This window comes from Rhea americana, unplaced genomic scaffold (genome assembly GCF_003343005.1).
Source record: "Rhea americana isolate MKP2758 unplaced genomic scaffold, rheAme1 scaffold_34, whole genome shotgun sequence".
NCBI lineage: Eukaryota > Metazoa > Chordata > Aves > Rheiformes > Rheidae > Rhea > Rhea americana.
In genome coordinates this window covers 5999376-6071464 of record NW_028186468.1, presented here as the reverse complement: position 1 = coordinate 6071464, position 72089 = coordinate 5999376, and the positions used below count along the sequence as shown (strand labels likewise).

General features: G+C 37.1%; 2 long non-coding RNA genes across 3 annotated transcripts; one reads left to right on the top strand and one right to left on the bottom strand.

Annotated features, from left to right (window-relative positions):
* Positions 1 to 30884: 30884 nt before the first annotated feature.
* On the top strand, positions 30885 to 36152 carry LOC146592277 (uncharacterized). Its single transcript, XR_014896633.1, has 3 exons — positions 30885 to 31059; positions 31687 to 31730; positions 36112 to 36152. It is a non-coding gene; the product is annotated as an uncharacterized LOC146592277 (long non-coding RNA).
* Positions 33388 to 63466, bottom strand: LOC146592276 (uncharacterized). 2 transcript variants are annotated; one of them, XR_014896631.1, is made up of 5 exons: positions 63030 to 63466; positions 61279 to 61402; positions 46076 to 46249; positions 39655 to 39881; positions 33388 to 37591 (listed from the first exon to the last, which is right to left on the bottom strand). It is a non-coding gene; the product is annotated as an uncharacterized LOC146592276 (long non-coding RNA). The 2 variants fall into 2 exon arrangements; XR_014896632.1 differs by lacking the exon at positions 63030 to 63466 and adding an exon at positions 61498 to 61611.
* Positions 63467 to 72089: the final 8623 nt, after the last annotated feature.

Sequence of the window (72089 nt, the reverse complement as noted above, 5' to 3'; positions counted from 1 at the left end):
CTATATAATCATTCGGTACCAGCTCAGTGGCAGATACTTCAAGGCATTTCCTATTCAAAGTTTGACTGGCCCTTGCTGTAAGTCAAGTCAGCCTTATGGCTGCTTTAATAGGGTCATCCATGACCCAGTGTGGTCACCAAAGAGCATTCCCAACTTGAAAACCACATRTGCATAGTCTGGCCTCTGGTTTGTGATCATGCTCTGAAACTGAGATCAATGATGAAGTTACCAGGACCACCACAGCTCCTCCTTTTGTGTTCCCCCTTTGCAATTCTGGGGCCATGGTTTCCCCAGTGCCTGGATTAACTAGCAGCATGGCTGCTGCTGCTGGCTCCAAGGCATCTCAGAGCAGTAAAGAATAAACCATGTATAAGATGTCTTCTTACTGAAGACGTTCAGTGAAAAATCTGTCGTAAAAATCTGAATTAAACTCACTGAAAGCTTGCCAGTGCCTTATAAACTAACATCGCTGGTCAGAAAGCTCTGTTCTTATGCATCATGTTTTGTCCTCATGTCACATTCTTAAATCCTACCAAAGTCAAAGGGAGCTGGAGTGWGCCTGAGAACAGAATCTGGCCCCCAGCTAACTCATTTCTCCTGGTCTCTGTTGGTAATTTTATAAAAAGGTGAAGTATGTAGAGTTACATCGTGCTCATGGGAGAGTAAGTCAAAGGCATGCACATAGCACAACATTTATAGTGCTGTGATAAAACTAGAAACTACACATCTCTGGAAGATTTTGTTTAAGAATTGAGATAAAAACACTGTGGCAATGATACTCCTCTTCATATACTTCACTAACATGATCAAACCAAACAAACCACCAMATGGCCCAGTGTGCTGGATCAGCAAAACTTATGGCTAGAAGACAGTTGGCTTCATACTAGGAGACAATGCGAAGGTAAAAGAAAACATTTTTAAAGGTTTTGCCATTTTAGTGCAGTCTCCTCTGAAGACATACTCTTGCAGCTGSTCTCCAGTAATGGTCCTTGACAGTGAACGTTCACACAGCAGCATCAGTATGTAATAGCATTTCCTGCAGCTGCCTCATCTTGGTGGGCAGTGGCCCRGCATCTCTTACACCCACCTTTGTATGGACTGAAACAGTACACCACAGCTGAGCAGGACGACCTGAGTGTGTGAGGAGCTTCAGACTGGTGACAGAGTGTGATAGCTGGTCTCYCTACCATGTGCTAGTGCTTCCCGTCTGCCCACCACAGGCTTTGCTGGCTTCCTCTGGAGAGATCCAAGGTCTCTCCARGATGTTCAGTAGTCTCAGGACAGTGCCTGTAAAACACCACTGTAAACCTAGAAAAGGCAGTCTTGCCAGCAAGTCCATCCTTCRGCTGTAATGGTAATTTCAGTCATAAGGAGAAAGTTTTTCTGTGGAAGAGACGGAGCTTTCCCAAGGACAGTTAAGGGGTATGAAGTGATACCCTACAGTTACCAACAACCGTTGTAAGGTGGACTCACCATCTCCACACACAAGATTAGCTTCTTGTTTTTCTCCTTCCRATCTAATTGCCTAATATGTGTACATTTAGAACCCAAAACAGCATTAAAAATTCTCCTAGCAACCGAACGGGTTAGTGCACAGAGGAGACAAGATGTGAAAGACACCAAGTCGCTCAATGACTGTATCCTATTGCCAATACTGCATGCTACGCTGGTGCTGAGAGCTGTGTGATTCTGAGAAGATCAGAGAAGGTGGGAAGGCAGAGCACATCTCCCCCAGTCTGCCTATGTTAATAGGTTTGACTGGTAAACGGTATGTTACCTAATGTGTCCATGATGGGACAATAAAATTAGTAGCCTGGGACACCCCAGTTCTGCTCTGGACTTTGTCTGTCGTATTGGGCAACCAGTGTAAACAGCAGCAGTACAACACAGCCAAAATAGAGATGGTTAAATCCTTAAGCCAGCTATTCCTCTTGCCTATTTATCTGGAAACCATTCTTAGATTACTCAGAGCTCTGAACAAGTACAGTAAATAATTACTTTGAATGTAATGGTTACCAATGCTGCCACCCAATTTATAGAAAGGTCACTCTGCCTGTGAAAGAAATGGGCTCCTTCACTACCTGAGATGGGGTTTGGACCAGGCAGAGAGAGGTAGAGGGACACTAACTCCAGAGTGAGGAAAGAGGTGCAGGTGCCCATGTTCAAGAGAAGACCATGGGCTTCATGAACACCTTCGTGAACCACTGACCTAAGCCTATGAAACGGCTGAATTTCCTGACCACATTTTCCTTTTCAGCCTTGAGTATTGTTTGGCAGCTGCTGAATAATTTATACATTTGTTAGCATTGCACGCTGTTTGGGAGTTGTGACATGTCAGATGCTCTGCCCAGGCTGCTATACAAGCAGGTTGTATACAGCCTGGTGGTAACCACAAGACTGCATGAACTCTCACAGTCAGCCCAACACTTTTAGAGAGCATTAGATTTATTATATACATGTGACAAAGTCACTGCATGCCTGCACAGTAAATCTGACACTTCTGGGGATCGTCTAATGGACCTACTGCCCATGTGCTGCCCAGTCACTGGGAACATGCACAGCAAAGGCTCTGTAAGTCAGATTTACTGTGAGTACTCAGAGCAATGAAATGCTGCATGTGCAGCAGGACGTGTAGCTTCCTGAAGTGTGGGGTGTAGGGCACATACGCTGCACAGATTTCCCATACGCTGAAATATGGGAGCTCTGTATTGGCTGAACACTTGAGGAAGGGCAATATTTTAATACGTGTTCAGTCTGAGGGCCATAAGGAGTTTGCTGCTCAGCATGGTGATTCTGTCGATGTCATTGCAAGGTGCCTCATACATACTGAGAAAAAGATCCTCAGTGCTCAACTCACGCTTCTGGGTCCCACTAACAGGCAAGCTCTGAAACTCTAGGTGATGYAGAGTTGTGTTGCCTTCTGGCATTAGTCCATCTCTGCCTTCGTTTTCCATCTGAATGGGAATGCATGAGCTCATAATAACAAGGATACCTCATAAGGATGCTATTAACATACAGGTTATGAGTTACTCTGACTCTATAGTGAGTAGGGATTATACAAATAAGTTTTATTCCAAGAGCAGCAACACCACCCTAAAAAACTGAGAAGACCTTTACGGTAATCCTCAGTCCCGTGTAAATGAGGGTCATTTTTGTTGCAATTAAAGAYGAAAGCTTGCTGAACTTCAGGTGGAAAGAGATTCTGATTTGAGTCACCTTAGGGTATTGGCTTTGCAAAAGAAAAACAAAATCCGTGAAGTTTTTCCAAGCCCAAACCATCCCAACTTTTGCTTGCTTTTAGTTTCTATGCAATTCACTATTTTTATTTTATTCTTTCTATCCCTACACAAGAAAAATATGAACAAACTAGAAGTTAGGTTGATTTTGTGAGGTTGAGCTGAGGTCAGTGAAAAATTGATAGCAACTTTTGAGATGAAAAAAAATCATCAAAGCTAAAGGAAGCTTCTCAAAGTGGGATTTAATAGCAGCTATCATATTGCCTTCAATGGCTTGACCATTTCTTGTGCAGCTGTTTTATTTTAAAAGATTTCACCCCCATCCCACATGTATAGGYCTATACACTGACCTAAGTACACACATCCAAATACTTTGGTCACTCATGATAACTATAAACCCTTCAGTGAACTACCAGAAAGGTAGTTCAAATGGAAATGGTGAAATTCAATATAGCGTTTAACTAAGTCACTGTCTAAGGTTAAGCCCAAGGAACAATCAGTAACATTGGAAGGAAAGGCAAGTATATTAATTGGTATGTGGACACCAGATACATGTAGCTTTCTTGAAAGCTGTCAAGTAACCACAGTGGTATTTCAATGTGAGACACAAAAATGTATCTATTTAAATATATACTTAACCCTTAATTCTTTTTTATATATATATATATGGATTTTATATATATATATATATATATATATGTAAAATAGATACAGATTTAGGTGCAAAAGTAAAATTAAAAGACATAAAGATAATTTTGATTGGTGATCCTATTGTCTCCCTCTAAGTCTAATTAAGGATAGAGTGAAATTTTTCAAAAGATCTTGCGTGAGTTAGGCACCCAAGCCTTGATGACTAGATTTCTAACCAACTGTAAGCTTTTAGAAAATTCTACTTTTGTGTTTTATGCAAGTCATAACTAAAAGCCGAATCTGCATCTCATATCAACATGACATTTGTCACAATAAATATAGATTGACACAGGGAGATAGTCATGATAATCAGAAAATGATGAAGAAACTTTCCTTTGGAAAGTGTGTGTGTTTATGAGTGTGCGTCTGAACAATAAAGTCTCTATATATGACTCCATATATGAGTTTATTACGGTACATTTCTACTTTTTTTTTTAAGTGCACATACTCAAAAAATGGTCAAGTAACATTCCTTATTTTCACTGGAGGTTGAGCATAATTTAAAATCCACATTTGATTAACTGAACAGACATTTCTGTTTACTATTTTCCCCCCTCATTGATATTAAAAACAAGCCAGTAATTTTAATGCAGTCTTGTATATGAAAATAATATGACATGATGTCAATCTAAAAGCTGAGGATAAAAGAGTTGAGAAATAAACACTTGGCTACCAAATGATAGATCTAAGCAATTTTATCTTATTTGAGAGCATTTTAATCATGAAAATAACAAAACAGTTGCACCACCTTTTATTACCAAGTACTTATTAATAGCAATAATAAAAACCAAATTGCAAATGGTCTTTTCTCTGCCTTACTTATTCTTCATTCAAAAGACAAGCAACACTCCTGTGAATCCACCATATATGTTTTGAGTTTAAAATTGGAAACTTTAGTGACTCACCATGGTGAAAAAGATAAACAGATTGTAGAGGATCATAGTAAGCGTTAAGAGAGACAGACAGACAGATGCTTCAAAGGCCATTTTTTTCTTTTTATCAGAAAAACAGACACATCTAGAGATTTCTAGTCTATGTACAAATGATCTGTTGGCAAGAGAYGGAAAATCTGAGAAAGAGCTGAACTATTTGACAGCTTTCTATTCAAGTGAAAATCCTTACTTCCCTGGTGTTCTGAAACAGCTTGACAGTTCTTGATGATCACTATAAATGTGAGATGCCGCTGATTACTACAGTCGTACAGTCACTGAATAGTTCAGGCTGAAGAGACCTCAGGAGGTCTCTAGCCCGAGTTCCCGCTCAAAGCAAAGCCAGCTCCGAGGTCTGACCAGGTTGCTCAGGGCTTTGTTCAGTCAGGTCATGAAAATTCCCAAGAACAGAGACTTCACGGTATTTCTAGGAGGAAACCTACAAGGAAGATACCCAGGGGACAGAGCCAGGCTCTTCAAGRAGCATACTAAGCTCCCTCATCCTCTCCTCAGAGACCCTGCACCCCTTGACCATCTTGATGGCCTTCTCCTGGACTGATACAAATTTGCCTGCTGTGTTCCCCAGCCTGTCACTCCACAGCCTGTCCTAGATGCAGGAGTTCACATTTGCTCTTCCTGAATCTCACAAGGCTCCTCTCAGCCCCTTCCCCTTGCCTGTCCAGGTCCTTCAGGGTGGCAGCCCTGCTCTCTAGCGTGCTGACTCTGCACCCTGCAGTTTGATGTTGCCCGTAAACTTTATGAGGGTGCATCCCATCTCCTCCTTCAGATCACTGATAAAGACATTGATAAAGATAAACTAAAGACATACATCTTTGCTACCTATCTAGCTATGAAACCATCTAGCTATGAATTCCAGTATTCTCCCATTCATTTCTGAATGATCTTCAGTAAGCATTACTAGTTGAACTTGAACACATCAATCATGTTAGGCTAATTTGAGAGACATTTTTTCTTCCTCTCTCACTTGCCTTATATTTCTGCTAATTATCCCACTGCTTGTCTAAGTCAATTTACTTTCATTCAGAACCTGTACTGTGACAACTCAGGGCACCAAGAAACACGATTATTCTGTTCATCTAATGAACAGGATGGAGGTAGTTGCAGGTCTTCACCTTTATTGTCCTCAATACTTAGAACATAAGAAAATGAGGAATTCACAAAGTGCTGGGAGTGTTGTGCACATATTCATTTTATCCTACCTTACTACYTGTAGAAACATACTTTACTGTAGCAGAGTGAACCTTCCCTTCACTGTAAAAGGAAGCAGTGAATTATTCCTAGCTCAACTTRCTGGTTGTTGCTCTGCGAAGGATGAAATACTGTGGAGGCCACTACTGAATCTTTGCTAGGGCTGCCAGACAGGACACCTAGATACAATCAGCATAGGCATCTCTCATGTGCTATAATTGTAACTTCATTTTATGCAGTAGACATACACTCCAAACAAGGCTGTCATGTGAGACAATCTATATCAGAATTGATATATTTGTCTTCATTACAGAAAGAAATTAYTGAAAGAGTTGTTTACCCTATTTTTGATCACTTGCATCAGGAAGAATGATTAAAGATGCTAGGGAAAGTATGAGTTTAATTACRTTTAACTGAGACTATGTAAACCAATTTATTCACGGGAGCTATTTTGACAAGGTCAGAACATAGAATCACAATTGATAAAATAACAAGCTGATTCTGTGTACTGTGAAGAGATTTTCCTATATGGAAGGGCAAATTCAGYATGTATTTTTAAGGCATTTATCATGTGGGATCTACTTCCAGCAAGATCTTCCAAACTACAGTTTGGTTACTCAGCTTCGATTCAGTTTTATTTTTGATAATATGTATTCATAGATATACATTAAGTGAATTAATATCAGAAAACCTGTGGTAAAGCCACCAATACTTCCTTTCTATGTGAAATCCTGCTCCCTAAGAAGTCTGTGGTARTATGTCTACTGGTGCTTCATCTTCACTCAGTATTTTACTTGTACTTTCTAACTTGGTTTCTATAACTTTAAAATAATAAKATCAGCTAATACTTTATCATTTTAGAATTACTTCACTATATAGTGGTTCTCCTACTCAGATATTTGTTACTGTCTGTAAAGAGATTTACAAGTCAAAATGTTTTTAGAAATAGTAAGTATAAATCCTGGAGGGACCTAAATCATGACCAGAAGTCTGACTCTCATAATCTAGGATCTGAATGCACAAGTAATTCAGAACTATCTGTTAGTTAAGACCTTTAGTAATATTTTCTTTGATTTTTATTTTTGAAACAGCAAAATATAAAAGATCTCACATTAGYTTATAGGCCTTCTTTACAATCACAGTAATAGCCACTAGTATTATCCTTTAAGTGCTTTGAGCTATTTGCTGGGTTTTTATGAAGTTTTAAAAATAGTATCTTGTGGTTGTTCACAACTGAACAGCAAACTGCATGTTACTGGATGTGCGATAGTTATCTGTGTTACTAAAGATAAAACTATGAAGTTATTAGGCTACATTTATCTAAACAGCCTAAGAAAGATGACATAGATTTAAAGGTACAGCCCAAGATCAAAGAACGCAATAAATGATGCAGGAAACAACAATTTAAAAAGGAAAATCTCTGTGGAGCAAAAACTCATTTGTTAATTTGAAGATCGTTTTTAAGGTGGGTAGAGACATCATTCGTAATAGGACATCTTTTTTCTCCCTAAAGGCTGTTCTAAATTAGACTTAGAAGCAGGATTCTGCTTTTCCAAAACATAAGAATATAAGGTRTCATAGCTTTTTTATTCAATTTCTTAGACAGTGTGAGCCCATTCTGAAAGCCACTGATATCCAGAAGATGATTTGTGCCATCTGAATAGGGCCCTTGGAAATCCAGGGCCAGTTTCCCCTTGCTTTGCTAAGGGCTGGAGAATTGCTTCTCTGTTGCCCTGAGTGCTGGCTCCTCTGGAGGGCTGAGGGTAATCTGAAAGAATTGTGCTAAGACACTGGAACGGGCATCTACCGACTGGAGAAAAAACAGCATTGTAGGAGCTGGATAGGCATCCAGCCCTATGGAGAAATGAACAGTGCTGAGATTGTAGAGGACATATCTTTCCTTCSATGTACTTTAAAACTTTGGAAAACCTGCATTGTCTTTCTTAGGGGGCCTGATGAAAGAGCCTTCTTTTCTTCAGTTTTTAGAAAAGTGAGGTATTTTCATCCRTACAGATTTCTCACCTTTGCCAAATATATAAGTTGGGCATGGCATTCCAAGTGTGTGCTGAGTATATAGGGACATATGCAAATGCATATGCTTACTGCTCCAAGGCTAGCTATGAACGACTATGCTCCTCTCTCCTTCACCTCTTGAGTAGCTGTTGAAGATGATGCAATACCAGTGTACCAGCAACTAGAAATATTAGTTGCTTTTCTTTCCTGTGCTTTAGTCATTGTCTGAATTACCTTGGTGTTTGTAGGCACTAGTGAGTTTCTGAGGTTTTATTTTTATGATTTCTGTCCAGAGCCTTTGACTCATAGCCTTATTCTTTTGCTCATTATTTCTGGAATGTCTTTGGATTCAATTAGATGTTGAAATTACTTTTTTTCTTTCTTTCTTTCTTTTTTTTTTTTAACCTCAGGCAGACTTTGATTTTGGACTGTAAAAGGAGGGAAGCTCTGCTCTATGGAGCCAGATCATCTTCCTTCTTGCTATGTTCCTTGGGAGTTCCTTCTTTCCCAATCACTCTTCAAATGCATCTCTTGGCCTGTGTTCTAGCAATAAGCTTAGCTCRGGAACATCTGTTGCCATTTTTCTGCCTCTCATTATGTCATCATCTGGACTTGGGGCAGTTTCTTTCCTTCTACCCTAACAAATGAGACTTCTCCACTTTACTATAGCTTTACTTCAGATCCAGTCGAATTGGAACAGTTTTGGGACACTAAATATTTTTCTTTATATCTGCGAGATGAGATGAAGTTTGAATTTGGTGCCAGCTGTAATAAATGTCTGACAACTGGCTCTGCTGGCAAGACACTAGATGATTTTTACTGGAACAGCCATTCTCATCTTCCAGGTCCAATGTTCCAGGGTTCTTCAATGTCTGAACTTGCTGTTCTTATGGATGTCAGTACTCATTGGGAACTCTTTGTCTCTGTCAGAAATTAAACATTTCACTGATAGAAACCTAAAGCATTTTAACATTAAAAGACAGTAAAATGCTTGCAGAAATAAGTGGGCAAATTCTGATAGAATCTCAACCATCTATCAGGCTTGTACATGAAGACGTGGCAGTTTTCTAGGAGAAAGCACAGAAGAGATCACTGTAGATAGCACAGTGTCCTTCAATCTTTAACCAAATAATGAAAATTAATGACAACTCTATAATAATATAGGTACAATAAAAGTCTTATTCTGTTTATACCATCCTACTTCTACTCTTTCCTAGAATGATCTTCATTCCTAGTCTAACATAGGTGTTATTTTCAGCCCATTTCCTCCAAAATGTTAATATGTAGCCTGAATTTTTATTACAAGTACAAAAGCCCATTTTGAAATAAATATGCAACTCCCCATCACAAAGTGTATCCTCTCATTCAACTTCAATAGCTCATTCCATCTATTTTTCTTTAAAGTTATTTTGCTTTATACATTTTGCAAGTAAGCTTTAATTTACAGTATTTAAAAGCTGTTTGTAACAGCTCCAGTTGCCTTAACACATGGATATATTAGTTCAAGCAGAAAATGTTTTCTCTCCCCCCAGACTAGAGAAGTTAATAATGCATCCCCATTTTCTGCTTTTAAATAATGCCCTAATAAGGGTCAATAAAATACCTAATAAAGCAGATGGTCTTGGCTGAGGTCCTAAGTTTGTCAAATCTGAGCTCTGACTATCAGGAGTACAGTCACAAGGAATCCACAGAGACAGCTTAACTCCGGGAACAGAGGTCTTGAATATTTAATATTTATAAGGACAAAGTACTTGTGTGAGGTAACATAACTAAAAAAAAATGCTATMCACATTATTTCAAAGGAAACACAAAGGATTTATAGAGGGTTTGATGGCAGTTTGTAAGGACTACAAGACAACTTTTGAGCATGCTTGGGGGCATAAGTAAAAAATCCTGCACTCAGAAATCACATTCTCNAAAAAAAAAAAAAAAAAAAAAAAAAAATCTTCTTAGACATGAACAAGGATAAATAGATGCAGCTATCGAAACAAAAGTGATCACAAGTTTAGGAGAAAGAATTTGTGAGCAACATTACTAACCTAGGAGCAAAAGGAGGAATAACCTAGGAGCAAAAGAAATGAACAACAAGATATTCCTCCAAAGAAAAAAAATTTGTTTACAGATAGGGAGCAATGTCTTCTGTGTCTCGTTCAATGAAATACTGATCAATATTTGGAAAAGCACTCCGGATCTGTCACTACAGAATACATACTCTTTTTCTTGGAGTTTATTCTGGCAGATTCAGGCTCCTGATGAATTGCAAGCTGTACAGCTTCCACTGTGCAAAAGTTACTGATATGTAGGTAACAATAGCCAGAATATTTTGTCATCTAATCCCAACTATTAGAGATGTGAAATATAGTACACCAAAATAAACAATTTTATTATGTTTATATGGTTACTTTTACTACATATGAGATATCTAATTTATTTGTTTTATACTTAACAGAAGCACAGAATAACAGAATCACATTTGCCAGTAAATGGAAAGAAACTTTTTTGAAATTGATTTTATAAGTAAAACAAAATCTTYTCAATGCAAATATTGTTGCTGGACTAAAAAACCCTAAGTATTGGGGAGGAAGTTAATGAAGTGGTACAGGAAATGGTAATAACTGTAGCCCACTTTTCTTCTAGCACTTTCATAAGTAGAAAATTAGCAAGCCCACCACCCCCTCATTTGGGAATCCAGCCACTCTCAGGAGAAATGCATATGGAACTCAATTTTCCTAACGACTTTCTGGCCAAAGTATCTTTAAAACATTTAATTTTGTAACTCCGCATGCAAAGGGAAGAGCTGAACTGAAGTCATCTTGTGGGCAATGAAATAGATTCTGAGCACTATCCACCGTTAAGTCTAGCCAACCTATCAATTTTGCTGTATTTAATGACTCACCATTATATTTCTTGCTGCTCTAATAATAATGAAAACATTTGTCTTTTCCCTCCAAAAACTGCTGTCTCCCCCCCCCCTCCACAACAAATCCTGAAGAGGTAGTTAAAGCATCAACACCTATCAGGGAAAATGGAAAGAATACATCACTGGAAATCTTGGAAACTTTTCAGCAGTGTGTTTGTTTCAAAATAAATGGAGGCCTCTGAACTAATCCTCAGATGAAAAGAGGTTCATATACGTCTTTAATTAGATCATGCTATTGGAACACAATATTGTGATAAAGAAGATTTAATAAAGCATTTTGTCCTTTTATTACTTTTGTTTCATGCAACATATCTCCTTATCCAAGCAAGATGTTTGACTTCAAAGGAAGTGTTATCCAACCTCCCTTTGCTCAATAAATAACTCCCAGAGGAGTAAAAACAATATATGTTTGTAGCTCTGCCGACGCTGCTGAGTGGTGAGAAAATCAATCATTGTCATCCTTTTCTGTAGCTCCGGGTCTAAGATGAATTTCTTTAAAGAAATTTCTGTATAATTCAGTGTGAATCATTAACTCTTCACTTTCGGGAGAGAGCTGCTTAATAATAAAAATGAAATCAAATGACTCGCATTGGTGGAGAATGCTCATCAGAGCAGCAGCAGCTCACCCTGCGCAGAGGACCTGATCAAAATCCCTTCTAATAATGGAACTGAAAAGTAGCTGAGGAAGTGCATCGGATGCATGGTGGTATACTCAGAAARTGACCACTAATATAGTTTTCTTCAGCTTCAATACACACGTTAGGCTTTCAGCAGGACAAAATGGCCCTTATCTCCTATTTTCAAAATAAGTGAAGCCAAAGTGTTTTCAGAAAGAATGATTAAACTGCAAGGCTGTCAATGTTACCATTAATTTAAGAAATCTCAACTTRTCCGGTTAAGACTAAAAGAAATCAAGGGAGAAAAAGGTGGGAGGAATTCCAAAGAGGCATCTATTTCACCTTCTGCTGTAAGGTGTAAACATCTGTCCAGAGCTGGCRGGTGTTTGCACTCTTTCAGGTTTTCCTAGGAGAAAATTCTATTCTTCTCCATGTGATTTATTCCAGTGATTCTTACTGAGAAAAACTGTTCCTGAAGTCTCAACTGAATGTTCTTCTACTGCTACTGAAGCTCCCAGTCTTCTGGCCACTGAAAAAAATGGAGATTGGTTTATTCCTTTCCTTTTTATAGCAGACTTCTACATATTTGAAGACTGTTAGCATGTTTGTCTTCAGCATTCTTTAAACAACTGCAATTACTTTAATTTTTTTTAATATTATGCTTTTTAAATGTCTAATGTTTCACTGACTCTTTAACTGATCCATACTTTTCTTGAAATTGCATAGCTAAGACTGGATCCAGTAGGTCAGCTAGATCTTGCTGAGGAGACCTAAAGGCTTTCCTCCCTTAGCTTGCAGTCTGTCCCCTCATTAGTATCTCCTACTGTCTATTCGTGTTTTTTTGGTAATTTGACGTTGATTCGTCTTACATTCAGCCTGTGTTCCACAGTAGCTACTATATCCTTCTCTAAAAAAAATATCCCAAGCTAGTTGTTCTCCATCTTGTTCTTCTGCAATTAATTGTTCCTGCCTCAGTGTAGTAACTTTCTCTATTCTACTCCTAACCATTTCTCTATCTTATCATGATCATTTTGAGTTCTACTTTTGCCCTTCAACTTATTTGCAGTTCTTGCTATCTTAGTGTCATCTGAAAATTTAGGTATGTTCTGTATTTTATCATTTWGGTCATTGATGAAATACTGACTAGAACTAGGCCTGGGACAGATTTCTTCAGATCCCCACTTGATTCATCCTCCTAGTCTCAAAATAAGCCATTGATAGCTATTCTCTGGATACCATTATCCATGCACTGGGAACCTCAAAATCATGGAAGTGAGCAACAGCTAGGTTGTGATTCATGAAGTCTTCCAAAGTGTTTTGAAAGTACACCTTCCCCCAAAAAGCTAAAACTGAAGACTGTGTGTTCAGATTTTGTTGCTCAACACCTGCACTTTCTAGAATTTGCCAGCGTACATCTTTAAATATCTGGGTTATTATTGGTACATAGCATCATATACAGAAAGAAAAAAGATAAACACAACCATGGTTTCCACTGATTTCAAAATCTAAATTAGGTACAATACTGCATCTAAGAAAAGCACGATGTCAGACAAACAAGAGCAAAGAAAGGTTATGAGCTCATTGTTCTTGAGATTGTGCTTTTCCATTYTTTCTCTTAAAGTTTACTTTTAAGTCATATAGAGTGTGGCAGACTTCTAAGGGARCATGAGATTTGGTAGTAGATTTGCAGAGGAAAACAGAATGGAAGAACAAAATTCTCATTTTTGATTTAACTATATTTAAAGGAAGAAGGGATCAATTCTAGTTTCAAYTGCACTGCAGGAATTTCAGACCCTGTATCTATCTGCAGCAAGCCTATATATTTTAAACTACTGTGTCATTTCATGCCGCTAGATTTAAACTGCCACTGAATTTAAATTTACCTGTAATTATCAGATTTTTTTTTCAATAAAGTAAACTTTTCTAAAAGTGAACTTTTATGTTAGATTTCCTCATTTGTTCAGCTTGGTTTAATATTATTTGCTTTTCACTTTGTATTTTAACAAGCCTATTCTTCAATTTTAGAGTAATTTGTGATTAACCCCAAATGGAAGTTTAYTTTAGTGGCTCTTTCACAACTAATTCAAACTTACATCTGGCTTTAAAGAAATATTTACATAGAAATAACATGAAATTACATGGTGTAAATGTAGTGCCATTCAGCTATGTAAATAGCAGCAAAGATGTTTAATTGAATATAAAACACTGGTAAAATGTAAACATTGCTTGTGTTGTTCCAGTTGCTCTGTGCTTCAGCTTTGATGATACAAATGAAGAGAATTAATTGATAGTGGAAGTTACCTTTTGAAGTGTATTCTCGTATCTTTGCTATACATCTAGAAATCTTTTCGGTAAGTGCTTGTTCCCCTGGTACCAGTCAGCATACCTCTACAACAGCTCCACTCTCTTCAAGGGATTCAGTCCCGAATTTATGAACTACACTCACTGCAGTCCCCAGGGCCAAGGCATGCAGTCCTGTACACAAACAAGCATGTAGAGCCCCTGCTGCCTTTCAAGGCTCTGATCTGGAATAACGTTTGTAAACTGCAGATGGACCTTGGACCACTTAATTACCTCTTATTTTTATCTACTGAACTTGAAGGAAAAAAAATCTGGTTGAGCAGGTAAGTCCAAGCAAAAGACATCATATCTGGTTTTGGGAGGGGATGAAGGCTAAGCAACACCTTCTACTGGAGTCACTTAGGCTCCTAATGCCAAAGGGGCACCAAAGTCCTGAAGGCTTGCAGATAGCACTGTGGTTCCTTTGAAACACAGTCAGGGCTACCTCTGCTTTTATTTCTCCATTAGTTTTACCTTGCTGAAAAACATCACCACCTCTTTGACCTAGGAGAGCTTTTTGATGCACGTGACTGAAAGTTTGACTGTCTGTACTTGTGTCTCATTGCTGCAGTGATTCATTGCTTGACTCTAGAGACACCTGAAAGCAGCAAAGCAAGGAGCTGTCAGGCTAGGCAGCTTCACCAAGAGAAAGGAGAAAAAACTTGGGGAGGAAGGAGGGATGGAGGGCAAAGTGTTGCTCCACTCTTGCTCCTCTTCTCTCCCATCCTCAGGCAGCGGCTGCCACCTTCCTTCCCAGTAGTACCAAAGGTACTGGCATGCACATCATGCAAGTCCATGGCATGATTTAGGTCCAAGTGAAATATGAGCAATGATCAGCACTCAGAGCACAGCTGCAGCTGAAAAGCTCCCAGGGCAGGGCAGGACAGATGTAAGAGTTGGGTGGGAACAAGGCAGACAGAGCAAACACAAATAGATGCTATTCTTATCAAATTCTACAGCTTTGRTCATTAATTGGTACTTAAGCATACTAGCTTCCAGTTTTGCCTGTTAATAGTCACATGCTGAAATTCTGCTTGGTAAGAGATAGAGTTATGAATTTTAAGAAAATATTGATCAAGCAATTTGGAGCAATGAATACCAATCATGTTTTGTGGATAAGTTATGAACAGAAAATGAAATGGGATTGTGTCAAATTGCTTCTTAGATTTACTAATATCTAGTTAATGCTTGCCATCTATGACATTCTTTCAAAAAGATGCTATATAAACACTTAAAATTTTAAAGTTCTAAAAATAATTGCAAGTGCTTTGATTCAGAACAAGTAGGCCCAGTCATTTCTATTAATAGTTTTCTACAAGACTTTCTTCCTTTCTAATATCTTACACAGCTAGACGCTCGCAAAGAACATGCTCAGAGAAAAAGAGATGTTGTACAGATCATTAAGATTGACTTTAGCCCTCTGAAGCAAGTACATTCAAAATTAATTCTGTAACTTGTTGTTTAATCAATGCAATTGTGCCTTAATACAACAGAAACTATAAACAAGAGTCATTTCCCAAGCTATGCAGTTAGTGTTGTAGGGACTAAAATCCCAACAGGGTGAATTAAGGACAAACTAACAGATTTCTCTTAATTTAGTTCTGCTTTTCTAGTGTTAGTCAATCTTTGCATTATTTGGATGAGAGCTAATTTTTGGTAATTGAGTTTATAGATGATTTCAAACCATGTGTTTGAAAAACAGTATGTCTGGGGTGACGTTATTAGCTTGGGTAAATGCAGATAATTCTGCATGTCAGAGACAATTAACACRTATCCTGTGGTCTTGATTACCAGGTTCAAGGCAATTCTGTCCAGAAGAAATTCTCTTAGAGCCTCATGGAAAGTTAAAGGCCCCTGCCCTTCAATTAAAAGGGGAAAGTAATGCACCCCCCCCCACACTTTTTTTGGTGATTGACTATAAACCTTGGCTCAAGGGACTGTTCTCAGAGGAGAGGGTTAAAGCAGCCACAAAAAAAGAGGTTGTTTTAGTTGTGAATGTGTCTACATTCCTGGGTTGCTTTTCTAAAAGAAAAGTTAAAAATAAAAGTAGGTAACGCCACACAGTCTCACGCAAAAGAGGCACCAAATGTAGGTCAGGCCTGTTTGTACTTACACTGCGTAAGAAGTCATTTCTTTCTGTGTGTTCCGTGTGTAGGAAAGTCATTTTATATACATGTTCCAGAATAAGCAGTATATTTCTCATAATCCCTTGAAAAAAAATTAAATCATTAACTGACATCAAAAGAAAACAATTTAAAATACCTCTTCTGTAGCTAATTTTTTTTTTAGCCCATTGGCAATAATTAATCCTTAAGTATGCAGGGAAGAAGTTTTAACATCTGAATCTTAACCTTTAAGGCAAGATGCGAGGTGACCTGTTAGCAGGCTTTTTCTCTGTTGTCACAAAACCATGCCCTAAGCTGTGGCAGGGTGCTGTCAAGTCTAATACAGTTCAGATCCAATGCAATGCAGGGTTATGCTCTACATACTTTGTCTGATTTTAGAAACCTAACCTAGAAAATACCATACAGATGATCTAAGCCCCAAAACTATGAGCTTATTACCACAGCAGGTAACATGCTATTTACCGTGATCATTTTCACTGTAATATACTGTGTGGAAAGAAGGGATAATGAAATCAGGAGAGTTGGAAGTAGCTTTAGACAGAGGGAAAGATGGAAAAACTGGACCTGAGTTTTAGCCTACAAATCATTCAAGAAAGTCATATAGGAGAAAGAACAATAGAGGAATATAATGGAATTGTCAACAAAAACAACAAAGCAGGAAGATAAAGTAGAGATGAAATGGGTCTATCTTTGTACACATTTAATCTCCAGAAGCAGGAAGAGGAAGAAGAGAAGTACGGTAGCATGAGTCTGGACAGGTGAGATATAGGGACAGAGGTCTGAGCTCCCGGTACCAAGGCAATGTAGAGCTACCCCACAACAGATGCTCTGCTCAGTCCTCCAAGAGGGGCCCAGACCCTGCAACACATTATCTTCAGGGCTCCTGACACCATGCAGAGATCTTGGTCCTGAGCTGGCTGTGCACATGCTACTGATAAAGCTGTTGAGGAGCAGCAAGGGCCAGCTATACCACAAGGAGGATGAGCCAGGAGCTGAGGTGACTCCAGTGCAGAGCAGTGCCTGCACCGAGAGGCACAGTCTTGCAGGGCTTGAGCAGGAAAGGCAGAGCCAGGGCTACAACAGGGTCCACACAGTGAATTCAGGATCCRTTGGGCAGCAGCTGGAGATGGGACAGCAGACAAGGCTACAGCATAGGTCTGAGGCTTACCTGAGAGGCAGGACTAGCAGCAGGCACACAYCCAGCACAGCCCAGAAGAAGGCTGAGGGCCCAGACCAGAGCTTAAATGGAGTCTGTGACCAGTGAGCAGTGTGTCCAAGGGTGGGAAGTGCAGGTGGAGCTTGTCAGGGCCATTACAGCCTATTAGTGCCCTGACAGCTGTGCTGAAAGGGGACTTCCCCTATGCTAGAGCAAAGGGAAAATCTACAGGAAAGATGGTATCTTTCTTGATGCTTAATCAAGCACAAGCTCTCCAGAGCAGTCTGGTACCTAATTTTCTATTGTTTTCCCTGCCCACATCATTCTTGCTTGCCCTGTAGCATCCATATCAATGCTGTTCCCATGCTTCAGTTCTGCCCGTGATCAGCTTTTATTGCCWCTCCAGCGACCACCTAGCAGCACCCATCAGCTATGGGTCAACTCTGTCCCAYCACTTTATTCCCCTTTTTGGTTGCATATAGACTGTACCAGTGGTGATGACTTCTTGACAGGCAAAAGATTGATGCCTGACTATGAGTAGCCCTCAGTGATTGCTATATCTAGAAAGCAAAGAAAAGGGTAAGATATACTTTTTGCTTAGGGTAGGGTACATTAAGATGGGGAGCCCAAGTTAGAGGAAAAACTGTGGTCCACAATGTAGTTCTGGCTGAATTTAGGAGACTCCAGAATTAAACTGTACTCTAGAATAGGATTTTTGAATCTTCTGTCTTAGGTGCAAGACAGCTAAAATCCTCCCAATTCCTGTCTTGGGCACCAAAGACAATGYTGGTCTGAATGCACTCTGAATCTCATTGTGGATTTTTCTTTTTGCAGCAAGAAAGAAAAGAGAAGGAAATGGTGAGAGGAGTTACTTGGCTAAGAGAGAGACAAACAAAGGAAGCAGAATTTTAAGTCCTAAGAGGAAGAGTTTGGTCCAACATGTTGAAGGTAGCAGGGATTTCAGTAAAATTGAGTGGGTAAGAGGCCACTGGATTTGATGAAGGAAAGGTAGTTAGTCAATTTAATGAGGGCAGTAGAAAAGACAGAAGCTAGATCAACATGCTATCAATGTTAATGCCTGGTGTAAGTTTAATGGCCCTCTAGGAATACATTTATTCTCTGTAGATTTTTTCTTTGGACACAGCCCAAAGGTGAGCTCAGCTCCTCATACCATAAAAGGATAAACCTTTCACTGGATGATTAGTTTTACACCCACCCCCTCAAAAAAAAAGAAAAAAAAAGAAAAAGAAAAATAGAAAAAAGAAAAAGAAGAAGGAAAAAAAGGAAAAGTCTGTGGTTTTAGGGGAATGTATTATATGCTTTAATGGTACTGGAAGTAGAGCAGCAGCCTTTCCATTAAAGTTAAAATAAATAAGGAAATAAAGCTAAAAGAATAAGTATAGCGTGTGTGCCTCTACTGATGAACAGTACAGGTTAGGAGTTTTGTTCTCCTCATTATTTTTTATAAGTTAATTGCATGTGTTATGCCTATATACACAATTTGCTGGAGTGAATAATCACTCACTGAAAAATTTATAACTTGTATGAAGAACAAACAGTATGTACACAGTTGCCCAAGGCGAATTTTGAAAATCTATCCTGCTAGCTGCCAGGTAACTCCTACAGTTTTTCTACAGTGTCAGTGGCACCTACAAGTATAAATTGTTATGAGGAAAATGGTACAGCAAATTGTACTGTTCTCCACAAAACAATGCCAACAAATGTCATAAGTGGAGGAGTGGGGATATATTTATGGTTTATTTCAGATAGACCCTTTTTTTCAAATAAATGTGTATGTTGCTGTAAAATCTCTGTGTGGAGGTGTTAGAAGAGTGAACTGAAAGCACAGCAAATAGGAAATCTGCTGGGCTATGTAGACTCTCTTTCAAACACAATCTTTTTAAGAGCTCTACTTGCACATACTTCATCATCAGGATTTGTGCTAAGGATGTGTATTCTTTAAAGAGTGGCTGCTCATGAAGGCATAAAGTCTCTCTTAAAATCTATTAGTTCTGTTTGTGCTGAAGGCATATAGTTGCCATTCAGGTACAATGCTCCATTTGTATAGCTTTCATCAAATGTGCTGTCACGTAGTTAGCATAATGATTAAGGGCACTTTGGGAAGCCTACCACCTTTGCTTGTAGAGAGACTGTACCTTGACCTGTAAAAACCCGAGTGGTACACTTAATAAATTTATCATTTTGCWAGATCTGTCCATGGATTTTTTATTTGTAAGTCATTGTTATTAGAACATTTCTAAAGTGAATGCTTGAGCTAACTCTTAGCTCTCYGTTAACTCCCTTTTGAATTATTCCGTGGTGAAATAAGAGAGAACACAGCCCCATAAACTTCTACTCCTGTGAGAAGCCTTAAATTAGGGGAGAGGCATTTGCAGGGAGAATGAAATTTTGGAGGACCAAAATCTTAATGTAACTGATACAATATTATATAATCTCGGGTATTTTGTAAAACATTATCTTCCATCAGAAGAACTAAGAAATGAAATTCTTACTCTTGGAGAATGTAATAGTTCCATGCAAACTATTCCATTTCCAATATTTAAGATGAACATTGGCATACCTATTTCCAAGTAGGCAGAAATATTCTGGTGATAACACCACACTGGAACCTTTGAAGCAATGATTTACGTACTCAGTGTTAGCTACAGAAAAATATTAAGTGTAAAAGAAAAAAGCAAGTTTGTCTTTCAAGGAGATYTGAAAGCTGTGATGCAATAAAGAACTGATGTTGAACCTTGAAATAGTCCATCTTCATGAATCAGTAAGATTAGATCAATTGTTAATCAAATACTAAGYTTATTTTGTATTGATTGGAAAATCCCCTCTCTTGAGTATCTAAAGTTGCTACAGCAGCTTATGGAATTCAGGCACTTTCCAAACTTAAAGGCAGATTTTCTTCTATTTTTTATTWTTTGTCAAACTTTTAAATAGAAGGCAACATGCTACACATGTGATGACAACCAAACAACGCATTTTTCACAGAAATAGATGGTTTGTAGTCTCCATGTGTCTAAATATCAGTCAGAGCAAAGGCAGGTTAAGTAATGGTAGCACTGGTAATGACTGTGGGTGTCTTGTGCATATCTCAAACCAACAAAGGCAGAAGTAGTATAAAAACAATTTATGAACCTCAGTCCTCATGGGAACTACATTTCAAGCCATAATTTCATCTAAACTGTTTATCGGCTGCTCCTATTTAATGTATGAAGTGTCAAAAATTTTCTTCRACATTAGGCTTGTTATTGTCTTTTGATTTATGTATTAAAGCAGAGCACGATAAATACAAAGATTGCTTAGTGGTTTTGTGTTTGAAAAATATTGGAAACATTTGCTATAGTGGTAAAATCATTCATACAGTAGTTAAAAAACAAGAAATAAAAGTCATGAATTTTTTATACTTAAATCATTTAGGATGGAGAAGACAYGAACTATGAAAGCTTTAAACATGAGCTAAGAAAGCTTTTATTGTCCAGGCCCATCTTGCAAAAACAAATGTTTATGTTGTGAGGAGATACACAACCATACACACAAATAACTGGGTATAGTTTTCACAACAGGGAATACAAAATAGTCCTTGGTAGGCATGTATGAAGGAAGGCATAAATCCTTGTACCCAGAAATGGCTGAGTGAACCTCCCTACTTGTTTGGCATTTACTTAACTTGACCAGGGACTATCTGTATTGTCTTATCTGGAGGGTTGTGATTTTCATAAGCACTGAAGTATTCCTGAAATCTTTAGTGTACTCCTAACCTGAAAATCTTGGAATGTGATTTCTTGAAACCATGCAGACACTCATCACTGTCTCTCTGGCTTTACAGTCTTTCCTCTCTCAGGAAATCCATGGGAGAGGTGCCTGAGATTTCTGGTCAGAAGCCAACCAGGTGAATGTGTTCCCCAAAATAATCATATGAGATATGCAAGAGAGCCTGGGTAGCAAAATGTGGTGGGGCATGGGCAACTCTGTGGCAGCTGAGGAGGCAGCATGCTGAACCAGCACAAAACCCTTCTGAACTGGTCTTTCAAACAGAGTATGTCAAAACAGCATGAAAGCCCTACTACAAGCCAAATTCCCATGTATTATATTTCCAGCATAGCTGCATTCTTCTGGCTGTGTGCTGGGATTTCGTTTGAAGATTGGTATATAATAGAGTATATAAATAGCTTAAGAAATCATCCATTGAGCATCAGAAATAACAGGTATGGACCTGGAGGGGGAARCTCTCGTTGCCCTCTATGTCCACAAAATTTAGCAGGAACCTTAGGCAATTTTCCTAGATTAGATGCGTTATTGCAGAGGATGAGGGAGACTCATCCTGAAGGCATGAAGGGAATAATCTGCTACAGTCCTCTATAAATAGAGACAAAAAAGATGAGGACACTGCAGCTTGGGGGGAGGTGTGGAAGAAGTTAATGTAAGCAAGATCATCAACACTCAGGTTTCTTGGGTTCACCAATAGCTTTGCTAACACTGACTGGAAAGCTGCCATGCGCAGGAAAACCGTGTAGGATAATAGACTTGTATAATACAGAAACGTAGGACTGAACTGGTGAAGGGGAATACAAGCATTTAGAAGCATCTTGTACACATGTTCAACCCACCTTTATTTGAATATTCAAGCAGACACCTGTTTTCTACGTTTCTTTGGCCCTGTTTTTTTTTTTTTTTTTGTTTTACTTTGGCATGCTTTTCCTACAGATGTAGAACCCAGAGATCATGTACAAGAAGGGAAGTTTAAAGAACAGCCAAACAATGGACTTGGTTTTAGTGCCATCTGTAATCGTTACGAGTAAAGTTCATAAAACACCAGCAGGACTGATATTTAACACTTATATGAACTGGGATGTAAGTGGAAAATTACGGTCAGCTGTCTGATATTAGTGTAGTAACATGGAATTTACCTGGTTTTTATTTTCACTTTCTGGCCATGAACTGTACCTTGCAGATATCAAGTGAAGGAAACCTGTGCTTAAGCAGCACACTTTGATTGTCTTGGTTTTTGWACCTGCTGCATGTGAAAAACCCTCAGTGTTGATCCAGTGAGTTTATATAGTAAGTACTTAACAAATATGTAAATGATCTCATTAACTTCAGACATTATGTATATGCTTAAAGGTAGGCATGTGTTTTAACACTTTATACTGTGGTCGTAAGCCTTCTTGGAGTTACACCTCAATATGTGCTCAATGACAACCTTCAAAACTAGGGTGAAATTAGATTCAGACCCCCTGTGCTTAAGTAAATACAGTTGATCTATGGGAAGGTTAACAGATGGAGGACCTGTTAATCAGTAAGATAGCTGCAATAGACTGAGAATGAAAGTATGTTTTAATTATAGTTTTTACTTGCCTTGCATGTCTCCAAATTTATCTCTGTTCTTTTTATTTGTGAAGGGAGGCTCTCTGGGAACTGGGAGACATTCACTCGCACCCTGTGAATGAAACTGGACTGAAAACTCATAAAGTCTGATGGGTTTGTGCAGCTCCTAAAGCCCTCTACCCTGTAAAATCACATTTTTAATGAATTTGCTGGATCCAGCAGGTTGTATTCATTTAGAAGAGGAGAAATCCACTAAACCACTGTAACACCAACAATTCCATTTCATTTACTTAATAGGAAATGAGAGTTTTGACAAATAGGTGTTGAAAGTTTTTTTCCCTTTTTTTTTAAAAGATGCATAAAACTTACCTTTCCACATGGCTTTTAGAGTGTTTCTTAGTGATACAGTTCTCTTTCAGAAGCAGAGGCTAAATGCAGGAGGCTTACTTATTTGTTTATAAACTGAAGAGGTTTAGCTTGCAAATGATAGAGGTTGCAGTTCCCCTTAGGAAATTTCTCTTTTCCATATTTTACAGATTCTACAGTTTTATACTGCACTTGAAAGGAGACTTCTCTTGTAGCATTTATGGCTGATGTCTCTTAATCTAAGCCTGTCAGAAAAAGAAAAATCATTTGGAAGGAAAACAAATGACTAGCCAGCTGAAGAAACAGATTTCTTTTTCCTCTATGAAGAAAAAGATGGTTCATACTAAACTATATATTAAACTTTAACATATATAAACAGACATGAGTGTCCTTTACATAGCACTCTAACTGGACGTCCGCGTTAAAGGGATGTAAATCTCTAGAATATGTATATTGAGCCCTAAATTAATAAACAGGACATTTCATTCAGCTTTACAGGAGAATTGTATCTAGCAGACAGGGTAATGGTCTCAATCCAGTCTCATAATGGTTGTGCAACATGTTCATGTCTGACAGTACTGGAGATACGTCCTCATCTTTGCCAGAGAAGGAGCAGAATCAGGCCTCCGTATTTTAAAAATCAATTTGTTAAAAAATGATTACCTTAGGTAAAAATTGAGCCACTTCTTGGCTTTACAGATTTAGTAACTGCAGTTGTAAAGTGTTACTGATGGGCACACACACATATAATTATTTTTGAAGCATGTTATGAATGACAGAAGTGAGAAAAAACACTCCTTTTCAGTTTTTAATGAGCTCTGAAGTAATGTAGTTTTTTTTTCCTATTCTTAAAGATCTGTGAATATCATCTTTTGCAAGCATGCTGCTTTGGGAGGGAGCCAGGAGCACTGGTGTGACAAGTACAGCATCAGTTTTTTGCTAATGAATTAATGAGACAGTATTAAGTGCCTTAATCGTAAGTATATATTGTCCTTAATAGGAAGGTATACACATGGGTTATCCTTGCAGTGCATTTGGAAAAAAAAATCTCTTTTCCGTTGGAGAAATAAATTATAGCACTTTTAAAATCACAGCTATAGAATATAAGTTAAAAGAGTAAGCACAGAACTGGTCAGCAAATGTTTTGGGGGAATTAATCAGAACATCATTAAATATAAGTTCTAAATGATAATTGACTTAGAAAAACTAAATTTGCCTAGCAAAAATTTTCATTTGCCAAATGCTGAACTGACAGTTTGACATATCTAATAGAAAAATATAGATATTTTTGACTTTTTGTAAAAAAATGGGAAAATGTTTTATATTGTAAATAAACCAAATTTTTACAGGCTAATTTATTTTATGAAAAATATTAAATTCCTTTTGTCTTTGTCCTTCTTCAGGTTTTCAAAATCATACAAATCCATATGATACTAATTCAGACTGTAGCTAAGTTCAGAATTAATTTAATGGGCTCATTAGTCTCTTAATTTTGCTTTAGAGTTTTTTTCCCTTCACCAACCACTTTTATTTAGGTAGTCTCTCAAGGCAAGTCTTTTCCATCTTGTCATTATCAAACAAGCAAAAGGAGCAAAAAACTGAACTGCTGCAACTCAGTGTGTGATCTTAATGTGCCTGCAAACAACAAGAAGAGAAAAACAGTTTTCTCCAGAGTACTATTCAGTGTTGAAATGATTTAGGTCTGGAAAATCAATCTGTTCATCCTTCTGGACAATTTCTGAAACAAATATTTAGCAAAATTTATAGTGTTGTACATACGCAGGCCAAAGGATTCCACTGGAAAGCAGATTTTTGTAATGCCATATAATCATCTACTCAGTAAGATACTTTATTGTTTGAATTTTTTTTAAGTAATAAATACAATTCAGCAACATGTTTTAGGGCCATATAAATATAACCAATTGTTMAACCTTTCGTTTCTCCAACCCACTCTATGATTTTATACTATCCTGTTTATAGAATAGATACAAAAACACTAGAGGCCGTTAGATGAAAGCAAACAAACAAAAAACAAAATGAAACACCTCCCCTTACATGCACTTTAATTACTGAAATTTCATTTTCAGCTTGGTCATTTGAACCCATTAAAATGTAGAGTTTTCAGAAATATCTAAATCACTTAACAATATATATTCAAGTGAAATCTCAGTGCATAAACATCATGAGAAAATAGAGTGTAAGAAAGAACTAAAATCACTCTGGTTATTTTTAGCATGTTGCCTATGGGTGCTGATTTTCCCACTAAGGCTATTTGCTTGCTGCTAACCATAATCATAGTATTATCATGATCATACAGTTTAGGAACATTATTACACACTGATATTCCCTGTGCACAACTCCCCCGCGAAAACACAGGAAAAAATCTTAAAGCCTAAGCACTTGTGCCTCGGATGAGAGAAAATAGATAAATATCCATATCCTCCTAAGTAGATAGGAGAGTACAGACAAACAGCACTGGTTAGCATGACTCGCGTTAGCATCAGGACATCTGTATCCCTCAGGGGTGTCAAGTTTTCAATCCGCATCTTGAAGAGCAGTAGTGATGTAGCTGGCGATTTTTACAGGGAACTCCTCCCGAGAACGAGGAGCTGCACAAAGGAGGCTTCAATGTGTTAGCTTTAAAGTGTAGGAAGTAGTTGATGATGGCACACTAACCTCAGAGGTTCATGCAATCAAGAGCCACAAGGGCCAGGTAGGCACAAACTTGTACAAATAAGTGAAAAAAAGGCTTAAAGGCTGAACAGTTTCTATTCTACTGTTAAGGGCAATAGGAACTTGGATTCTTTTGATTTTGGCTTATGCTACTCATTTACATCCTCATATAAGTTTTAAAACTGTTGTGAAGTAGAGAGGAGAAGATATGTGAGCAGACCTGAGTACATGTACGCTTGGTCACCACAGGACCACGYGTGCTCCTAACTCCTGCATGGCAACCCACTGATGGCAGCACCATCGGAAGCAGAAGCTGAGGCAAACCTGCGTGTACAATAAGGTAACTATATTTTCAGACTTTTGCGGTGGTCTTTTTTAGGGCTGTGAAATACCCTTGCACTCATGCAGGAGCGCAGCCAATGTTTAAAACTCTCAAAGCGCTCCCCCTTCCCCCAGTGGCCGTCGTTTGGGCAAATATTTTATTGCTATGAGTGTTTTCTCTTAATTTATAGAAAACTTTTCAGTTACTTATGAATAGAGTGTTTCCAAAATTTCAGAAGTAAAATATTTGACATTATAATGATTAGAGGAGTCAGTCGTGGCAAAATTAGGATGTACCTACACCTAGACCTCAGATTTCTCTTYCATTCTTTATCTTTTGATAACAGGCATGAGGCCAAACAGGTGCTAAGACAGCACTGATTTGGCAACACATGGGGAGAGAATGAAACTCTCTACTCTAACAATTGCAGATCTAAAATTGTTTTTGAAGCTAGAGAAAAATAACAAMCAGGTCTGGTCAACTTGCTAAAAGTGACTAGAGCAAGCTGCCTAAAAAGCAGATTTATCAGCCTTGCTCTGAGCCTCATGCTTTACTTTTAAAAACTAAGCTTAAACTCTAAGCATGAGATGTAAAATTCCCTTGGAAAATTAGTAGGCATTACATATCAAAATTCCTGATATTGTTGTTACCATAGAAGAGTCTAAATGATTTCTGAGTCTTGCAATACCTTAGCTTCATTCCTCAGTGAATAAAATACAGGTTGAATAAGAAGTGATCCTTCCCCAGTTTTGAATTTGTCATCTTTCATTCCATTGAATGTCTTCTGGTTACTATATCTGAAAAGATAAGAACATGYTTTATTAGTTTGTCTTATCTACATTTTTATCAGCATCTTTCTATGGTCTTTTAATGAGATAAAGAATCTTTTCAGTTTCTTTTCACATAAGAGTTTTCCTGCAAACATAGCAATAGTTGGAGTTTTTAATAAACCCATTATAATTCTTCARTATCTTCTAAAAATGAGGTGAACATAGTTCAACATATTATTACACTTCATGAACACCATAGTCAAAAGTTGGTATCTTAAAAATACCTATATTCTCTTCTAATCCATTATGTATCCATCCAAACAACTTGCTTATTCTTTTGAYCGCATTAACTCAACAGGAACAGGTTTTTATGCAATAGCACTTTTTACTGTATTAATTACAAGGAACTGATAATCCTAAAAAGTGGAAGAATCAGCTGAATTTTTCCCTTCATASTCAATAAAAAAGTTTCTTTTCTATGTCCTGCTCCATATTCTCTTGGCAATTAATTGCAGAATTGACTATATGTGGGGAGAAAACCCTCCTTGTTGCCTTTAAGTTAGTCAATTAACTTTTCCATGTCTGACCAGTAAAATTTTCTTTGRTCTGTCTCTGTCTTTGAACAGTCAACAGCTATCACCTTGGTCATAACCAAAGCAAATGTCCTCTTGGTGTTTTTTCCCTCAATGATAATGCCCAATCACATTTTTTTCTATAATTATTTTATAAAGAGTACAATTCAAGCAGCATAAATTGAGTCTTGGTTTCTGACCATGGTAGTTATTTTCCTCCAGTGTTCATCTAAGACATAAATTTGTCACCAAGAGAAACTTGGGACTTTTGCTGGCACCATTTCTCAAACTCTTCAATTACCYTCTTGTCAGCTGTATATGTTTCTCCTGATCTATGCCTACAAATTGCTCTGGGGAAAAAATAAATTACCATTTGAAACTTTCTACATTTTCAAACTCCATATTTATCCCGCATTTTCATCAATTTAGATGACTTGAGGTGGTACATAGAGATGGAACAAGTTATTGCTATTTTTTATCTCATTCATGCTATTAAATTTCCTTGGGTTACCTGTCAATTTTTAAAGCAGGTTTTCCTCTTTCCATGATGGATAGCTATCTTTCTGTTGCACTGACCTCTGGGCAATGCTCTGCCTCTGTTTCTCTTTGAGCTAGTTTCTCTGAATCTATGCAGCTATTGAGTCCATGTGTGAGATCCCACCTACAGGTTTTTCTTCACTATTCTGTTTCGCTTGCATGAATAATCATTTGCCAGTTAGTTTATGCTTTCAACATCACTTATTTTCAGTTATTCACGTGTCAGTAGGTCATACTCTACCGATTAGATAGCTTAGCAGGATTAGATGCCACTCAGTACAGTGGAAATGTACACCGTCATCTTTGGTCCACTGTCCGCTGTCCGCTGATATGGACGTGTGGGTGTAGAAGTGTTTATATGGTCTGGGTTTCACCAATAGCCATTCGAATACATTCTGAAGGAGAAAAGACAGATGTAAATTCAGGCTCTTTTCCAACAGAGCGCATAAGCAGGTGTTTAAGTTTAAGCCAATGGGTTTTAAGTATGAGATTCTCCTCTAGGGGTATGAAAAACCGAGCAGTGTTTGTGAAGGATTAATAGCTAATCTGCAAAGATGCTGAGCCTCCACCAAACTGATTGAAGTCAGCAGAAGCTACATAATATCAGAGGGTATTGAGACAGAGCAGCTAAGTCCTGCCAACCAGCGAAAAATACTCTGCTCCTCTTGCCATTCTCAAGCAATGCCAGGATTTTGAGAAAATATTTTTTTAAAAATTAAAACAYAATTTTCTGAAAATAGTATAACTGAATCATTCTCACAGCAGACAGATAACCTAACTGGCTAATGAGCTTCAGTTTCATTCATACATACATATTGCTGTATTTATGGATTATTTTTAAAATGGCCTGCAGTAGCAAGGCTGAAAAACAAAATCATGCATCTTGTGTGCAGCAGTTTCTTTGGTTAGAAAGCAATCATGTGATTAGCAATTTTCCAGGGAGAGCTGAAGGGGGCAAGTTGCATTTATGTGATCTAAATCCACTGGTTACATTCAGGGGGGATTAACATCTGCTAAAAGTATTATGTTTATCATGCAGGTGTTTCAATATTTGTATTTATTACGTGTTGCAGCAACAGTCTCTGAGAAAACATTCATATAACAATCTGGTGGTTTTATTGTCTGAATCTGTCAGGACAGTCATTTTGTTACTCCAACATTGTGATCCCCTTGCAAGCTGTAAACTATTTAATGAAGTGAGTATATGGAGAAAGATGACAGACTTTCAAACTTTTGGAAGACAGTTTTACATCACAGACATTAGTTTTTGCACTTGGGATTGTTCATAATACATGTATGGCAAAAATGCTGAATTAGAGTGAACATTTCCAGAATTCCAATGTATTCCCCTGCGTAGTTCTATATTTGACAATCGCTTTCATTTTGTCAATAAACAACACACTCAGATTCCAAAATTAGTAGAAATAAATATTCCACGAACTACCTCGTAGAAAGTGTAATTATATCTGACTTTGAAGAGCTTTGCTTCATGTTTCTATAATGCTTTTATAGCCTAAAAAGTAACTCTGCAGATACAATAACTTGCAGAAAAGGCTGTTGCCTGTTAAAAAAAAAAAGAGATAAAATTTAAAAGCTTGACATCTGCTGATTTGCATCTTAGCGTAACATGACACTGCCAATGCCACAGACAAACAGCTATGTTAAAAATGTTAAGCTTGCAAAAGCAAGTGCTCAAAAGCACAAGGAAATACCACAGTTTAGGTCACCTATGTGATCTTAATTTGGCTCCCTTGAGTGATTACATTATGATGCAGTCTTTATTACATTATCATGGATGTTTTTGTTCACAGGACCTCTTGAATCTGATCCAGCTCATACTGGAGCTAATGGAAACATTTTCATTGAATTCAGTGAGTTTCATTGCCAAATGGCATTTTTTTTGTTATGTAATCCATATTTCTTGAAATAACATAGGTGTATATAATGACAAAGTTTATCCGGTGAATAAGACATGATCCTTGTTCTGAACAATTTACAAAGGCCCTGTTCATATAATGAACTGGAGGTGATTGGTTCCCTCTGCCTAAATAGATCACTATTTTGCTTTGATTAATCCACAAAAATGTAAGTTTATTTTTGTATAGAGTTCACTGCTGAACCAAAAAGAAACGANAAAAAAAAAAAAAAAAAAAAAAAAAAGAAAAGAAAAGAAAAGAAAAGAAAAGAAAAGAAAAGAAAAGAAAAGAAAAGAAAAGAAAAGAAAAGAAAAGAAAAGACCCAAACACTAAGCTCTCTTTTTGAGACAGCAAAGAATTTGTACCATGGACAAAGACAACACAGCTCAGGTAAAGAAGAGTGCAGAGTGGTGATTGATTATGGAAAAGGTAGGATATGGAGCTGGAAGGAACAGGTATTTTTTCTTTTGACATTTGTGGCCAGTAGATTATAAAAATTATAATGATTACTGTAAAAAGATAATTTTCAGTAATAATTGTCTAGCCAAGAACGGTATTTAGGTGGTGTATGTTCAATCATGAAAAGACAAGAGTTASTGCCAAGGATGGATATGGGATAAGATTTGTCCTTGCCATTTCTGTTAGGTAAGTTCTCCAGTGTACCATCTTGTATGAATTGAATATGAGCCAACTTGTCCTCATTTTAGTTCTAATCTTGGCTAGACATTAGGTATAATTAAATGATCTGTCTCAAATTATTAGAATCACATTTAAAGTGCGCCTCTTAGGAGTAAGCTTCTATTTGTTTTCGTGTGTACTGAGAATCAAAAATGATATGCTATTTCACCATCTCACCATAACCCATTCTCTCATAAATTCTTTCAGGTGGCCTCTGTCCCTTTCTATAGTGGCCTTCTGAAAAGCAGGAATACACCCAATTTATTTTTTATTTTGCATTAGCAATTTAACTTATTTCATGTCCTCATTCAATAGGACTCCTCTCTGACTATTGATATCTTCCAATGATATCAACAGTAGTGGCATTAATTGTTTTAACTGCAACATTTAGTGATCTTATGGTCACAAGAATATGACTGAAATGTTTATATGTATTATGTACATATAATTTTATTCTTTCTTTTGGCCTTCAGAATTAGTAACATCTGTTCCTGCTGATGGAAAATATCCTCTGGGCCACAGAGGAATCACAGTCACATGTTGCCGCTGGAACAGCCTGTGCGAATCAGCAGTAAGATAGACTCATCACTCTGCACCTAATAGATATAACACCAAAATGGAGCCAAGACATTCCTGTCCAAAGTGGGAGGTAACCGTCTATTCTCTAGCTTGAAAGGGGAAGCCTCAAACCACTTTCTGAGTCCTCTTAGCCTAACAGGCAGTGMCTGCTTAGTTTGTTGCAATGCAAGCTTCACATTTCATGCGAGTTTTCTCTTGTCTTTTTAATTAAAAGAATTAAGCAGTAACTAAGCTAAAAAAAGAAGAAAAGATCCAGGATATAGAGTAATCAGAATGAGAGACCTTTGAATCTTTCTGATTTTGATTCTGAAGACTGACTTTGGAGTACTTCTGAGCATTTTTGATTCATGTTATCCCCAAAATTTCAAAGACCTAAACAACACCGCATACTACCAATATATTAGTCACTGTCTGGGTGTAACAAGTAATCAGCAAAAAATTGCACTGCATGATTTTGATAGGAGACAAGCAAAAAAAAAATTGTTTTGCAAAGTGGCAAAACTTCTTCATCTTTGGAAAAACGACCCAGAGTCTTTAGTTTATGGTATCTAGAGTTACTGTCTCAAGTATCAAATAAATGACACAGGAGAATCTCTTACTTGAAGAAGCACTCATGTTCTGAAACTAGCATGCATTGATCTTGATGCACACAAAGTGATTAAAGCAGTTATCAGCTGTCTGTTTTATGTTTTTGCAGTGTCATACACACAACTGGAGCTTGTAACAGGTTCAGCTGCTCAGGTAAGCCACACACATACTCAAAGTCTCTTAGTCAGATAAATAATAAATATTTATCATTTTAATTTCTTTCTTCTTATTTTTTTGAAAGACCCATTGTCTATTTTCCATGGTCGATGAAAGATTGTGTCAGCTCTGTGACAGTCTGGATCTTTGAGCCTTGTATCTACAGTGTAGACAACTTCTTGGGCAAACTAGCTCATGTAGGTCACTCACGACTAATGAAAGGATATTCATTYATTCATATATATATATATATATATGTATATATATATAAGACTAATTCCATTTATAGGGAGTTCTATTTCTGCACCAAGCTTTGGATGCCTTATACAATTTAAAAAAATCTCAGTAAACAGTAAAATATTACGGTCTCCAAGTGGGCTGATGAATGATCTTTCTAATGTCTCCCAGTATCATGGAGCAGAATCTAGTGCTATTTGTATGCATTTGTACAAAAAGATTTCTTCATTTTCACTTGACAAATATACTTATTTTTAGTTAACTCTATAAACTGTGCTGTATATCCTTTTTCTTTCTTTCCTTCTTTTCTTCTTTCTTTCTTTCTTTCTTCCCTATATAGCTCAAATGCAGCCATTCTGGCTGGTGCATACCTCCAGAATATATACAACAAAACTCAAAAAAAACCCCAAAAACTGAATTTGATTAAGCTCAATTGATTCAGTAAATGCCATGAGCCACATGACATGGCTTTTTGTAGTAACTTTTAAATGGTAGAGAAGAAAAGGCTTCAATTCTCGTGTCTCTGAGTCAATGTAACAAAGCTAGATTGTATCCACTAAACATTTGGCACTGGTTCTTTGCAGTCATACTTGGACTGATTTGCCCTTGCTATTATCTCTTGAGCCATATCATAGCAACATATTTTGCATGGTAATAAATTATCACAAAAGAAGAGATACAATGTATTGCTAAAAATAATGCCTACATTTTGCATAGCTGAAGAGGTTCAACTGAAAAGCTTAATAAGCTCTGCAGAAAGTAGCAACATCTGATCTGTGAGGTGCTATCTACCTTTGTTTTTAGTGGGAGTTGAGGATGTGCAGTCCTCCAGAGATCTGAGACCTATAGTGAATATTATAAAAGTCAAGTAACTGACATGTGATAGTGTGGTTCATCCAATAAGAAATGAGTTGTTTAAAGCAGACAAAGTGGAGTGAGTAACTAGCTATCAGAGACACTTTTGACATAGAGCCATAAAGTGGGAAGCAGCATACCATTTTAGCAGGCATTAATGCAGCAGACAGGCCTTCCTAATGATCTATAAATAAAACAGAAAAAATGTCTTCCTGGCTTAAGTGAATTATTGTTGCCATTAAAGATGATAGCACGACATGGGAGGAAAGGTAGTGCTACTTCTTTAAAATGGAGTGTTCCTCCCTCACACCCATTATTAACTTCAGCTAGAAACTGGAGTAACACAAACACCAAGTTCTGTTCAGTTTTGACATTGCATCTACACAAAAGGAAAAGATAGCTTTTTTGCTGAAAAAACCCAGGCAGCCCTTATAACACTTGTACTGTTTACTTCTCCCTGCCACCAATAGCAAATAGAAAAACTTCCATACAAATATCCATGCATATCTTTACTTGTTTTCTAACAAAGACTAGTGTTTCAATGCATTGAGAACAACACAGACAAGAACTTATATTAATTTATTTAATCAGTTACAATCAAATGCCTGTGTTTTCTTCCTCGTTTTGGCTTAAAAATGTTTTTGAATTTGTCTCAMCTCAGCTGAAGCAAGGGACTTAATCATAGGATCACAGGATAATTCAGGATGGAGAGGACCTCAGGAGGTCTCTAGTCCAAACTCCTGCTCCAAGCAGAGTAAACTCTGAGGTCAGACCAGGCTGCTCAGGGCTTAGCCCAGTTGGGTCTTGAAAACCTCGAAGGATGGAGGTCTGCACATYCTCTCTGGGCATCCTGTTCCAAAGCACACGGGTTAATTGACTGCCTATAGGATGTGGGTTATTCAGGTATATTTTGAATATAAAATTAAAATGACAGTATCTGGAGATAGGGATGATCTCTTTTCCTTCCCTATTTGCTAAGCAGCGTGAGGAGGTTGATGAGTTATGATGTGATGGTGATGAGGTGAAACTTGGAATTTTCACCCGGATATGAACACATCCAGATATGACAACACTTTTTATATCAACCTATTTTGAATCAGCCACAAGAAAAACTGTTAAGATCTCTAGAGCATGTAGGATAATCACATACAACATTGCCTGTATCAATAGTATTGAAGCAATCATGGCTTGATCATGCATGGCTGAAAGAAGATTGAGGTGAACTTGCTTTTGCTGACACTCTTTTCTTGGTGTCATCATTAGCCCTCATCCAAACACTGTGAAATTTATCAAAAAACAGATCTTCTCTTTTCTCCCATCCTCTGTGTATTCTTCTGTTTGTTTTCTCCTTYGTCTTTTCTAGAGAGCATATTTATCATAAGCAGAGAGAGAAGGAGGAGGTGTGCCTAGTAGCTCTGTGATATGTGTCTCCTTTATCCAAAATCCCTTGCTCAGGCTTTGGATTCAGAAGCTGGTTTTCAGATTGGCTGTTGTAGGCCAGAAACACAAACCAAGTAGAGAATATTTCTTTTCCATTTACTGCAGAATTATGCCTTTCAGTAGTTGAAGATTAAAAGGCCTAATAAACCCATCGCTSTCTCCAGAGATGTTCTGAAGATGCCACTCTATCATGTTCCTGGTGCCAGCACATGCACCCCTAGGCATGAGCTCATCTCATCTGCTGTTAAATCCTCCTAATTCTTTATGTCACTTTGTTGCTGAGTTTTCTACTTTGTACGGGACAGCCGTGTTTCTTGTCTGTTTTGAAAAATCTGTTCTCTATGCATTTATGTGTGTATATTACCCTTTTAAGTTATAATCAAATACAGAAATCTCAAAGTGCTGTATTTACATAGATCAAAATTCAACGTCTTGGATCTGGTCTTTAAAAAACATTGTTAAAATACCTCAATCATTTTCATGTCTGTGGCTCTAGAATTTAATTTTATAATTCAAAATGCTATGGAATTTCTTAATTTGAAAAATATGGATTAAAAAAAATCCTCTGTCTTAGGCATGCTTTCTTAACCTAGAGATCAGTTCAGTAAATCATATGAAGTGCCCCTCAGCACTTTTCCGACATTTTACAGTGCTTCATTACTGCAGATAAATGCAGTTATAGTTCACGTAATAGGAACACAGAATTCTTGTGCAGGTACTTAATTGAAGCGGATAAATTTTTACGCAGCAGCACTTTGTTCCTCCTAAATCTTTAGTAGTCCATGGGTAATAATATAAATGGTAGTAGTGCTAGGTAAACTTTTCTAATGAAAAGAAAAAACAGTGCAGTTTGTTTTGTGTTTTCAGTCTATGACAAGGAACAAAATGAAGGAGGTTTATATTGCAAGGAATTGTAAAGGGTTAAAAAAACATAGATCTCCATAAAGAAACAACATTTGTAACTTTTATGGTTAAATCAGCCATTGCTTTGCTGACTAATAAAATGGAAAATGTGTGCTTTTATAGGTTTATAAAAAAGGCAAACTCTAGTTGCATGAAAAATAACTTTCACCGATTGAGTACAGGTGGCGACTTGTTTAAACTCTGAAGATGTAAAGGCTTAGTATGTATGACTGAAAAAGGGAACATGGCACAATAAAAAGTCTTCCTTTCTTTACTCATCAATCCTTTGGGTATTCCATGTCAAATAAATGTTACAACAATTTACAGTAAAAGTATACAGTGGAAGTGCCAACGTTAACACTTCTTAGGATTGGACAGGGTCCAAATTTTTCACACCAATATTTAATGTGAAGTAAAATGTCTTTTCCATTGGAAGTGTCAGCTGTAACATGCTTTCCTATATTTGGCAACATGCTCATGTGAAGTATAAAGTCAAATGCACATGATGTTCTTTTTATTTCAACCATGATAAATTGTGTTCATTTGTTTAAGTGCAAGTGGCAGTTTTAGTGTTCCTACTATAAATTTTGGTTAGCTTCTATTGACATGCTGTATTAAACTTAAGAAAAACAAATTACACTTCACCCATTTTAATTGACTAAATGTGTCAAAAACACAATAAGTATAACACGAAGGGTCAGAGTCTCAGACTTCACCATAATGGGTGTCATGGCAAGGATCCAGCTTTTTGTACATTTCATTTTTCATAAAGTTTTAGTATGAGGCATACATTTAACATTCACTTCCACTTCAGATTTGTAGCTAAGAAAATTCTCTCATGTTCTGTTCCCATTGCACTCACTCTAATATTGTTAAAAGTTCCTCTTTTTTTTTTTTTTTTTTTTTTTTTTTTTTTTTTTTTTTTTTTTTTTTTTTTTTTTAGGTGATACTACTGATGATTATTGATGATCCGCTACAAACATAAGATTTCAAAATCGACTTTGGTATTTGAAGGAATGAATTCATGATTTATGTAGTACAAATGGATTTGTGTCAGAACCCATCCCTGAAACCAGGGTTAGGAGTCCCTTAGACTACTTCTCYGAATAGATGAGCATGTTGAGTGCCAGATAAAACTTGGTATGCTTCATTCCCATGGGATTTGAATGGAGCCTGTCATTTTTAATGCACACACTTCATGTTAAAGAATTGATGTCTGTTTTTATCTTCTGGAAATCTTTACCTGTTTTATGGATGTTAACAAATGAAAATTAAGGAAAACTGCTAAAAGATGGCAAGAGTACTGGCAAAATGCCCTAAGCRCTGAAATACCTTGATGGGCTTCAAGCCATTTGAATGTCTCAGTGTGGATTTATTCTTATCAATTATGAACAGGGGATCAGAACTTTTAAGAGCGCCACTATCTCTTTTTGCTCTTGTTGCTACATAGGCTTTCACCTACTGAACGGTTTTGCCCTCGGCCTGAACCTCTGCCTGGTAAGTTGTAGTAAAGGTGAGTGGTAGGAGATCAGATAGGCAAAGAYTGCATGTAAGGCTTTTGAGCAGTGTTTATCAGCATTAGGCACCCAGCTTTCACTGGGTTCCAGTGAACGCAGRGTCCTTTAAGCTACTCTCAATTTTGAGTGGATGTGATGAGGAGCCAAACGCTGCYGGCTACTAACAGAGGGAAGGCAGAGTCCATACAGACAGCATCCTGTGTTCGATTTGCGCATCTGCAGTTTGTGCCCTCCTGTGATGGGTAACTAGTGGCAAGCCAAGCTTTTCCCTGCTCCTGCTTGCTTTACTTTGCAGTGTGGCTCTTGTTAAAACAAAATTCCTCTGACCTGTGTAACAGCAGACCCTGACTGTAATGCCAGTGGTAAAGAAGATGGATCCAGATGTACATTGATATTATCCAAATATCAAAATCATCAGCTGCAACAGGTGTTCTTTCAGACAGAAGTGTTTCTGTACGCAAGTCAATTCATACAAAATGCCCTGATACTACCTCACCTTTGGGAAATATAAGATACACAAACTCCATACTTGTTAAGAAAAAACTAACGGAAGACAAAAAACTCAGTCTTTATGGGAGCATTTGGAGGCAGTTCAGGTGATTTCTAGTTCCCTTCAGAGGCGGTGGCACAGCCCAGGCTGGGAGGAGAAGCCTTGGGCAGCAGGGAGAGTCCTGGTCTCAGCCTCTCTGTGGGACAGAAATAAGACAGGCGCTCTGGTGACCCAGTGTGACTGCTGCGGAAAGGACAGGACAGCTGCACGCACCAGTGCATTCAAAGATCAAGGGGCTTGAAGGAAAGTCCAGGAGTGACCTGGTGCTTGAGCCTGTGGTGGACATTAGAGTCCAAATATTGTTAGGAGGATTCCAGTGAGGGGACTTAGCCTTGGCACTCTGAGAGAAGACAGAGCTGAAGAGGAAGGAAAAGATGATTAATAACCATCTAGGCACTTGGGACTCTATTTTGCTTGGGACCTGTAAGTAAATCGGATATCGAGGACATGTGAGACAATGTGCAAGTGATGCAGTGAGAGAGGAGTCACGAGAAATGGACAGCTGCTACAGAGGTGGAGCCTATGGCAGCAGGAAGCAAGTGAAGGAAAATCTGGCTGGGCCATAAAACAAAGTCCGGGGCTGGGATTTACATTTCAATGCAAGACTCTTATTTCTCCCCCAGTCGGAGTTTCATCTTGGTAATTTTCAAATGAGCAAGATCAAAACAAGATGAAAATACTACGTAACTTGAAATTAATGTGTTACCTCTTTAATGGTATTGTATATTCCGTATATGATATCAAAGGAGTTAATTATCTTAATGCAATAATTACAACTTCCTTATCAAGTAGTACAGTTAATAGTAAGAACTCTCTACTTACTCTTTAGTAAGAGCGCTCTACTTACTCTTACTGAAATTGGTGACAATTCATGTATTATATTCATATATGTGAAAAGACTTTCATTCTTCAGTATCTTTAATTTTATTCAAAGATAGATAATCACATTTAAGCATATGTATTCCTTGTTCAACTTGGAATAGGCTCAATCTGTGTTATTTACTTATAGTAAAGAATTTAGTGATCAACAGATCTACCAGTCTTCAAAAACCTTCCTAACTTCAATCCATAACATTTTGTTTTAAAAAATAATGTTTTGTTTTAAAAAATATGGATAATTGTATCCCTACCAGTTTGTCTTTTCAAGACTGAAAATGAATTCCATGCTGTACATCAAAGCTGTTAAGAGTCCTGWTATATCAAGGCTGCTAAATTAGCATTCCTCAGGCTGATTCTGCATAGGATATGTAACTTCATGCTAATGTACACATGACAAAATATAAAAAGGTATACTGGTACATTACTGATCACTACGACTTCAGAAACAGTCAAATGAAATAATGCCTCTGTTGTAGCTTTACTAGAAGTTTTCCTAGCATTTTCCTAYCATGTAAGCATTTAATCTATGTACTTCAATTTTAATATATTTTAGCACCTTGTCTTTTCCTTTTCATTGGACCTCAGTGCTTCCTGTTGTCCTTAATTTGCCTCTCTTGTACAGTGCACCAGCTTGCTCATAGCTATATCCCTTTTACAAAATCCTCCACTTCTGCTAAACAGTGTTCCTTCACTCAAAGGATTTGCAGCTGTATTCTGTTGCAGGTACTTCCAATAAAAATTAGGTTAGTTCTTAGCATACAGGGTTTGGAAAATTTCTCTATTTCAGAATTTTTGATGCAAGAAACTGCTTTTTCATTCAGAGACACCTCTATTTTAACTATCTAACTAGAAAGCAGTGTTACAGATGTCTTCTGTTTTGAGGTAAGTTTTATTTACTTTTGGGGCTTTATGATACTGTCACTAGCTAAGAAACTCGTTTTGTACAGGTATTTGTAGCTACCAGAGAGGGTGATGTACTCCTCAAGGCTGAAAATACATCAGCTAGGATCATATATATCCACCATCCCGAAGGGAACTTAAAACTTTCTTCGTGGTAGACTAAATGACAAAAACTCTCCACAAATTATAGTTCACGAGGTTGGAAACCTAGCTAACTCAGTGGGTACTGTCAGCAAAACTGACTGTGCTGTCTGTAGCTCCAGTTTCATGCCACTTCCAATACAGAAACATAGAATCATATAGCATACTGGTTTTCAATATAAATGTGCCAGACTAACTGTGTAAATTCTTCTCTGTTGGCTGTTTGCCTCTGGGAGAATATTTCCTAAAGTTCAGCTAAAATGCTCAGCTGGTTCCTCAAACAAAGTTCAGGAGTGAAAATCCGTCCTATTAGAAAAAAACTGGTGTTGAGAAACTCTTCTGCACCCTATCCATACTGCCTTGAAAACTGGAAGAGACAAAATTTCTATCTGCTGCTTGGAAGTGCCCTTTACTGGATCTGTCGCGTTATACCTAAACTCGGCTGTGCTAAACACRGGGAACACTCCTCCACCCCAGCAAAAGCAGCAACGAAACCCACCTGCTGAGAGCCTTCTCAGAGTGCAGCAGCCACTTTAGCTGACTGTTTCCTTGGTGCTGAGCCTGCTCCAGCCCAGAGCTGGAAGGCTGACAGGCTTCCCTGGAACTGCAAATCCTGGCTGTTGCGGGACGAGGTGATGCCAAGCGCAGGGCCTGAAAGCACTGACTGCCTCACTGGTGTTACTTCTGTTCACGTTCAGGCAGCGTAAGAAAGATGAAGCAATTCGACTGTAATGAGAAGAGGAAAGATCTAGGAGTGTAAGTATAATAGTCTGGAAAAGAGGAGGGACTAGAACTGAGAGCCGGTACTGTAAAGAAAAAGAATTGACTATGTAATTAAAGATTATTTAATAATGTATATGCAAAAAGGGCAAAATAAAGATTGTACAGGGCAACTGAGTTCTCATGAGTCCTATTTTCTGGTGCTTGACCTTGCTTTAGGTATTCTTTTAATGTTACTTGCATATGTGTTTTGCATTTTACTTTATGGAGGGTGTGTGTGTGTATATATATATATATATATACACACATATATATATATGTGTGTGTGTATGATATGTATATCTCTATATATCTGTATCTATCTAAATGGTATCTTTTATTACTATGAGAGCATATAAAATTAATATTATGCTATTATACTATTATAAGAAATAATATGTTGGTTGAGGTTAAGATCAGTGTAGAATRGGGATCCAGGTCTGTGTGGCTGCTGCAGTGGTTCATAATATCTGTAAGACAATTTCTTTAGCATGGAATGATACAAACACTCGAAAGTATTATTAACTTACAGTAAGAAAACAATTCAGGAAATGTCAGGAACAACTATTGGAGCTAAATGAATCTGCTGACCTAAGTGAGAGAGGAGAGATAACAATAACAGAAATCAGTTAAAACTTTTCAAGAGCATAATTATATCAAAATATATTTGTGGGAAATGTCACTCTGCAGAAACTTTGCTTTATTTCTTCCAGTCAAACTAATTTGTATCCAGATTTGATAGAAATTATTTTTTATCATATTGAGCTAAGCCTAGAAGTATAAATAAAGTTATTTTAATAGTTTTAGAAATCTTAAAAATCTTATTTTCTTTATTCACTGAATGGACAATTACTAGTTTTGGAGAAAATACAAAATACGCAGATAATTCCTGCAAAAAAGAATGAACTTTTCGATACTGTTAATGCAACACTACTTTGCAGAAGCCTCTCTGCTTTAATAAAGCACAGTATTACAATGAATGTGTCATCTGACTACAGCAAGCAAGTAAGTATGAGAGGAATAAACTGATTTGTGCAAACCAGCTCTTACTGAGAAACATTGGTGTCTGAAACTTTCAAAAAACTATTTTGACCAGTCAGTGTGAAAGAAAYATGACAAAATCTTCAGTGACACTGGCGCTCTAAAAGTGATARCACAGGCTTCAGTTTAAGGTTAAAGGCAAAACCCCACTGGACTTGATTGAAGTCAAAGCCATTTTTAATAATCATGTGACTAACTCACTTCTTCCATTAGAAACCTCTTGGGACTATCCCATGTTGTAATCTATGTGCTTCTGGGAGTCTCCTGAGTTTAAGAGATACTCTGAGAAACACTCCACCATAGTTCATCACTGCTTATCATGACTGTGAATCCATATCACACACACACCTTGTCATTCTTCTGCACCGTCCATTATGGCACAGTGTTTTTCATCACTGCCTGTTATTTAATAAATAATGTCAATCAATCTAGACATTCTTGGCAGTACTCCATACCAGTCCTCAATGCTAAACCTTGTTTGTCACAGTAAGCTATTTGCTGCTTCCTCATATAATTATTAGCTGATTTCAAAAGAGCCTTATTATTCTCTAGCATCCTGCTAATTATGTTTTTTTGCTGCATCCAATATGAAGGCTTAAAGTGCCTTCATGCACATGCATGTGTGTGTGTGTGCATTCACACACACACATGCTGCTCTTGCTTTAATGAAAAGTGACATCYTCATAAGCATTTCTGTGTGAATATGTACACTATTTATTCTCACACCTATATGTTCTTGTCTACCTTCTGGATCTTGTTATTATGTGCCCAGAAYTGATGCTGATACCAGCTGTAAAAATGTACACCTATCTTTTCCTGCCAATAATAATAGATTATAAAAATACAGTTCCAAGAAACTAAATAAAGCTTTCTATTCATTCATCTAGAAAATATTCTTCCATGTCATTGGTAAGAAATTCAGTAGATTTCTTATAGCCATATGTAGCAATTCAGGATTTGTATACATATAACATTTTTCCCTGAGATCAAATATGTTTCTTTATTTTAACATTGGTTTTCTTTTGTCCTTTAATACACAGAATCAAAACCTATGTTTACTTTTGATAGTAGGGCTTGWATTTGAACATTTGATAAAGCTTTACAAAATATATTTTTCCTTCTTTAATAACTAYATAAAAGTGAAAAGTTTTGAAAGTTCAAAAATAATTCTAACCTTCTCAGTAGACTGAAAATTATGGCTAGTGTATCCTGAGAGTATTAAAAACCAGCTAGATGTTGAAGTCTTCCAAGGTGTCTTTAGGAAGAAATATGAAAATTTCTCCAGCTACAAGCCCTGAAGCTTGCAAGTAGAGACTGCACACTGCATCCCAGCATAGCAGAAGCAGCTGCTTTCTCTTCTGGTGGCTGGAGGGAAGCTATTCACATCTTCACTTAAAGTTGTTAATACACAAGGAATTTTTCCTTTGGCCAAGGAAATACAGAGATGCTGCTTATGTACTCATGGCAGCATGGGTTTTAGTCCCTTTGGAAATTAATCAACAAGAATATTTTTGTAATGCACCTGTAAAGACTTGTCTGGATATTTCTGAGGTTTAGGAGGAATTGATAGACTGAAGGAGACTATCCCAAACTTATGAGCCTCTTCCGTGTTTACCAGGAGACTCTTTTCTCCCCATAAGCTTATATTGCCAGAAACCCAAATACAAATCAACAGCAATGAATGATCTTCATTCACTCAAATCATACAGAAGGAGCCACTTCAAGATCTGTGAGGTACAAGAAGCTTTTAGAAGTATTTATATTAAATTACTAAGTGGTTGTAGAAAGCTGACTTAAGTTTTTTCTTGTTACGTGTATTATTATTAGCAATTTATAGAGTGCTGCTGTTGTCAGTGCTAAATATCATTGATAGAGAGAGATTGTACTCCAAAGAATTAATTAGAATGATCTGAGAATGTTTTCTCACTTGAAACATTTCCCACATCAGGGAAATTTATGAAGTTTGGGGGTATTTATTGCTAAAAGGAGACCAACATGAATTTAAAAGATTTGATAAGGTACGAATATGGGAGAACTATAGTACAGCTAGAGTGGTATATAAACTTGCCTCATGGCAGTGTTCATAGCACACAGCTCAGCCAAGAAAGCTGGAAAAGTGCCCCTCGGACCCTATAGCTTAGAAGCATTCACACTGATACGGGTGCTTAAGCTAGTGTCAGATGTGCATCCCACATCCAGGAGAGCATAGGATATATTGGTTTATCAATCCGGCTCGTGTTGATACACCCTGGGAAGAGTTCTGTAGCTTAAGAGGGTGACATATAGAGATACCAAAGCTGCTTTATTTGGCTATGCCTACCAAGCATTGCGCTAGGGAACTGGAGATCCTAAATTTCTGTGGGGAAACTCCAATTGGAAYGGGGGTTCGTATGCCATGTAGTTGATCAGCCTTCACATAGTGGTCATTTGCTCACAGTTTCCAGATGTTCAACAGCCGAGCTGAGCTTTTATTTTTTTCAGGGTACCAGATGTCCAGAAAGCACAAACAAATAGCCAAACTCCCCTTCAACCAAATAAAATTTCCAGGTGGAAGAGGAGAACATGTCTACAGAATAAAAGATTTATGATAGCCCAGTTTACAGTAGATATGTCTTTATATATAAATACATATTAGATGGGGTGGTGCCTTGAACTTGATATTTAGGGCTGCAGGTTCTTTTTCTCACTGAAAACTATCAAGGACCTGAAACCTTTTCCATCAAATCTGGCACAGTGCCACAAAATTTCAGTTTTGATAAACTGCTATCTTTCTAGTAAAACATGGTTTCATTGCAAAATTCCTGACTCACTAGATTCATCTAAACAGATGCTGACAATATGGTTCAAACATACGGGATACATGGGAAGACGGAGCAAATTTCAATTTGTATTTGGACTCTAATTCTACACTAAGAAATGTGTAGCCTCACTCCTGAGCATCGGTGAAGCCTTGATGTGGGATTGGGGTCATGGTCATGGTCAGTTACTATTGAAATTCTTCCCAGAAGAAATTTGTAGAGACCTCGGCATAATTCTGCCATCACATTCTCACCTCTGCGGCACTAGCAAAGGTATTCAGTATGTGAATTTTACCGTATCTGCCTAGGCCGCAGACATGACAGTGTAGCTGGCAAAGTTGCAGTCCAGATGTAGGGCTCTTCTGCTTTCCTTTCAGGATATTTGGCAGCAGTTCAGTGGTGTAACAATGTACTGTATTCTAAACCTTGATGCACATGACAGACCAAGACTAATGGTTTCCTTTAAATCTGGGGCTGAATACCATTGTTGGCTTTGAAAATTCCAAGAAATGTAATTTCACTTTAGATCACTATAAATTTATAAGCTGTTGTACAATGAAGGAGTAATCTCCAGGGAAATGAGCATAAACCTATTATATTTTCATTAACAATCTGTTTTCACCATTGACCTAATCCACATTTACTGTTGTGGAATTTGATTTTGCGTTATAAAGCACCATAAAACAATATTAGGTATGTATCAAAGTATCCATTTTCCTGGTCATGTTGAATTACTCATTTCCTTGGTTTAAAACCTTGGGTCCTTTCTATCTAACTCAAACAAAGCTAGCCACTATGTTTACCATCATCCACCTGAAAAGCAGCATAGCAATTTCTTCCATTCTTTTTTCTTTTTTCTTTTTTCTCTTCTCTTTTCTCTTTCTCTTTTTCTTCCCTTCCCTTCCCTTCCCTTCCCTTCCCTTCCCTTCCCTTCCCTTCCCTTCCCTTCCCTTCCCTTCCCTWYCCTATCCTATCCTATCCTATCCTATCCTATCCTATCCTATCCTATCCTATCCTATCCTATCCTATCCACTAATGCTCCTTTTCTACCAGAAAAGAAAAAAAGGGGAGAAAACACAAGAGAAGAGAAGAGAAGGAAAGAGAAGGAAAGGGAGAGAGAAAGAAACAGTTTTATAAATTTAGCACACAAATTCCATTTGAGAGCTTTGTTTATGCCCTGCACCTTACATTTTATTTAACTGAATAATAGCTATATGTGGAGTTCTCCCTGCAGCTCAAACCTGCAAAATGCACCAGAAAGAATCACTAATTCAAACAGTGTAACCCACATTCTTGGGCCTGTTTTAGAGGTGTGAATCTGATCAAGGTGGGGAGAGAAATCATTAGGAAGGCTTTAAGGTTGGCAGGCATGTGGTCTTGGAACAAATCAATATTTTATGTGTGATGTGGATTTTTGTGTCGCTGTTGTTTGGATGATTATTGTAAAATTTGGAATTCCCTTCTCTCACAGACAAACAGCTTCTACTTCTGGTGAATTGGATGAAATAGTCTATAGGAATGTCAGGCTACTTATTATATGCTTCATTGCCTAGTGGTCAAATAGGCTTTTTGCACTTTAAAAATGGAATAAAATGATTACTTCAGTTTACCATTAAAGCTAGAAGTGAATTACTTGAAAAGAAATGCATTGATCAGTGTTAAGTACATCAAATATGTTGAATTCCATATAGCCCTCCAARAGCTGGCTGGTATTTTTTAGCAGGTGCAACTATAAGGGACTGACTAAGGCTTCATGTCTGYGTTACAATTTTGAAAACAATATTTTAAACCTGGTCAGCTGCATTAGTTTTAGCAAAAATCAGGTCTGATCATGTTAACTACTATGTTTTAAAATTCCTGAATAGCCTATGAAACATGTAATTCCATTTTTATTCAGAATGCTTTATTTCCACCAATGTTCCAGGAGACAAATTAGGGTTAAAAAGAAGTGTATAATTGCAAGGGTGACCTTTTATGCATGGAAGATGTTGTGCCTCCTTTATTGCTGCTCAAAATGGATTTAAAAATATCGAAAAAGGAGCAAAAGGAGTTTCTCTTCACATTCACAAGTTTTCTATTTAGCAACTTGCCTTCACCTACTTTGATAATAATACTACGTAAAAGCACGGAGGAAAAGGGGGAAAGGTCTTGGAAGTTATATTGATAAACTGCGTGTGGATCCCACAGCTGGCATAAAATATCTTGTTTGGGTTGTAAAAATATATTAGTATGTCATGTTATCTTCATAAATTCTTCCAACACATAAGGTGGGTAGTGTCCCCCTGAATCCCAAGACTCGTTACCATTTCTGCTTGCTCTTACCATTCATCAGCTGCGTTGTCATACAGAGCAGGCGCGCAGTTGGGGCCGAAGCATTATGATTCTGGAGGGGTAGATACTGAGTGAGTTATTAGCTGTGGCAGACAGCCTTGTTCCCAAACACTCCTGAGAAGGTTCTTCACTTAGGAAAGCAACAATTACGATGCCATTTTCAACCTGTGGAATGCAAAAAGGTTCTGAATATAGCCTGCAGGTTTTGTTTTTCCCCCTACAACAACTCTGATTAGACATTAATCRTGGTTTCCAGAGCTTTCCAAAGTTCACCAACAAAGTTCAAGCATTTAGGACATTCACAAGTACTCATAGGACAAATCCGCTAAATTAGGCAGGTTTGCATATCTGCGTGACTGTTATTCTTGATTACAGAAAATCTGTATGATACATTTTTTTGGAAAAAAATCAGATTCTGAGACCCCCAAGCAAGTGAGAATTTGGGGCACCTGCATAATGTAATAATGATATAATGAACATAATACATGAATTATTTTCTTTTTACAGTGATATGAGTTTAGAAATACCAGGACACTTTTCTTTCCATACATTTTTTTTTTCATTTTACACATTTCACTTTGATGAAATTTACATATTTTAAAATAGCTGCATTTAAGAGGATTCATTATTTGCACCAGCGATGAACATCTGATTTATTTTGAAAAAAGTATTGTCTTTCCTTTCTAGTTGGAGATAGGGAGAAGAGAATGGTTTTCTAGATACCTACTGTCAGATTAAAAATTAAAAATATTACTTAAAATGGTGTTTGGAATGATTTTACTAGATGAAACCTAAGTGATCTAAAGATCCACCTATTTTTTTTTCAAGTGACTTAGGAACTAAATCACTTTTACGGGGGAATTAACGAATGTGGCCCATTTAAGGTCTAAATCTTTAATGTTTAAAAACAATCCTATTTGTTGTTTAGGATTTCACTGATCTTGTATGATGAAGTGACTTTTGCTTTTAGTCAAATCAGCTTTCAGTGTTTGTTTCACTACAGCAATAAATCTTGCAGAACTAAAACTGGTGATAACTTTCTGCTTGCTATTTAATACACTATGCATTGTCAACAGCAAGATTAGACTTGGAATAGAAGCACTCCATGGGGATTTCTTGTGAAAATTTCTTTGTTTTAATCTTTTCAGAAAAACATGCAAATTATAGATTCATTACAACTGAAGTTTTTATTTAAACTACTTAATTCTGTCTGCTATTTAAATTATCATTATAGGATATATATGGCTGGGAAAATACCCAAGGAATGTATAATAAAAATAAGAATAACAGCTTAAAAAGGAAACATGGGTTTGATTTTGAGACCGTATCATAAAAGTCATTCCCTCTGATAGCAAGAGAAATTTCCATACCAAATTTGATGCATAATTCTCAGCAGAGTGTACAAAAATTAGATTACATCAATTAATCTAATTACATTAATTTAGATTACATCATACATCTCACAACTCCCATTTTCAATTTCATTTTTATATATTTGTGTTCTAATTTTGCTCTCCTTCCACTTCTAAACAAAGAGAAAATACCTACATTCAAAACTATTTCCCATATTTCATTCTACTGACTATGAAATTTGAAAGTAGAAGTGAGCTCAAATGCTCATGGGAGGTATTTTCTATTGCCCAACAACTGAGAAAACATTCACTTCTACTTAACTGTCATGAAGAACTTTCGTGTGACAGCATCATGTAATGATCTGCCTGGAAAAAAAGCACTCACAGTTCTGCCTCAAAAGCCCAAGTGGATCTTGTCGTCACATTCTTCCACTGGGTTTCCTTGCCTTCCTCAGTAAATGCCATGCCCAGTATGCTATACTTCACCCAACCTCATGTAGCAACAAGCTACACTGGGCGCAACAACCACTTTGGGAGCAAAGGCAAAGTGTCTAAGGCACAATGCCATCCCTCTTTCCTATTCCTGCTCCCTATTCCTATTCCTGTTCCGGGAGAGAGGATGTGGAAAATCTCATCAGACCTTCCCTCTGATGCTGCACCCAGGTTACGGGTGGTCTCTTCAGATAATTTTATTCCACTCCTTAACGGATGATCTAAACCTTTAGTGATAACCAATAGTCCTTAGACTCCCAACCCTGCAGAGAGAGATTAATATGGGCTCTTGCTCCCTAGGAGCTAATTTTTCTATCATACCATCTCTATTATCCATGGCAATTGCTACATGTTATTTAATTCTTGCACACCTAAGTATTTTACTATGACTTATAAGATGTTTGGAAAAGTCTCTTTCAGAGTTAGACCTTGTAATCAGATCGGAAGGAAACAAATCTCTCTCACTCTCTTCATATTGGATTATGTCAAAGATTAGCTTCTATTTAAGCGATGTTGTACTAAGTTTTCCAAAGGATTTTCTTTTTAAACTACAACCATATGTTTTACTCCATTGAAACAGCTTATATAGTGGGTATATGAGATTGATTGATGACATTTGCTCCAGTCATTTTAATAGTCATTTATTCATTTAAGGTTAGGTTGAGCATGTTTATTAAATGATTGGCAAACTAACTCATTGATCATCATTCCAGGTTTCTGGTTAGATGTAACTGAAGAGAAAATATTTTAAACAAAAGATATACCTGACAATTATAGCATGAGTACACAGAAGTATACATTATTGTTCTGCTTCTTCTTTATTATAACATCTTGTAAGACATACATTACAGTTTCCACTAACGAAAATCCAAATAAAGGCCAAAGAATGAATAGTGACTGGTCCAAAGGGCAGTCTAACTCCCTGCTTCTCTCTTTTTTCTGTCCTTCACTCACCAAAATAGATCATAGTACATGTACTGTCCTCATCTTCAGTTGTCTTCACTGGCTCACAACTAAACATTTAAAGTCTTCTTTATATTTAAGACTCTTGAGGAAATGAATCCAAGATGCTAAAGAGGCCACCTTATCTCTCAAAGTTGCAACCTCCCTCTACATGCTTTCCCTCTCAGTTTCTCAGCAATTGAGAAACTATCCTTGGTGATGTTTACAGTAGGTTGGAACTTGGTCTTTCCTGGCAGACTGCCTGAGAGAGTGAAATTCCTTTCTCCAGGAAGGAAGACTGACTTAGGAGCTGTTAGTTTCAGGTCACATGTAAACACTGCTTTCTTTGATTTTGGCCTTCCACAAAGGAAAAATATTAAAAAAAAATCTTATAAAGAAAGTGTAAATAACTCATCTATAAAGGCTGAATACTTTATAACAGCTTTGACAACCTTATATGTGTTCTCTGAAAGGAGTATTCAGTGGTACTTGAATAGGGCTGAGGAAGCAGGTRTACACTGACAGCATCTGCACGGCTGACTGGTGTGCTGGCAAGAGAGACGACTGTGCTTTGATTGCATCAGTCTGTTTTGGTTGCAGGACTGTACCTCCACCTTGACCATTTACGGGTAGTGAAGCTCACCTCAGCTGGTTCTAGGTGCCCCAGGCAAGTTGCTGGAGGATCTTGCACAAGCAAGGCACTTCTCATGGCAGCTTCTCAAGGCCATCCACATGGCGCGTGAGAAGCTTCAGGTGGTGCTGCATGATGTCAACCTTGGTTCCTTTAGGAGGGAAACTGCTTTGAATGCTCTGCTGGGGTATCTGAGCAAGTATTGAAAGGCTTCATCTATAGACACCAGACAGATTTGCACCAAAATTACCCATCACTGCAGTACATTGCTAATGTAGACACCCCAACTGGGTGCTTTTTGGGGTCCAAGTTCTCCCACTTGAAGTTCTCCCACAGTTCTCAGGACTAGGAGCAGCAAGACCAGAGAACTGAGTTGGTTGTACTCAGTTTTCAGCCACTCTAGGGAACTATTTTAATTGCTGATTCTGCTGAATCAGCCAAGACCATCTGGACCACAGCCTCTGCAAAGGTGTATAGAAGATGCAAGACACTGTGTGTGGCAGGCATCTTATATAAGAGCAGTCAAGTATATGGCATATATATTTTTAAAGTATTGTATAGAGATAGGAAAGACAATGGCAACCAGACATTTACTGAAAAGACCAAAAGAAAGAAGAACAAAGGTTGGAAACCAGCAAGATAATTGAATATATGATAAGGGTAGTGGAAGGAAATAGGTATATTTGTGTGTATGTAAGTGCAGGTCTTCATCCAAGTTGTTCAACACTTCACACTGGAGTATGGTGGCCATAAAAAGATTCAGAACCAAAAAGTACTGGCAAGATAAATAGGAATGACAGTTATGGCCAGAGAATGGTCCAGAAAAAATGAATTGGAGTTAATTAATCAAAAGAATACAACCAGCACACAGAATAATAATGTTCAAATATATAAAAACTTCTGCAAAGAGAAAGAAAAAAACCCACTTCTCCCTCTCCATCAATAGCAGAACAAAAAAGTAATGGACTTGATCAACAAGGGAGATTTATATCAGATATTTAGGGAAACTTTCTAACATAATTCAGGATACCATTCTGCAGAAGGAGAGAAAGATGCTTGGAGAGAAAGATGCTCAACCATGTTTCACTCACTTGTATTTGCCACCAGATTTTTCTGAGAAGAAAATACCAGAAGGGGTTGCTGTGCTGCAGAAGAATCTGGTAGACACATCTCTTCTCCTAGAAACAAGTTAAACTGATAATGATCCAAGGATTTCTTTTGGTATTTAGCACTGGCATATGTGTGAAAACAGATCTTATCAGATCTTTCTCTCCTGGACTATGTCCAAAGCTGGCAACTTCACAGACCTAGTCCTGGTTTGGCTGAGGAGCTCTGGTTTTGCAGACTCCTGATAAACAGGGTTGATAGCCAGAAACAGGCCTTGAACTCTCCCTTTTCCAGTGCTTCAAATGACTTTGAGATAACTATAGACTGACTTCAGAGAAGAGTGTGCAAAGCCCCGTCCTGTTGCTACGAGGTAACGGCAAATAGCTTGAGACAGGTGACTCCCTTTCTTACTGCAGGTTGCACTTGATGGGCCTGTCAAAAGATACTCCGTTAAGTGTGTTTCACGGACTTCTTGAATAACTAGAATCTTTTTACAGTGCCCAAGTAGATATATCTGAGGAAGGTCAAAGCCAATATAGGGCTGTGAGATGAGGCCTGAGGATACTTCAGCAAGAGAGGTGTGCACTCAGACGGCCCTTAACTGCATACCTGTTGCCTAAAGCTCAAACTATGGAGAAGGTAGATTAGTATATTATACTTTTAGTAAAATGAGACACAAACATTAAGGGAATTAGTCTGTTAACTTCATGAGTATCTTTTATCCCTATCGTAACAGCATTCATACAAAGCACCATATAGTGTAGATGCACACTTTGTGGATCTAAAAGGCAAACTAATTCACACCAGAGGCATTCTGCTCTCCTTGGCAGGATAAATAGGGTTTTAATGTAAGTGATAATTTAACTCTAAATTAAGACACAAAATGAAAATTGATGCATACAGGGGATTTACCAGCTTGAAAACACATTTGAAGGGAAATTACTTTATACGTGTTTATCTATAACTCCTTCATACATGTTTATCCATGTGGCAGTTATAGCTGATATATATCACAAATAAAAATGCTGAAAATAAGGAAAGAACTGTCCAGTAAAGAGACACATAATATTCAGTCTATCTACTCCAAACAGGCAACTCTGGTTACAATATTTTGCATATATAACAAATACTATGTTCATTAAAAAGTTTTGAAAAACACATTTACTATGTTTATAATACTTGTAATTTTGCCATCAGAAAGAAAGCAAAGGTATAGCWGATTCTAATGCACTGAAGGGAGTGTACCAATTTTACATTATAAGCTACTTCTAATAAGTAGTTTGTTTAGTTTATTGAGAAACATTTAAGGATAGAGGAAATGAATAAGCATGAAGTACAGCTGGTATATTAAAAGGGAACCAACATGACAACTGCCAAATACCCTGCAGCAAAGAGGTTTAATAAAACAAATAGAAAAAGCACCAGGATGCTTTCTTTATTGCAGCATTACCAAAGTGTAATAAAGCAACCAAACATACAACAAACAAAGTAAACTAAAATACTGATCCTACATTATTGGATTGTTAATAAATCATACTGATGGCCTGCTGTTAAATTCAAATAGATTTGAGAGCAGTAAGTAACAAAATATGAAAACCCACCTAAAATAGCTGGTGTAGATCCTATTGAAGATAATGCCTTCCAGGAAGTAATCACTGTAAAATGATGGGAAAAAAATCAAACTAATTTGATGGCCTATATGATGCAGCTGGTGGGGAACCTAAACAGCAGACTAGACTTGTGTTTACTACTCTGTGAGGACTTCACTGCCACCAATAAACTGAGTGTGAATTCTGGGTGATGGCTTCTAATCAGTCCAGTATTACTCTCTGCATCATTAAGGGCTTGACCCAGGTGAAAGTAGCCTCCCTGGCTGCCAGCCCACACTAAATTAAAAAAGAAAATAAACTTCATCAGCCGCGTGGGACCTGCAGCTACAGAAGCTTCTTGTGACTCCAAGAGCAATATTTTCCCTGGTGAACAGAGGATACTGGATGGAGAATGAACAGTTACCATCTCAGCTGCAGAGACTGATTCTGCTTATTTGGCAGCTGAATTGTATCTGGAACACTGGCTTTTCAGAGTGCTACTATGGGACTACACTGAGTACTTTCAGAGAAAGCTGAGACTTTCCAGCATGGTTGTTACAAAATAAATGAGTAGCAGAGCTGAGAATAGAATTCTGTAAGTCCTACCTCCTAATCCCATTCTTCAATCAGTGAAGTAAAACAAAAAAAGAACTCTTTATAGGCATTGGYGAAAACCATTTGTGGTAGTACTCCAAGGTCCCATGATGTCAGAAAATCTTATAATCCATGGACACATGGTTAGTTTATAAATTTAAAATTTTGCTTGACATACAGTCCTTTCCAGGATTTTAAGTTAATTCAAATGCATTTCCACAAATGTCTCTGATTGAGACTTTTACACAATGCTCACAGCTACAGGTTTGGCTATTAAAGATACATTTCTTTGTTGAAAAAAGTTGTCTTCCCTATTAAAATTGACAGCCAGGTCCATATGTTTCATAAAATAATGGAAATGGTCACTGTGAACAATGCTGCAATGGATCCCAAGGTTCTCATAACTGTTAGGAGCGTGCTCTTGTAGTAAATTCACTGGAACCTTTCAAAGAGTATTACTTTGCAGTTCACTATTACCTCTCACTTAAACAGAGTGGAAAAAACAGCCCAAACCAAATTCTGGCCACATTTGCTTATGCAGAATTCTGAGTACATTCAGTTGATTTCTTGCCACTTAAAGAGTAGAGAAAGCATCTTTTCTATCCAGATGGTTTTGGAACTTATATTCAGTCTGCCTCTGTATTTCTTGAATTCTGAGGTGCGTTCCTGTTCCCTTKGTGTCCCCAAAATGCCCTGCAGTTCTGCCTCAACTGCTGCTTTACCCTGCCAGTGCCAGACTGTCCACTATCACCCTGTTTGACCACAACCAGTCTTTAGACAGTTAGTATAACATGCCTCAAGTTGYGCCAGTCTGACAAGGTAAACAAGCACCAGAGATTTAAGCTTGCAGAGGGAGTTTAGTTGAGTGGGCATCAAACAAACTGACTGAACAGCTCCTCACAATAAATACTTGCAATTGCAGAAGAGTGATCAGGTTGACAACCACCTTGAATACGAGCTGTTAAAAAAGGAACATCCAAGCTGACGAAGCTGGGGGAAGCTGGGGAGAGTCAATTATAGTTTTTCCAACACACTGACAGAATTTTCTCACTACGAGACTCAGAGTAAGACGGGCAGCACCGTTCTCCACCCTTGGAATTAACATTGTCTTCTACCACTGTAGAGAAAATAACATAAGACTACTAAGTCCTGAGATGAAACAATAGTGGATCTATGAGTAAGTGTCCACTGGATCTGTCCCCTTAATTTGTATTAAATAYCCAAGTGATCAGACAAAACACTCTAAAGAGTTTTAAAAGAAAAGAATGAGACCTGATCTGTATGTCCRAGTCTGTGTTTACAAAAAGACTTCTGGGCAGTGAAAGTCCTACACAGATGAAACCACCCACCTAAAGCCCTATGAGAGGTAAGATTCACCTCATCCTCAAACAGATTTCTTTGTTTTCCTTCCCTATTGTTACAGGGCCACATTCTGGGTTCTGAATCCTACTTTATCCTACTTTAGAGTCTAGAGACCCCAGGGGCCTATTGGATATGGTCCAATGTAAATTTTAAAAAGATCATTTCATTTATTGTGTATTTTTACACTAGTTCATTTGGTCACCTCTGCCTTCTACTTTACTATTTCTTCTTTTCTCAGGAGCTAAATTCATTTTCACCCTCACTCTGATCTAACACTGAACGTCTCTTTCAAGAAAATAAGAAGTGCTAACACAATGTAACAGTCTCCAGAGATGTGAAATTGCCACAAAATGCTGTTAGGAGAGGTTTTAGAGAAAGGTTGCAGTACTTGCTGTATTTGTAAGGGAAACTAACTGCTCTCAAACTTATCTCTTAGTTATATAATATACAATCTCAAACTTATATAATCAGTATGTGATTTTTAAGATATATTTTTTCTGGGCATTATGTAAACACAGTAAGTTGGCTACTCTCACTGTCATCTGACTGGCTTTTGATATAATTACAGTGCAATGTGCTTAAGCTTTCACTCATGGATACAGTTTATGTATTAGCTTGGAAGTTATATTATTCCTTTCAAATTGAAGATCTAGGATTAATAATATGGGGCATTACCATCACAAGTTCTGACAGAAATAGAAGGTGCTGCAAGTACAAAAATACTTAACTACCAGTGACTACTCTCATGCATTTTTCCACAAGCAACCAACCAATCCTGTAGCCAACCTAAAGATGACAGTTTACTAGTCACACAAACACCTAATCTAAATAAAATCTCTTAGTACTTTAAAATTTTAGGTTAGGATATTCTCAGTACTCCTGCATCCATGGTATTGTGCGCCGTGCACCTAGCAGATCTTACAAGTAAGGTGAAAGCAGGTCCCAGCAGTACTTGGAACTGCTGCTGCTGAAGAAAGTTATGTCACTTATAAACCAAGAGCCTCAGAACAATACTGAAGGCAGTATATTCCTGTAGAGGTACCATCCTTAAGTAAAAGGACTTGGTACCTTTATAGGTGAAAATATGTTTTGTCTGAAATGTGAATAGTAACTCTTCGCTATGATTATTAGTACCATTTTACTTAGAGTTTCTTACTCGCCTACCACTCTCTTAAACCAACTTTTTCCAGTACAACTTTCCCCCAGCCTCAGCTACTGAAGGAGATGATGATTTGCTGGAGATTCTTTTTCTTGTTTATTGCTGTTCTAAGCGAAGGTGATCAGGTGTAGAACACGGCACTGCCAGCTACTGTTTTCACCACTCTGCCAGATTTCTCCTCTACGACCCTTTCATCACATTTGAACCAGCTCTGCTGTAACCTTGTTATTCCACTCTTTCAGAAGGAAAGGCACGGATAAACCCCCCTTTTCCCCAGCATAAGAGGTCAGCCTCTGCTTCCCTTCACCATCCACTACTAAATGCTAAGAAGCCCTGAAACCACTTCAGATTCTGTATCCCAGACCTATTCATAAGTTCCTGAATTAACAGCTACCCAAAATAAAAATAAACTCGGTTGCTATTACCATTTATTTATCATAGCCATACACGACTTATTGTACTACTTAGTTCACTCCTCTTGCTTTGTGTCATTGTTCTGTCATTGTTTTTAAGTGGAAATTGTCTTTGCTCCTGATACTAAGACTTTTGGGACAATTCCATTTCCTTTGCTGCCAACAATTAGCTCTCTTCTCTATAACTTCTCATTTGAGCTTTCCAATATATTTACTTCTTCACAAAAATAGCTGCTAAATTCCCTATTCTCTTCTTTCAGGGGAGAATTATCCTCTACCATCTTGGATAATCAAGAGCCTGTTGCAGTCCAGACATATTAAAACTTAGCAATTTATTGTAGCCAATGCTATGCGATTATAGAATTTTAGCAGCTAGTGCATTTCTTTTGTGTATAAGCTGTTAAATATAACAAAGGCCTATTGTGTTCAATGTGGGAAAGCAAATCATTTAAAAAATGTGATTAATTGTGTAAGTATGGACCTTTTAAGTACATGTGGTAAGCCCTATGCTATGGGAATGGCACTTACTACTCTCTCAGCATGAGTCTGACGAAGTAAACAAAAAGTTAAATACAACCGATAGTCTCCCTGGCATTCATTAACGTAGCATGGAAAACAGAAACTAGCCACATTTTATATAAAAAGACTCTAGAAATCTGTGTCTACTTACATTAACATTAGTCAATTGGTGGGTGCCAAATATGCACATAGCATGTTTTATTTATAGGTCTATATAGTAGTCAAAAACATTCTATCACGGAAATGTGTTATTCATTAATTCATATTTTGCTCAGTCTTACTTTACTTCTTGAACCCATCCAGGTGCTTTTTAAATGATGAAGGTAATTTAATACCAAACAGCATTCACATTCACCCTATTTTTCAATTCCATGTAACTAAATATTCCTCCTGATTTTGTCTATTTATTTACATTTAATTAGCTCACGTATATTGCAAAGTAGAATTTGTCTGTAGTTTTCTAACAAACCTCCACACAATGGTAAAAATAAATGTGGAAAAATTTGTCAGTTTACTGAATGGAGTATTTAACATTAACTTTTTCTCACATAGTGCTGCAGATATATGCCTCTGGTACCTATTTTGCTTTAAAAATGTTCATTTTAGCACACTGTTTCAAATCTCCATCTGAGATCTATTTGTACATTAGAGAACACAGATCATATCAAACAATCTCAACAAAATTCAGCAACATGCAATGTATGCATGTTTTCACCAAAGGAATTTTATGGGTTTCCATGACTTAATGCCTATGAAGTTTAAGTGGGTTTAAAGAGGAAAAAAAACCCTTTCTTTCTTGGTTCTTTTCTCTTTATCTTATATGTGAACTTGACACAACCTAATTTTAATCATGAGAAAAAATTAAAATAAAGTTAAAACATGARCAATATACCAATGGTAAAATGTTGTCAATTATTGCATATTATTGTATTTGTCATATAGTTCTTCAAATATGACATTTATGAACAGCCATAAAGCAACTTCTATTCGCAAGGCATACAGTCTTTGCCATTCAGCGATGCATGCAAATACTGTTGATAAAGTTGCTTTCAAAACACTACTATTGGGGGGAGAGAGAGAGAGAGAGAGAAAGAGAGAGAGAAATGTTACTGTCAATTGTCATCGAGGTACAGAAGCCTTTGACATCTGAATACAAATACTGGTTAAGGTAGCAATGACTTTATAGTTAGAGTTGGCGAAAAGAAAATGCCTATATTCTAAGCAATATCAGTTAGGGTACAGAGTATTACAAATGGCTTAGAAGGAGTTTAATGAAAATTGAAAAAATAAAAATTTTGCCAGCATCCTTGAGATACAAAAGTATTTTCCAGCCCTATTTGCAGTGCAAGGCAATTGTTTCTTTAAATATTTTTTATTTCACTTAATTTTATAAATTTATCAAAATTTATTTATTTATTTATTTATTTTAAATTGATTTCCAGACTGTCACTTTTCTTCTGCATGCTTCAGTTCTCACATATAGCTGAAATGAAATATTATATTTCGTTCTTTTTTGGAAACTATAACTTTTTTGGAGGCAGTAACTAGGCCTTTGAAAGGATAACCAGAACAAATTCAGATCTGCAAATTCCTATTTAAAGATTTGGACACCATATTTCACAGTTTGCCTTTTAGAAGTTTCCAAAGGAGATATCACTTGTCTGTCCCATTTCCTGTATGATTCTGAAGGCAAAAAATAAATCAGGCTGAGCTTATCAGCTTCTGCTTCATTAGGCTGTATGAGATTTACCTCTTCTCTTCAGTTTTATCCAGGTCTAGCATCATTCACGTTACAGTGATTCTATTCCTCAGGCCAGAGAAAATAGATAATAAAATTGTAGTAGCTCATGCACTTGAAAGAGTAAATACAACATCAGGGCCACAATCTGCAAAATGAGTTTAAACTGAGTCCTAAGGTTGTATTAATAAAACTGAGGRATAGCTGCACAAAAACAGAGACTTCAGATAAAAACATTACTTTCAGGTGCAACTTTCTTATTAGAAACTTTAYCCCTGACTTTATCAACTGCTTAAAGTCCAGAATGAAGGACTTCTTCTGCTATCCCAATAAAAAGTATCTTTTCATTAATAATATTTGGGTATAAATAATATTGGTCATCATGGTCATTTGCCAAACCCCGACTTTAAGAGTCATATAAAGCATTTGGGTCTAACATGCAATTTATGCAGAAACTATGTACCAAAATTATATCCCAAATGAATAACCTTAATCATTAGACATCTTACATGTTGCTATTATTCATGCCTGCAATTATGTAACCTTAGCTGAATTGCACCTATCTCTAAAGYTGTTTAGGACTTCTGGAAGGCCCTTGAGGGACCCGATGTCTTATAAATTGGCAGAGGAATCCCAGTGCATTTGGCAGCAAACATTTAGCACTAAGCAGAGCTCCACAACCACTTTCACTAAATAAAATAAAATTWAAAAAGGAGTAACTCTCTGCTGTTTGCATAACAATTAGTGATTAAAGCACTTCCCCAGGAAATGGGAGACTTGATTTCTGCTCCATTACACATCCCAAGTGTTTCAAACTCCTATCTCTCAGTAGAAAGAGAAAGTTGTTCTCACTACGTTATAAAATTGCATACCCTGCTGCAGAAGCTGTACAAAAAGTCACTGAAGGAGAAAGTGAAAACCAAAAGGGTTTATGTCCCTGTTATGGCAAATTACTGAAATGGGAGCAGCCCCTTACAGTGGTACATGTCTTTAAACGGTATTAATTCTTGAGACAGATTTTTGAAAGGCAAAATATCTCTGCTTACTGCTGCAGCTATTGCTGTTCAAAGACCATTGTGTTTAGTCAACACGCATATGTAGACAAAGACCATGTGTATAGTTAACACATAACACTAAGGGCATCCTGATTTGCATCATTGATTCTTCTTCCAGCAGGAGCAAATCTGCACAGTCATAGCCACATGCAAAAGKACAACAAAGTCTTCCTGTAGAGAAAGAGCTGAGGAAAATATAATATTTTTCCTGTCTTTGGTTACATGATATATGTAATTTTGAATCTCATGGACCAAGGAAAATGAGCCTTATATTAATGATTAGTCCAGTATTCTTTCTAAGAGTTTTTTAGTAAAGAATTTACAAGTGGAAGTCCTTGAAGACACATATGTAAGCACTCAATTTTAGATGAAAGCAGAATACACGTAGTTCAATTCACCAAATTGCCTTGAGATATTCTTTTGTGAAGCAAGTAGTATAAAATAAAGATTATGATAAGGAGGTGGATGACTTTTCTAGAAGGCAACCAGACCCTGTCTTCAACACAAGAATGATTAGTGTACACAGAAAGTATTAATTCCAACTTGCTACATTACACTGCATTTTTCCTTAATAAAGCTCACTAGCAATGCTGAATCATCCTTAATGTATGTGCAAACAGTTAAGTCGCAGGTGTTTTTCAGGTTCTACCACACTGAGATGCTGAGGACTCCCTCAATTCAGTTTCTGATTGTTTACAATCTCCTGCTGTGCCTGCAATATGCTTGAATTGTACTTAAAACACATAAATCTGCCTTCAAAGGCAGCTTGGGAGGCAGAAGTGTGGCTAGGGAATTTTAAATGGAAGGGACAAGCAATGGCTACAAAGAGCTCAGTTTTTAGTAGTAGGTGTTGCAGTTTGTTCCAATTACAGCGCACGCTAGAGTGTGAAATGTTCATGCCAATCTAGTAAAAACAAAAAGTACACGCAATGCTGAAATTAACACCTTTGTAATTACAGACAAGCTCCTTTACTACTACCCAGAAAGTGCAGCCGAGGTAGGTTTGGAGAAATGCAAGTGTAACGGGTTGTACAAATGTGACTTTTTTCAATCTGACTTGACAATTGGAACCTTCTTTGGAGCCATATGAATCATTTGCATTTTCGAGCAAAAGAATTTTAAAAGCATAATACATCTATATTTGACTAACTGAAAACCATACAAAAAGTTTTTGCAATTAAATGACTTGAATTCTCCTTATTTCCCTCATGTACCATTAACTTCACAAAACTATACATTTGGCATTCTTCAACATAATTTATAGCTCTTTTTGCAAATCAAGCCAGTAATGGGCCATCACAGAGGCAAATATGCCTTTCATTTGCATTGAGTAAGCTGTCTTAGACTCATGGCAAAATGAATAGTTGGATATCCCCCAATAATCCCATGTCCCTTACTATTCACACACATTCTTAGTGACTCATCCAGGAAAATATCACTGAGTGTGTCTTTTAATTTTATTCATGTTTCCACTATAACCCTGCAGAGGCTTCTTACTGCTTGTAAGATTACTTTAGTTAGCTTCACTTGCCAAACAGATCTTTCCCCACTATATTATATCGTCATTATTATTTCTACTATATAGGAAGTATATTGCCACATATCATATATCAAAACATTACTAATGCCATTAAGACAATGCCAAGACTAGTCACATGATATGCACGAAAGCTCGGTTTTTCAGAGAGTCTTACGCATTAGCTGACCCGTTCCTGTGAAACTAGTGTTATRTGTGGATGCCAAAGTTAGAAAGAGACCTTCTGTCCAGTACAGAAGAAACCTCTCTTTTCTGAAATAAAGACTGAGAAACAGACACCACCTCCAAGTGTCTGAGAAAACATCTGTGATAATCTTCTCYGAAAAGAACATAATAACTCTCAAATAGTTTTTAGATTTTTTGAATGTTAGAAGAACTATTTTCAATGAAAATAACATACTCTTCTTCAAATGCTTTTTAGATTTTTTTCAAATGTCGGAATAGATGCTTCCAAGGAATASATCATTTGAAAAGATTTTAAAAGCTTGCACAGAAAATCAAAGAAGGACACAAAACTTTAGACACAACTAAAACATTATTTCATAAATATTTTTAGGTAAGAGGGAGAAAAACAGTATAGCTTAATTATCTAGCTTAGTCAGAAGTAAGACAGAACTAAGGTTACAAGCAACCTTCATGCTGGCATTTCCTAACCTTTTAAACATTGCCCCTGCAGCCTCACCGTTCATTTGACATTTGCTTACCATAACACGGTGGTCTCTTCACAGCAGGTGAAGACACACTCTCCCAGTCTAGCTGCTCTCATTTGCTTGGGCAGGTAAACTGGCCCACTACAGTTCCTGTTTGTATTGCTGAATTTTTTGTGTGCTGAAAGTAAAATACTTTGTCAAAATGCTTTAGTTTTTACCTTTTCTCTAGTTTAAAGTGTCTAGAAATCATAATATACTACACATTAAACAAACCTGGATGCGTAAGTTTTAGCATTGTCTATCACTATTAATTGCAGCCTGACTGCAGTTAACCTAGGAAGAATTAATGTTTGGTCTTCTAGTACGCAGTCTGTGCTACTTTTCATTTGTATGTCTTAGCAGAAAATATAGTGTATCTAGTCACCATAGGAACACATTCCCCATCTGCTGTATTATCACATTTTTTCCCCTTGACTTCTGTAGATTGCAGTCCTCTCTACTATGTTGTCTAGATATGTAGGGGCCAATTTCCTCCCCATCTAAAAGGAGTTATGACAGACCATAAAAGTAGTCTTGCTTTTTAACTCTTGTGATTCCATGATTTTTCATGTATACAGAATTTTCAGTAATACACCTGCAAAGCAAATTCCTCCCTTTCTAGCCTTTCTAGCAACTTTGCTTTTCACAACAGCTGACTGGGAATCCTGTCAAATGCTTTTTAAAGGAAAATTGCACTTCCTCTTTGCAAGAGAGTAAGTTCCATTATGCCCCATGAGCTCCCCTCTGACCAAACCATATGGCTCATCACTGGAGTCACATGCTGTGGTGCAATGGGGAAAAGGTTGCCAAGAAGCCTAGCCCATATGAAAGCATGGGAACCAGGGGGCACTACTTAAATTCCCATGAGGCACAATAGGCCAACACAGATTAATGTTGAACTGACTTGAAACACAGTGTTTGGGTTCAGTTCAAGAAAATAAAACACTTTGATTTAGTAAGTAAAACTAAACATAGACATTTCCAAATTGAATTATTTTGGAACATTTCATTCCATGAAAAAAATTGTGATATTTCAGCTTTTTGTTCCTTTTCTGAAGGAAAATCATGTTGAAATACTGTTTTTTTTCCCGTGGGATCTTTTCTGTTCCCAGTGAGGAAAAAATAGCTCGTAGCTTCTAGAAAACAACAAAATTATTCAAAGTCAATAATATCTGTGCATTGTATTCAGTGCTTTTGCTGCCAATTTTTTTTCAATTAAAAATGTAATGAGAATTAGTGTACATGTATATGAAGAGGGAAATGAAAACATTTTCAGTTTTTATGAGTTCCTGGAAAGTGAAAAAGGCTCATGCTCCACACAAAAACAGTCAATTAGATCATTTGAATTAAAAAATAACCCATTCCCCAAAATTTTTAAATGGGCACATAGCTTAACCACATGACTAAGCTCATTTGTTTAGTTTTTATTTTTGATTTAAACAAGTTTTGGTCTGCAACTTCTAACTGAAGTGAAGACAGTTTTAATAGTTCATGCAGTGGATCAGGAATATGGAAACACCGGCCTGGATCTTCTGTGATTTAAAATCAGCCCCCACAATTACAGGTAATCATGCTGTGTATTTCTTTTCATAAACTCATCAGATTTGATCTTAAAACTAGTTAGATATTGCTCTCCTAGTCCTAATCTGATACTAATCCTTTTCTGTTACAAACCTCTTAACAGACAGCCACAGCTTATTTGTGACTAACAGTCACAAAACATTATTGCAATTATATTCTTTCATAAAAGTAATTTTATTCCTCACCTTCTTGATGCATTAATTGCAGTTTCCTGAATTTGAGTTCTTTGAGTTTTTTGCCCCTCTGGTATATGTTTAATTCTACTTTCATTCCATTCAGATATTCTGTTCTTCTTCCCAGGCTCAACACTGCTCTCTTCAGTGAAAKTTCAAAGAAGCAGTCAGTCAGTTTTGACCCAGGTCTTCATTATATTTACTCTTCCTTTTGCCTCTCTTCTTTCTTATTGATGAACAACATTTTGCTATATGTTAGCTGGAAGCAAGACTTCATCAAGCGAGCGAATGTCCTTTCCAGGTTCACGTTCCTTAAGTCTTCATAAGTGGCCTCCCAATTTGCTCTAACTCCAAGGCTACTCAGCTTTTCTTGAGGTTTGGCTTTATTGGCAACATTCACAATAACATAAAGAGAATTCAGCTCCAGACTTCCCTTGGGACTGGCAAATTCTCAGGTTTGTATCTCTAACTACTCCAGCCTAGTGCCAGATTCCCTCCTATCTACCCTACATTCAGGCAAGATAGGGTCACTTTTCCTGAGAAGTCAAAAATACACTTAGTCTTTTCTCAGTTTTAATCATTCTAATATTATTAATCAGATTAAATCCTAGCAAATATTTTTCTAAACACTATATGCCTCTATGGAAACACAGGATTGCATAGAAATCTGTATGTTTAATACACATAGTAAAAAAAAAAGCATTCAAAATATTATAGAAATACATTTGCTATTCTTATACAGATAAGTTATTCATTGGTAAATCCATATAACTGACAAAGCTAACACTTCCAAAACCACTCCAAAGACTTGGATAGTTATGTTTTCCTAACTTTTAACAGGACTGAGCAATTTTGGCATGCTTTTTCAAAAGCACCTGTCACTTGGTTTAGATCAGGATTACACCTTTGAAGCAAATCTCCCATTCATCCCTACTCAACAGGCTTCAGTTCACATCATGGAGCAGTCTTGGAGTGCTCCAAGTACTAGATTCCTCTTGGATGAAACAAAACTAGAWGATGTGCTCTAGGAGTGCTCGTTAACATGCCTTATATCTAATGGGCATTCAGCCACCAGGGTCAGACTAGAATTAGCCCAGAGGAAGCCCCTGAAAGGTATAWATTGGGCATGACAAGTCCTCATCACCAGCTCTTTCTCTCTCCAGATCTGCTCCTACAGGGCCACACTAGTTGCTAATGAAGGCATAGCCTCAGACTCTTATGTTGTGTGCTTTGATATTAATTTTATATATTAATGCATTCTCAAACTTAATTATAATCAAATAAAACTACAACATAAGGTATAACCAATTCTTTTCCATTCTGAAGCTCTGTGAAGAAATTATTATTTTCTCTTTTGGTCCAGTTTTTCCAACACAGAACAGATGTTGTTGACTATTTAAATTTCTTGGTACWCAGCCTCAAAACAGTGGATAAAGCACTTTCAACATCATGGATATTTAATTTGTTCATACAYAGTCATTCACTGCATTTGGTTCCAATCATAAGATACAAGCCTTTTTGTATTTTATGCACATATTCAAACCATAACATAGGACATTATTGTCTAACATGTTCTTAAATTTGGTAAGACTGAAACGTAAAGAATGACCCTTCTTACATGAGCAAGTGTGGGCTAGGATGTGTCCTTTTTTGAGTAGGTAATTTTACAGAACTGAAGTGCTCATCGGTGACATAGCCTGTGTTTGTGTGGTTTTCCTGTTCCTTACACAACATTATTCATGCTGATACTCAGCTCATTAGCAATGGAGGCTGGCAGGAATAAACTCTATTCTTCTTCATTATATGAACCTCACTGTAAGAAAACAAAAAATGCTGAGAAAAAACCCAATAACCTTTACTTAGAGGATTGTCTTTATTTGGTCCTCATATAAGAGTTACGGASGAGGCATAAGTTCAGATTAGTTCCRGCCCTCTCCAGTAGTTCCTGTATTTACTGCCATGGTATGAATCTAGCTTGTACTCAGAGCAAGCTTTTCTCTGACTCCTTCGGAGACCTGCAGCACTGTGCTGGGAGCACGTGTGATACTAGTGCTGACATGAAGGACTAGGAAATGCAGACTAGCTCCACGGTACAGGGAGTGAATGAGCCATTCTACCCCTGTGACTCCTTTTGGGCAGGCTGGTAGTTTTTTGGCTGGGGTAGCTTCACTGTGACCACAGAGTACATAACAAAGCCAGAGCAGGCAGACAGTGTTGCTCAGTGCTAGGTGTAGACTTCACGTGGGTACCATGTGAACAAGTCAGAGTTCAGCTCTGCTGAGTGGAAAAATCAGAACAGAAGGCATACAGGGAAGCAGAACTCTGGCTGTCAAGCATATCGGATCATCTTGCTTGTCCATATTTTTGCTTGTTGGAAGGTTTATCCTAAAAGCTGCTGTTCAGTTTTGCTCTCTTTGCAGTCAATTAAGAAGTGAATCTGTGGAGCTGAAGTCTCTGGGATCAAATTTTTTTCATGTTCAGGCCTTATTGTTGAGTAACTGATTACCTACTGCCTATGTATATCCCAATTATCCTTGTTTCTATAATTACACTATGCAATCATCAGCTGTCCAGTACAAGATCCTTATTAGGTTAATAGCAGAACTTAAAGGGGTCAGTGTGCCCTTTTGGCACGTTTCACACACCTTGTGCTTTTGTGGAAAACAAAATCATTAAAACAAGTTTGTATGAATGATAATGAAACAGCCACCCGAAAGCTTGCCATGTTCAGCTTACATTTGTAGCCAGGATATTACTTCTAATCCAGAACTGTACTACTTATTTTCTTCTATGTCTCCTAGCAACTGRCAGTAATGTCATTGGTTTCAACTGCAATTAAAAATAAATTAGTAAATGTATACAGTAAATGCAACTTCAGTGTAGAACTCTCCCAAGTAATGTGCATAGAAGCAGCTCATCCAGCTGCAGGCCTCTTGAACACTATTGTCTCTAAGTTTTTAAATAATTAAACTAAGTAAACATTAATTCAACTCCAACTGGTGCTAGTGGTGAAAATATACCATGTTTTATACAATGTGAAGAGGTAGTTGTTTTCAATAATAAATATTCACAGTACTTACATCAGGTATATGAGACGAATTTCAAGATTCTTCCATTTTATAAGATTAAAATGTCAAATTTGAACATTGCTTTTATAAAACAGAACAATCAGAAGTATGAGGGGTTGGCAAGAGGAAGAGGGGCTGATGAATTTCAGTGAATTATATTATTTTCTCATTTGTTATTTTTTATGATAAATTTGTCAAATAATGCTTTTTCTGGAGTTTATACAGCATTTTTCTATCAATACTATAAATAAAAACTTAAAAGAGTAAATATTTGCATACAATATGTAATACAATAAAGGAAGTTATTTAGCTAAGTAATTTAATCGATGGAAAAGCATACTATTGCCTATGTTCTTTTCTTACCAGGTTCTTACTGTTATGTTGGTTTATTTTTGTTGTTTCACGTTGCTTTTCTTCTTTTCTTCGTTATTCCACAGACTCTAGGTTGGCCTAGTTCAGTAAACTGTACTATTTGCAGTTTTTTGAGCTTCCAACACTTATACCTGGCTCCAGTCCTAGTCTTCTAATCCCTGGGAATTTTTACAGTTAGATTACAGTCCAGCTTGCTTTTTCTTCTGGATGCCCAGAGCATTAACTGTTCCAGCTACATCTGATATACCTACAACTGCAATTTAGCCACTGCCAGACCCTCTCCCTGACACTATCACTCAGTAGTTCAAGACTGGKTTTTGCTTTCTTGAACTGAATCTCATTATTCCCTATCACATGCAAACTTGCTACTTTTCTATATGCAATATAGACTATTGAATGGTTGTTTGCTAAGGCCATGTCTGCACTATCAGCACCTCATTAGTATAGTAATGSTTGTAAACTGTGTTGGCAAAGCATTGCTAGTATAGACACAGATATGCCTACACTGTTATATTAAATCTCCCTCTTCATCCATCCCACTACACTGAATAGAGCGGGTTTTTTTTTTCACATTGCTGTGGGATTGCAAAGCAAAATATGCTGTTTAAAGATGTTGAAAGATTAAAAGTATGATAAATAAAATCTTAAAAGATAATTATTTCTGACTGAGCATTACTCTCTCACTTTACTCATACGTATAAACCATGTATTTACCTATACATCACAATATTATAAGCATGTAGGCATATGTGGATATATGGACAGAAATTAAATTTTTCTGATGGAGTAACTATCAAAAATCAATATAATGAGCCATATGGGGAAATCATTCACTTGTACAACTCTGAAAAGGAACTAAAATATATTACATAATAAAATTGTAGGGCATAAATGGAAATTTTAATGATGCAGAAAGAATGGAGTCAGCAAGAATAACAATTAGCTGGGGAAGTTCACACATGTTGTGAAAGTATAAATTTTCAGAGCTAATACAGTAATTAAAGAATTAAAGCAAGGTTCCAGACACTTAGTTTCAGCATGTAAGCAAGGAGAATTAAAAATGAAAGACAGGGTTTATCTGCTAATTTATAGATAGAAAGTTAACAGACTTCCAATGGATATCCATATAAAAAAAAATTTCCCGTGTTTTGTAACCGAACTTCCCCAAAATATTCAGCTTAATAGACTACATTATTTTATGCAGCTATGAAATCTTTGTTATATGTAATGGTAGGAATTTGAAAAACTTATTTTTCACTACAGATAATATATAAAATTCATTACATTCAGATCACTGCCAAAGGAAATAGAGATGGTAACGACAAGAGATGAAAAGTCAACATAGGGATGTACTTAAAAATATCCTGAGTCATGGCCTGTGGTTTAATGGTTTCAGTGGAGGAAAAAGAAATGTACCAAGCTCATATGGAAAATATGAGATGCCAAACTGGTAGAAGGCAATGCTGAATTCATTTCTGTGTGTGTCCAAAGAAAAAGTAGTAAACTTCTTACAGTACAGTGAAGTAAGAAAAAGCAGGAAAAAAAAATAAAGAATGAAGTCTGAAGAAACTCTAGCCTTAAGACACTGGGAAATACTTATAACTTCTGTAACATATATAGATCCCCTTTACACAAAAGGCTGTAGGGAATTTCCTGTCAAAATAATTGGACAGAAAGAAAGACTTCTGCAAAATCAGTTTTTCTAATGAAAATCTAGAGTGCCATTAGAAACATTCCTACTTGCAAAATCAAAATCAAATGTACCTTTTTAGATGGATTTCATTTGAAGTAAGAGAGTATGGTTTGCTGGAAAAATCTATTCCTTTTTAGAGTCAGTTGTGCATTAAACTCAATTTACCCAAAATCTATGATATCCCACAGGACTTGCAGAAATAGCAGTGTAGGAGTTCCTGTTCCTTCACTGTGAAATGAATAGACCAGAAAAGTCACGTCTTTCAAAAGGCTTTATAAGCCATGATATCTCTCCTTGTTCAGGTAGTGCAAGTTAGCTTCGCCAAGCTTGCTAGTATAGGTCTTAAAAAAATACAGTTTGGTTGGTAGCTTTTAAAGAAGGTTTTTGGTAAGTATTCTGACACATTGCCTGCTTCTGTCATGATCGTTGCCTCACTTTTATGTCAATATTTAACAAACATGCTGCACATCCATAGGTATTACTTTGACCATGTGAGCCCAGATGTATTGCAAGAGAATGTTAAGATATAATATGCACTTTCTGGTGGCAGGCTAAATGCACTCCATTTCCAATTCTGTCAGATAAGACTCATGCATATATGAGTGCTTATTCAAATATATAAATCTGTGTCCAGGGGGTTGATGAGGTTGGAATTCTAAAACTTTTTACTGTAGTCCAAAGCTAGAGAGGAAGCAGGAGTCCAAATATAATAGGAAAATGTGCACATTTGCATACATAAATAGAAAAGTAGAATTAACTCTTAGTTTTTTTACATTCCAGTTATATTCTGAAGCATACTATCTTAGGTACATGAACCAATATCAGTGACATGTGAACTATGCAAACTAATTTTTTAGTGACTATTGTTAAAGGCAATCAATCACAAGAACAAGCAACTGAAAATTTCAAATAAAATTTTTTCAAGATAACTGGAATTAGCAAGTGCTAATCTCCTACAAAAGTCCCAAATGGCCAGGAATTTCCAAATAGCTGTAAATGGACTGCTGAGCATTGGTTTGACGTGTTATCTAAAATTGCCACCATCTTTAGGTCACCATTAGAATGCCAATGGTCTTTGAAGTCCATCTGGGAAAAAACCTGCTCCTGAAATATCAGCGCAACTTATGTGTCCTTTTCCAATCTCCAACAGAAGAACTGAATCAGCTGTTAGATTTGACACTGCTGCTTACCAGAAAATGGATAATGCTGCCATTAGATTTATAAAGCATTGAAAAGCTGAAGTTGATCTTGGTTAAAATATAGGTGCAAAATGGCTTGGTGTTTTTGTACTGAATCTCTTTCACTTGTTTTAAAATGGTTTTCTTAAGTATGTATCTTTAGCCTAGAAAAGAAAAATCAGTTTCAAAGCAGTGCAATTTCTGGCATGAAAGATTAGGTTAAGCATTAGCTTTGAAGCCAGCTTTGAACGTCTTTGCCTTAGTTAAATTTGATTCTTAATGGCATATTTTAATTAGTACTCAAGAATTAGTCTCTTTGCTACCCTGAATAATTCAAGAGTATTACGTGCTCCACATCCAAATATGTACAGTACTATGCAAAGTCTAACATTCAAAAATCTGACAAAATACTTTCTAGTCGGCCATTACGTCACAATGTGTCATTTTCTAGCAACTATCAAAATATGCATTCAATGAGTTATTGAAGTTCACTGTCTGGTCAACAATGGGACTATTATGGAATTCATTATTAATAATGCATTATAAATATTATGACTACTAGAAAGGATAGATATATTGCACTGTCAGATTTGTGGGAGAAGATGTACATGCTTCCTGATGATATGTTCTGACTCGAAACCAGAAGTTACTCAATCTATTTTCAGTCAGAACATTCTCTTTCTGGTGTCACATCTAAGTGATGATTTCTTCCTAGGAAGTAAGTAAAAATCTCCCAGACAAAATCACTGCTGAAAATACAGGATATGACATAGGCATTACAAGGCTTTTGACCCTTGTACAGAAAAATATAAACAGCACACTAATCTAGTACACTAAATTAGTGCAATTTTCATTATCTATCTAGACCCAGCTTCCTTAWTGGAATTTTTTAAGATGAATTTTTTAAAAAGACTTTAAAATTGTATGTTGGATATAGTGACAGGAAGCTTGGAGTTGTAAGGAGGTAAAAATAGGATACCATCTAGGTTCTCAAAGTTATCTAAGGAAGAAACTCAAGAGGAATATCTATCTGATACAGACACTTCTCCTCTCTCCTCCAGTAGGTGAAGATATTCACTTACATTATGTGCTGTTTAAAAGCTGGTGATGATAGTTTTAACCTACATGGACTCAGAAATAGTTAAATTTGTACAATCACCATTTTCACAAGAGCAGTGCTCCATGAATCTCTCTGCTTTCAAGCAGTTTGGCATTGTCTGACTGTTTCAATATGTAGGAGTCATGACATGAGCCAGGAAGTTTATTAAAACATTCACAGTGTTTTGATTCTGTGGTTTCACATGGTATAATTCAGGGCATTATAGCAGTCTAAGAGAAGAAGTTCTTTATGGGACTGCTGTGCTCACTGGATGTTAGGGGAATACATCCATGGTGTTCTTTCCCCCCCAAGATATGTTTCAAAAAGTATCTGAGCAATTGCACCATTATTCCAGTACAGTATTGCTTCTGGTTACTGGAGCTTAAAATATAAATCAGTGTTTAAAAAAAGTATTCTCTTTGGCTATAATACATAATTTGAAAAGATGTGAATTGTTGGAATGGCTCAGCGATAAACCCAGTCTTAGTCAGCAAGGTTTCTCCCTTGAGATTATTTGTGAAGGTTAGAAACTTCTGTTCACACCCAGAGAACAACATAGTTCAACACATGTAGAAAATAAACAGACCCTCCAGCTTCAGCCCTGTCCCATGACCCCTGCGTACAGAGCTTAACCTTCCAAAAGGCGTTCAGCTTCTTTTGGTCACGGGAGGAGGGGTGAAGATGTCCTGCTCACTGGAAAATGCCACTGTGCCAAGGAAGTCTTCTGTGAGACGATATCCTGATGCAAGCATTTACCTTTCTGAGACATACGTATGTTAWTTTATGCCAGAGATCAAGAAATAGCACTCCCTTTGGGGAAAGTACTATTATTCTCAAGTGCTACTTGTTCAATCACTTTTGATAGCAAATTGTAGTGCCATGCTTCAGAGATTTAAAGTGGGATGAAGTGTGTCAAGAAGCATATTCTGTGATTTTGAAATATTTCATTACAAGCCTGAGTTAGAAATGACAAAAGCATTTAAGTCAGGAACTGTAAGCACTTTAAATTAGAATGTAAAATGTATTTTTTTGTTTAATATGGGACAGTTACACATACATAAATGTAGAGGAAAGGAAAACAACTAAATATGAACATCATTTTTACCACTGGATACCTGGGTTGAAATTCCCACTAGGGGAATACCTTTATAGATCTCTTTTTAGTATATTGTAGTCATGCCATTAAAAAACCATCAAATGCAATTTGGCACAGCATGATACTTAAACGGTGGCCTGAAATTAACAGACTGAATTACCCTCTACAGGCAGCCAAGGTTGTTTATAAATTGGAATTCAGATAAGTAAGTGAAGTGCCTTACTGAACTCCCTACTATTATATTCCAAATCTCTGTCTTCTTCCATGCTTTGAAATACTTCTTGCAGTCTCGTCCTTTACTTGAACTTCCAGAATATTTAGCCGCTTAAAATGGGAGCAAAACTCAAAGCAGGATGCCGTATTAGGTACTTATGAAAGATAGTGCTTTTACATTTGGAAACTGTCTTGTAAAAAGTTTTAATTAAAAGAGCTACATCTTGGCATCTGTGAGGTCTAGTGCAATTAGCTGCTTTAAACTCCATTTTCTGTTCCCGCTGCCAATTAAGCAAAACTTGTGTGGAAGAGTAATGGTTGCCTCAGTGACAAAATCAGAACATGCTAAATAA